Genomic DNA, 59,402 nt, shown 5'->3' with positions numbered 1-59,402 from the left:
TTTCAAAACTTGGTTCCCCTTGGTCTAACTATTCTATGGCTAATAGAGTACAAACATCAATGTTTGAGAATAAATCAGTAAGACCTTGAGCAAATATAGAAAATACTCACCAGAGTTGAATCTTTACATCCATTTACAACGAAAGTCTGTCAAGTTGGCTGTTGTGCCTAACAAAACTAAAACAGTTTTCGTGCCAGCTCAGTTGAAAATTTCAAAACTTGGTTCCCCTTGGTCTAACTATTCTATGGCACTTGTTTGAAATTGATTTGAAAACTCGCTTTTAAAACATCTAGGGAATTAAACTCCCAGTGAGAAACGCAGAAAGGTCTAATGGGAGTTAATTATTTTAATGCACACAAGGGAAACTGGGGCAGAAACCGTACGATCTTAGCAATAAAAAACATGATATTTACTGCTAAATTTTTTTGTATGAATGGCATAGGCTGTTTTTTGGCATTCAATGGCGTATTTTTGGCATTCGATGGCATTTTTGAACCCTATCCAGACTGGTAGGCTCATTCAGACCCCCCCTCCCATCAACTAAAAATAACAATACTATAATTCGGTATATTGAAATATGGTGGCTGTTTTTTCACAGTGGTCAGGACCATCCTTTTGTTGTTTATGCCTATGCAAATGTACGCTGATGCAAGTTAGGAGAGTGGGAAAGAGAAATATGAGACACAAAACAAAGTTTCTGCAAAAGCGCTTATTTTGCTAGGCTGGGAACTAGAGTAATTATTAAAAAATCAGAATAACTGTTGAAAATAAACTATTCCTAATATTAAATCGAGCCATGGTTCAACTTTCATGGCCTAGAATATTATAGGATTTGAGTTGGAAGAGCCATTGTGGCTATTTTGTGTACAACGATTAGAAAAGCTCAAAGAAGTTAATGATTAGCCTGAGAGCGAAACAGGTTCCAAGGCTTTGGATAATCCTGTGCAAGATGGCCAGTCCACGTGCAGAATGGTTTTCTATGAGTGTTCGGATCAAAACGCACCAATAATAATCTTGAACATGAAATTGACCAATCAAAATGTATCTATCACGTGTGTTTCGATCAAGGGCCTAAGTTTGAAATAAAAGCCACAAGAACAACACATTGTCCAACTCTACCATTAGGAAACTGGTACTCTAGCGTGGAGGTCAAAATCAAAACACAAAATGTCGGACGCACCAGCTAAAGGAGGGAAGATAGCCCCAAAGGTTGCAAAGAAAGGAGAGAAAAAGGCAGGAGTTGGAAAAAAGGCTGGGAAACCTGGTGGAAGTGGCAAAAGGTCAAGGAAGCGCAAGGAAAGTTATTCCATCTACATTTACAAAGTGCTCAAGCAAGTGCATCCCGACACTGGGATCTCCAGCAAGGCCATGGGTATCATGAATTCCTTCGTCAATGATATTTTCGAAAGGATCGCGCAAGAAGCATCTCGCCTTGCCCATTACAACAAGAAAGCCACGATAACCTCGCGAGAAATTCAGACTGCGGTCAGGCTTTTGCTTCCAGGAGAGCTCGCTAAGCACGCCGTGAGCGAAGGCACGAAAGCAGTGACAAAGTACACAAGCAGCAAGTAGGCCGAGAAGCCAAAGTTTGGAGAAGGCTACGTGAGCTGGATTTTAAGCGAACAAGATGAAGTTTTTGAAGCTGCAGGACAAACGAGGGAATTTAACCTTGTTTCAGCAAGTGATGTTTTTTTCCGAGAAAGTCTTTTTGGTGCCGGGTCTCAGTGTACTGTACAAGTAAATTGTACTTTAAGAACAGCAAAGTATTTAAGTCATTCTGCCATTTGTACTTCGTAAACACAAGGTCTGCAGGAAACGTCCCCTATTTCCTGAATTCACCCTGAAAACTTGTGATCACCCCGCTATAAGCTCGAATGTACAAACGATAGCAATTAACCTCGATGTAGGCTTATTTTAAAACTCATTATTTTATGTTGATGGTTGCCACTTGAGTGTAAACTCTCTAAATTCTGTATAATTTTTTTAAAATCGTTTTAACTAGGTTATGTTGGAATATATACTAAGACTTCACTTGTTTGCATTTCTGAGTCCATCTTTTTACGATTTGTGAAATAAAGACTGATTATTTTAGATATGGATCCCTGTGGATAATATGATGGCAGAACCTCACAGGGAAGCCACTTCCAAGGAAATTCTTGTTGCTGGATGTGGGCAAAAAAAGGAAATTGAAACTGAACAGAAGTGAATCAACGTTTGTGAAAGAAAAAATTTCTTTAGGGGTTGGATATATCAGAATCTCGGTCAATTGAGATCCATTATATAAATTGTCACTAAATAATTTGTCCAGTAATTTCTCATGGGGCTGAGGTGCCACTCTGATAATTTTGTCCTTGGTCAGTAAGTAAAACAGAAATAGAAAACAATTTATAAATTATTGACAATTATTTAATGTCAAAAGATATTCCATGCTACACATGTTAATATGCACTCAACAAAAAATTAACTACTAGGATCTGCATTTGCAGTACCATCAGCTGTTTTATTGTCATCAGGTCTCATGGCAGGAAAGAAAAGGACTTCCTACAATTGAACAAAGAATATGTTACCAAATGTGCAGAACAAATAAGAATGAGGAAGAAACTTAAACATTTCTGACAAGAAAAGGGTTAAATAATTAACTTGGTTTCTAGGCTTGACTTATCAGCCATCTGAACTTTAATAATAATACAATATAATATATCTCGCCAAATCTCTGTTTCGGAGCAGTTACTATACCACAAACACAGAATTGCCAGGAAAGACGTCATTTGCAGTATAGTACCACAGGCTATGAATGTAATATTAGAGTTCAAACCAGGTATAATTTTTATTCAAAACACATTTGATATCACCAAATAATGTACTTATGGAAATATACCTTGATGTTGTTAGAATCAGTGAGAAACATGGACACTCTGTCAATGCCCATACCCCATCCACCTGTAGGGGGTAAACCATACTCCAAAGCCACACAGAAACCTTCATCTACTTGCTGTGCCTCGTCATCACCAGCAGCTTTGTCCTACCAAAAATATTTTAAACAACATTAAAGAGCTAAGAAAGAAAAGGACTTTTCAAAACTCCCATTTCAGATGTTGGGTTCCAAAACAATCATGATTCATTTTTTAACCTTATTTGTAAAGTCCTTTTCAGGGAAGCTCTCTGTTTGCCCCTCTCTTTTGATATCCCTATGTCACATGCTATTTATACAAAAAGTGCATTTAGATGTTTATGCTACCTACTTTTAGAGTGAGGAAATACTCTTGTCAATAATTAAGAAAAAGGTGATCGCAAAAGTAGAAGAGTGAATGAGTATCCCTGTAGGAATCTCTTAACTTTTTATGATGCTTCACCTTCTTTTTTAAAAAACTAACCAATGCTGTCTTAAACATTACAAGCTTTTCATCAGAAAATTATATTCAGCGAATCATGATAGCCTCACCTTACACTGTTGTGAAAACATCTCTCTTTGCACAGCAGGATCATTCAACTCAGTGTAAGCATTGCAAATTTCTTTATAACAAACAAACAATTCAAATCGCTCTGTTAACCCTTTCACATCTCTGTGCCTGTTTACAAAGAGAAATCTTTGATGGCGGTTTGATGCAATATTAAATTTTCAGTTTTAAAAGTATTATAGGAACAACTAAACTGAGATAAAATGAAAGCAACTGTTTTGGGTAGCATTGGGGAAAGCTACTTGTTCAAATACTTCTTGAGTTCTTGAAATGCTGGAATAAGTTTTTTAGCCTCAAATAATAGAAAATTTTGAAAAAAATTGATTAACAGACGATCTAAAACAGGAAAAGAAGTGAGACCACTCAACAGAATTCTTTATACCAACTGAGTATGTACATTCACACAAATATGTAATAATAAATTATTAATAAATTTCTCAGTCTTCATGTGAAGGAAGCAAAGGATTCATGTGAAGTATAGAAAAATACTTTTTAGGCTTTATCCCAAAAAATTCCTGATTGGAATTTTATAACCCCATTTAAGCAACTGCATCCTAAAAATACAAGAGTAACTTACAAATGGAGCTTTCTAAATTTGACTCTCATCTAAATCAACTTTTTGTTATGGAAGAGGTTACAAAGGTATCAAATAAATCTTTAAAAATAAAAAAGTTCTGTTCAAATCTTCCTTACAAAGTCTAAAACCAAGCTTACCATTTAGCTAGAGGACTCATAATTTGTGGATGATCACAAATGAATGTTGGGTTCAAACACTGTGATTCTAAAAACTCTCCAACAAGCTAAAATAACAAAATCAAACATTTCTGTAAGTACAACTCACTAATATACTTGCCAACATGCAGACTTAATGTCTATTTGCCATCCAGTAAGAAAATAATAGTTTTACAACCAACCAAGAATAATTATACCAGGGCTCATTCATGATTGTGTTTATACTTCTGGGTTTGTTTTCTGCAGTGTTATGAAACTTGGACTTGCCCCAGTCTATCTGGACTGAGCATTATGCTAGAGCTTTCATGGTGTTAATGGGGCATTGCTAATGTCCCTTGTTGCAACCACCGATCTATGAAGAAAGACTGGATCAAGCCCACTATTGTGACAACAGTGTGGCCATCTGGGAAGAAGGTGCCAGAACCTTCTGCATGCCCTCAAAAATGCCCTCAAAAGTGCTCTTAAAATTTTAAAGTGCATTCCAAATGTGAAAAGTCCCTTTCGAAATTTTAAAACATGTCCTTTGCTACCTGAAGAAAATTTGTGGTGCTTTAGTAAAAGCTCAGAGAGCCTGCTCTTCTTTTTATTTGCTATGGAACAAGCAGACATTTCTCACATTCTATGTTACCTTGCCAGGACCCCCTTTCCTATCCCTGTCTCTTGTTGGGCAGGGTATATATTCAAAGAAAGGTGGAAGAAGCTTTCACCATTTTAATATAGGTGCATGTTGTCATGAGATCAAATAGCCTTAGAGCTACTAGGGGGCCTCATAAAGCATCAATTTCATTCTAAGCATAGAATAATAAACTAAAGTATGCCTAAAAATAGTAAAATTAAATATCTTGAACGATTGAAAGAAAATGACTGCAAAAAATTTTCTAAAATGTATTTTGATCTAATCTAAAGGGCATGGTTGCAAAAAAATTTCCCCCGCTTCACTTGCAGGGGCCTGCTTTGCTGCTTTCCTTGAAATTGAGCATGCTTCAAACTTTGGTGTTTCAAGACAATACAAAGCTTGACCCAATCTTTTTATAGATCAGTGGTCGCAGCTCAGATAGGAAACAGATAGTACTATACCAATCCTTGCTTCTTTTTTTCTCTGTGTTAATTTTAGTTTTAGAGCATTATGCATATAAGAGTAATGACCTGCTTAGGTGAAAGTTCAAATAATCATTACCTTGTCTAAAAGTCTAGCTGTAGTTCGTGGATATGTGCACTCAACATTATTCTTCACACATAGTGCATCAAAGTATTTATTAGCCTCTGTTAATGAAGAGAGATCATAAAATGAGCATCAGAAGCAAACATAACGAAGAAAGAACATAAGCGATTTTTTACTAGATGCCTGGAATTAAAATTTGCTGTTGTTACCTTATATTCAAGATTCAAATAATTAAATGCCTGCTTTGCATTATTCTTCTTCAATTTTAAGATCACAGGATAAGTTATGTCGGTGCTTTGCATATATTGTGAAGTGATGGTTATGAAAACACCTTTAAAATATGATAAAATGGCTAATATCTGAACTTAGAACCATCCTGAAGAAACAATTAAGCCCCGGAAATCATGCTGTGGTAATGACAATATGATGCTTGTATAAAAATACACTAGCTCCTCTGAGCACTATCCCTTCTCTAAAGCTAATTCAGACTCTCTAATTCATGTTTATAAATTATTTGTCTGTAATTCATTTTGTGCTTCTTTGTCCTCTGTTTGGAACACTGAGGCTAAATCATGCAACTTTTTCTTAATTTTTACCCATACTGGAAACCATTGGCTGTAAATTTACTTTTAATTCAACTTATATTACTAAGATCATCTAGTCTTGTATGTTAAATGGAAGAATGTTTAAACTTGTGGTTTCATATTTTGATGGTTTTCACTACATTTAAAACAGGACCGGGGTAATGAACTGAAAACTTTCTAAATCAATTTTTCAAACTCAAATGAAGAAAAGCAAAATGACTTAAAAAATCTAAAGGCAGATTCTCACCTGGGCTTGATAAGTCGAAATCTGGGAAAGTGACATTTAGAGCCTTTTGCAACTCTTTCAGCATGTTTAGCCTTCTAAATGGAGGAGTGAAGTCAATTTCTACTGCCTTGCCTTTGTCACTGTCAGTTGCTTCAGGATGATATGTTATTTTGTACCCTCCAGTTATCGATTTAACCATACCTGAAAAAGTAATTTCCAATTCCTTGATTGTCTGCTTACATCATTCTGCATGAATATCCACAGAGAAGCTGCTTAAAAATGTTGCTTATAAAGTATTTGTGGCTAAAATGCAGTAAGGTACACTAAACGATAAGATTTGAAGCTTTGAGTTTTCTAGTGCTTTTAGCAAATTCACCATGAGCCAACTATCAGTAAACTATAATATTGCTTTTATGAAAACATTTGTTTTCTACATAGGCTGTATGCTTATAGTAGAAGCAAGTCAGACCAGCAAGGAACCATACAATCTAGATACTGACTCGCAGAACGCGAATATTAGAGTGAAATGAAATCGCTTTAGGTTTAAGTCACATTGGTTCTGAGAGAATTCTGAAAGTGGCTCGCAAGCTTGGTTGTCACTGTCCCCTACTGATTATAAGAGTGGGCCATTCTTTGTACCTATGCCTGTTGCTGTCAAGAGTGGAAGTCTGTTTGAGATATTGATTCAGCGTTAATTGTCGTTTAAGGAGCAGATAGACTTCGTGTTAGCTAGTGGAATATAAGTTTCAGGCAAGATCTCGTCACTCTACAAAATTGATGTATATAATTCAAACACAGAGAAAATATTTATTCTGGCGATTTCAGAACCTGCAGAATAGGTAGAGATCTTTTGCTATACCATGAAGTTGAGAACATAAGGTGTGATGATAATTATGTTAATCTATAAAATTTTAATTCGACAGTTAACACTTTGTTAAAGCAGCGACCATCTACACAAAGAGGGTTGCAAACCTGTCACAAAATATCGACGTGATTCTGACAATGCTTACACTTGACCACTGTAACATGAACTTTATCAAAAACACAATTCTTTACATGACACAGCTCCGAAACTTGATGACTCACTGCATTACTTCTTAACAAAAATTGTGAAAAGTATCAATATATAGGTTTGAGGGGAAACGACGAAAATGGAATTTTTGAGGAAAAATCAATTGAGGTAAATAACTGTGCTTTGCTCCATTTTAGGAGGAGCCTCTGCGAAAGGTCAGGTAATGATTTGGTCCTAGGAATTCGGTGACAAAATTATACCGCAATTTTTTTCGTTTATTAACAGGAGAATATAAAAATATATACTCTGAACAACTAACAAATTTCAGAAAACTATCACGCATAGCTACTTAATTAATTGAAGCTAAATTCAGAGAAGCTTATTCTAGTTATCATTTCCTGCTATTAAATATCATTTTTTCTTGCAATTCAAAGAACGAAAATACTGTAACCACTTGTTGCAATTGACAAGAAGAATCGGGGACTGCGGGCTGAGGAGGATTAGCCCCCATAGTAACTTCCAATAAGTTCTTGAAACCATACAAAAGTACCCTTGCTCTTGGTTTTTAGCCTGTTCAGCCCCCTCCCGAAAGCGGTTTAAGTTCCCCTTAATCTTTCATATGTACCGCGGTTTTTGAATAGAATTTGAACATAATCTTTTGCCATTTTTACACAATTTATTGGCATTAGAAAAATGTTGAGGAATATCAGATTGGAAACTTTGTAGCGCGCCCGCGGTATATTGCCCGCGCACTCAAATTTTCCATCCGCGCACTTTTTCATTTTGGCCGCGCAAAGTCCCTATTTGAATACATTTCACATTAATAACAATACAAATTTCTTTAAAGTGCGTGATTTCAGGTGCGCAGTCAGACGCGTGGGCTTTCCCGCGCAAGAAACAAAGTTTCCAGCCTGGAAGGAATAGAGTGTGAGCGTGGTAGCATTCATTAAAAAAAAACAAATCTAGTGACCAGTCATTGCGGTGCTGCTTGACAGTCCATGCAGCCTGTTCATCTAAATCTTAGCCTATGACTGGCAATTATAAAAAACAAATTGCTTTACTTATACTAATACGGATATCGGACAGGTGCACGCGCCAGGGACATGCTTCTATTCCAATATAGTGACTTTTTTAAGATTTTTGGAAATGTGCTTTTATATCTAAGACAAAGTGTCCTTTTCTACATGTGCCCAAAAGACTTTGACAAGCTTCTAACGCCCCTGGATGCTTCTTTTAATGCTGAGCAGAGTTTGGAATATGACCACATACGAAATGCAGTACGAGCCAAAACCGATAAAAAGCTAGATTGCTTACCCGAAACCATAGTCTCTGTGATCTGCATTAGGTCATTGTAGTCCGCGTAGGCCATGTAAAATTCGCAGGTTGTGAACTCAGGGTTATGAGTCATATCAATACCTAAAAAATCAATTTCAATGGGTCTGCAATATGGATGCCTAGAATAAACTTATCTAAGGAAATCAGAATTTCTATATGAACAAGCCAGAAAATCATGGAGGGGAAATGACAAAGGCGAGTGAGGTCGACTCCTAGTTAGTCCAAATGAAAAACAGACTCTCCTGAAAATGAAAAAATAGATTTTGTACTCATTCATACAGAAATTAGAACTTGCATATGAAAAGACAAATAAGGCGAATTTGCTATTTTGCTATTATAAGGCTATTTTGAATGTTTTTGTCGACTAACTGACTTTTGCCGAAGAGTCATGCCAGCAAACTCCTCAACCCCTCTGATTTAAGACGGGGGGGGGGGGGGGGGAAGGAGGGTCCTGTTGGCTAACTATACAGGAAATTTCATTCTTCCAAACTGCGCAAGTAAATAAAGAGAATTTTAGCTACAGGAAATCTGCTATGTTCAACTTACGGTCATTAAGATAAGAAACTTACCTTCGTTCCTAAATTGTCTCCCAATTTCATAAACTCTATCTATACCACCAACAACTAGCATCTAAAATAAAACAGATTCAAAATGCAAGATATTCGAACTAAATAAGTATTTTCACTGCATATTCTAAACAAAGAGAGTATAAGATTTTTTGAAAATTTAGAAAAACGCGAGTCAATGACAAATAAGAAATGACAAACAGCAGAGCAATTTACTGGAAAATTTTATTTAATGAACAAAATTCTTGGAAAATACTTTATTGAACTAAGCTGGATCAGACTTTGCCATGCTCTCATTCAACTGTTTGAAGAAAGTAACAGCTAAGAGAAAGAAACTGAAAGAGACTAAACGCTGCCGTCGAAAAAGAGTCAGTTTTGATAAGTGCCACGGTTGTGTATTCGACCATTTGAGGTAATAACTACAAACTGAATACAGTTTACAAGTCCCTATGAATGCAATATACTTTGTTGTAAGAAAGATAGGGGCTTTTAACTGCAGTGACGGTTCAAGGGAGGGGTCCAGTGGGCAAAGGCTTCAGGCCCCGCACTTATGGGAGCCAGCAATGGCCACCACAAAATTGTAAAGAACAAGGGCCCCACTTTCTTTAGCCCCAGGCCCCGCAGTCCCTAAAACCGCCGCTGCTTGACTGTACCAACTAAGGATACCTTGAGGTACAACTCCGGTGCCACTCTCATGAACAGGTTCATACTGAGGTCATTGTGGTGAGTTATGAACGGCTTGGCTGTTGCTCCTCCCGGAATCATGTTCATCATCGGCGTTTCAACCTGGAAATTTTAAGTCGATGGTGTGATAAAAAGACGTAACATGCTCAATACTTTTGTAGCTATAACTATATGACAACCTATCAATCAATATTAGCCAATCAATGAGCGTGCGTGTAGAATCACAATTACTTATTTTTTCATTGAAAGAAGACATAAACCCTTAGTACATGTTGATTGCCTTCTAAAGATATTTTGAGAATAGATTGTCCGAAAAACATAAATCGATGATCACTTTCTAGGTGGATTTTTTTTAGGATGATCTTTTCAAAACGAAAATCACAAACATAAATACGTCCCATGAAATAAATGACTTTCAGAAAACAAAATCGAATCAGATCTGGGGTGATTTGATGTTGCAAAATCGGGAAACACAAATATGGTATCAGCTCCAAAAGTTTCTAAAACATACCAAATAAAAGGAAAATTTATCTAAATATGCCTAAACTTCAAGCTTCGGAAATGAAAAAAAGGCCCTTAATCCATCTTCTATATCATATTGTTCAAGACTAAAAAGTGTTTCTCAAGTCTCGTTTTGTTTGAAAAATTATTGTTACTTTTGGTCAAACATTCATCAGTACAAAATCAGTACATATCTAGGATAGTGTTAACCACAGTATTATCATAAATAAAAAGTTTGTGCGACTGTAGTATACAAATTTAAATAGATTTAATTGATTTGAAATATAGATAAAGGGAAGGAATTATCATACAGTTTATAAAAACAACACAATAATGGGCGAAAGTTTGTAATAGGCTCCAGAGAAGGCCTGTACATTGTGGAAAAATCCCTAAATTCTATTGGTCATTCCTTTTATGACTGAAAACTGGTTAGAAATCATGCTATCATCCATACAGATGGATTTCTACATTAGCCTAAACATAATAGCCAAAACAAAGCAACCTTCTTTGTAAGGGCTCCCCTAGAAACATTTATCAAACATTCAGCCTGTTTCTGGCCCCATTTTCTCTTCAATGTCTAGTTTTGTTAATCTTCATAAAAATAGCGAAAATAACTCGAATTGAGCAGCATTTCAAAAATAGCTTACCTCAAGAAAACCAAAACTATCCAGAAATCGTCTTACATAATTAATGACTTTGCTGCGGACGACAAACTTGTTCTTCACATGTTCGTTCAGAATCAGATCCAAGTATCTTTGTCTAAACCTTGTTTCCTAAGAACGCGAAATTTGAAGCTTATATTGACTTTGGCAGCGTAAAGACTCAGACAAGACTTTGGCAGAGTCAGACAAGATTTCTATAGACGCATTTTATAAAAAACAAACAATTTAATCTTCCAATGGCAATTAGAAGTTTGTTGAAACAAGATAGGCCTTGGAACAAGGGTGACTTTTTGCAATTTCTGTCCTAGACGAGAATTTATGGTAAAAAAATTGTGTCGGAGCACTGATTCTTTGCATTGTTTTTATCATAATTCAAAGATATCTTTAAAAGCAAATAGTCATGAAAGTTACAAACGCTTGCTGTTAAGTGAAACTGCTAAAGAAAACAAGTATTTCTCGAATTTTCCTAAGATGCAGTGGCGACTTTTATTGCAACGAATCAAAAGTTCTTTAGAGGTCATTATTCAAAATCATTACTGGAAAAGTTATACTTTGAGAAAGAAAGAAAGAGAGAAAAGAAAGAAAGAAAGAAAGGAAGAAAGAAAGGAAGAAAGAAAGGAAGAAAGGAAGAAAGAAAGAAAGAAAGAAAGAAAGAAAGAAAGAAAGAAAGAAAGAAAGGAAGAAAGAAAGAAAGGAAAAAGGAAGGAGAAAGAAAGAAAGGAGAAAGAAAGAAAGAAAGAAAGAAAGGAAGAAAGAACAAACAATTTCCTATGTGAACTTCTCTAAGCAGCTTTGGAGTGTGGGTGCAAATCAATGGAGCAGGTGTAAACAATAGTGTAAAGAAACATTCTGAAAGACCAACTAAAATATAAAGCTTCAGTATATAACGAAAGTTCTAGGTTACCTTGTCCTTGAGACCAAAGTGCAAGTGTGGCAACATATGGAGGCAAGGTGCAAGCAGTGTCACATGACTTGGCCGAATACTCAGCTCGCCTTTCTTTGATTTACCTGAAAAACAGCAACAAACAGTGTTCTAATTACACCTCCGAAAATATCAAAAGATTATAAAACTTTTCTCATTAAACTAAATTTTGAAACACTGCTCGAAAAGGCACAATCAAATCGCTGTATATTTTAAATAAGTGCGATAAGATGGATTGGCTTTGTTGTACTATCTAGAAATTTACATTGTTATAAATAGTGATTTTGACGACAGTTTTCGACCAGCATGAGTCCATCACTTAATGGATGTTTCGTATGGATGGCAAGACAAGACTAGATCTGAAGAATACTCGTACAAAATGACTGGACAGGTTAAGGTAGGAATCCATGCGAACACAAATATGTGTAGATGGTGCTGTAAGAAGGTGATCAAAGTCAAAAAATTGTGATTGAAAACAGGGACATCAGGGTTGAAGCTTCAGGATATGAATTTTCTTTATTTAAGCTTCGAAGTTAAAGCTTCCGGATATGAATTTTTTGAAACAATTATCACTCTCTTTCATATTAACTTGTGCTCGTGTTACGAAGATTGAAAACAATTAATGAAAACAATTATTATTTCAGTAAGATAAACGCCTCTACCTGGACTTCCCTTTATACCAATAATGTCACCACGTCTGATCTTTCCGTGAACTTCGAAGAAATCCTGCTTTGAAGATCTTGGAAATAAAAAGCAAGGCAAAATTCATATACATATACCGGACTGTGAGCTGAGTTACTATAAACTGTATCGATACAGTTGAAAGTTTGGTTAGGAATTAATATTTACATAGTTCTATACCGTTGCATTATTCAATCTAAAATTTATTGTCAGGGCCTCTTATTCCATTGACATGCACAGTTCAAATAGTTAGACAATGGTACATTCCCAGACAAAAAAGTAGGAAATTACATGAAAAATCACATGAAAAATATTTGATAAATTGTTGATAAATAACGTTTTTCCCACCCTGCGTCAGCCATTACTTGAAGTTTCACTCCTTCGCCACGAAGATCGTAGAAGATCAATTTTTGACCTGATGCTCTTTTTGCGTGGATACGACCTGTCAGGTAAAATGTACAGCATTAATAAATTTCACACTCATTTAATGCCTTACTCTAGTGTCTCTAATAGACGCCCCCCGTGTAATAAATTCAGAAAAATTTGCCCTCCCCCCGTCGCTTATTAGCACCCCTCCTTCTATTAAATTTTTCAAATCAAGTCATTTGATTTTCATTATTCGTTTTTTTTCATTGGCTTTTGTAAAATCTCAACCGTACAAAGGAAACCGATGATTTTTGACTTGGAAGTTAAAAGCTGTAAATTTGATTTATCTTTGTATGATTGCAATTTTCTCTAAAACTATGCAAGAAACTGAAACCAAATTTTGACAGTAAATTCTAAAAGGTACTTCGATTTCAAAGAAGGATTGCCGACATGAACACCCCCTTCTATTAGCACTCCCTTCTATTGAAAACTGGTCGACATGAACACCCCCCCCCCTTCTATTGAACATTGGTCGGAATGAACACCACCCCCCTTCTATTACCTCCCCTTCTATTGGAGACACTAGAGTGAGTACAGAATGCTTATCTAAACGCTTTAAAATCGAAAGCAGATGACCAATATGCTTTGACACACCAAAATTGTTGGAAAATCTTTATCATGATCGCTCTCTAAATAACTTACAAACTTTAAATAACACTAACATTTATATTTTACTGACTTTGGATTGTCATTTTGATCACAAGCACAAACTCTAGTGTTTCCTTACGTAAATTTTGAGAAAATATAAAGCTGCGAGTAGAGGGCAATGGACTGAAAAATTTAGAAGATAGAATTTATCAACTTTCAAAACTTAAGGCAGCCCAACTTACACATTTCAATATGAAGACACAAAACTGAACTTTTCGCTTTCATTACTACAATGCAAAGGATATGAACCTACCTGCTACACTCACTACATCACTAAGAAACTCTCCGGGTTTTGTTATTGGGTCATATTTTTCAATGTAATTCTTCAAAGATAATGAAACATCAAACTTGTGTGGGTAAGGACTATCATCAGCTTTCTTTAGAGCATTGATGGCTTGACTTCGGATTTTGTAGTATTGCTAAAAGCAAATGAAAAATTCATTCCCTTTAAGTAGTCAAGTAGAAGGAATGTTTCTTATCTCATACAACTTGTTCTCAAAGTTTGACTAATAAAGCTGTTGTCTGTGATTTGAGCACATAATTTAGTTATCTTTGTTGTTCTTATCAATTTAGGTCCCTCATAAAATGCAAATAAAATGATTAGTCTGTCTTTGGCATTTAGTAATTATTCCTTTCTCGATTTGGAACTTAGGGACTGATTATTTGATCAATTTTCTGTCTTTTACTCAAGCAATCTTTGTAATTGTGTCAGCTTACTTTGTCTACTGATATTAAAGAAACTGTTTCTCCCTATTATAAGAAGAAATATCAGTCAAGTGATAGACAAAGGAATTTTTCTCCTGTTTGCCAAGCTGGCTCTGGTGAATTCAGGTCTGGCAGTTTGAGGCAGATGATTGCCTGCGTGTGCTCAGTGCCCTCCTAGATCGCTCTAGACAGATAATTAATCACCCCTCTCTCCACCAATTTTAACGGTAACTGCTTGCCCTAGATTTTTATTGACATTTTCAGCTAAACATATTTGTCACATTTTAAGCCTCTTTTTAAATGGGAGACCCAGCATCGTATTAGAAGCATTGATGTTAGACTTAGTCACAAATTTGTTTTTTCCGTGGTTTTTCAAGCCCCTGTCTACTTGAATTCAAATATTTCAAAAATTTATCAGATAATTTTTTCTATCCCAAACTCATCCACTTGTTAAATTCTTTTCAACATTGAAAAAGAACATTAACTTCTTTTCTTGTCAGGAAAGTTCATGTTAAAACAAAGCGAGATAAGCATGTTCAAATGTCACTTTCCCCCTTCCACATGGAAGTATCTTAACGGCTTCTTCTGAGAGTCCAAAATGTTAGGAGTTTTCAGAAGATGTTTGAGATAAGTTTTGTTTGTTAAAGTTACATGTTTATCTTGTCTTGGGCTGTAAAACATGGCTTAGCTTTATGAATTAGTGAACCAAATTCAGAGTGAGGATGAATTTATAATTACAAAGCACAGTAGAAAGAACTTGGTATTCATTTTTTGCCATTACAGAAAGTACTTAAAAGGTAATTTCCTTCTTTGTTTTTAAGACCGTTTTCTTTCTAACTGGTGCATAAATGTTTCCAGAGATTTTATTGGCAAATTTTATTGGACAAAGTAAGCTGGCCTAGCAGGTACAAAAATTGCCTGATGATTGCATTACATGTGAAACTTGGAGTAGCAACCTAGAACTATCCTTAGAACCAACACATTGAACAAGAGCTCTTCTGTTTCAACATTGAATTCTCTCCCACACCCTCATATGATTGTATTAAATTTAAAGTATAACAAATTTCAAAAAATAAGATTTAGTCAAACTTGATCACAAAATTTTTTTTTTGAAAACAGAGAATCAAGTTGTCTTTGCAACTTTAGTTATGGTTCTAGTTCTTAACAAGGGTCAACATAGAGCAGAAAACATTTGCTTTATTGGATTGTGCTGAAAATAACTGTATCCTCATGACGTAGGGCTTTGCTTACAGGTACTTACATGTCCCATCAAATGTTGATTACAATTAAAACCGACATTGGTTGTACTTTACAATAGAATATTTTTACAATTTCTAATTGACAAAGCATGGCTAATTTTCAATGTTTATTTAATTACAAGCACCCAGCAGAGAAAAGCTTATCTTTGTTCCTAACTGGTTGAATGATGGGGAAGAGTGACTTTAAGCCATGCAAAATGGTATTAAAATACACCATTCTGAGCTATCTCCAACAAAATTTATGGTTGGTGCAAATTATATTAGCTTACGTTAGGATCCAAGTTTTCTTCAGCATCTTCATTACTTTTCACTTTTGCAGGTTTATCAGTGACCTAGAAAAAAAATTTCTAAAAATTAAGAACAGGCAGCAATATTAAAGCTTCATGTGAAAAAGAAACTCACCAAGTAAACAATGCCTATCAGGCCCTGAAATTAGAGGCACTCAATCGAGTGCAAGCACCTCCCCACTTGCCTCAGAAAATTTACCAGCTTGATTGTTAGAGCACCTAGCTGATCATTACACAACTTCTCTTGTTTATTTGTGAATTTTCAAATTTACTTAATATAAATAATTAGTCAACATTTTTCCTTGTATCTCTGTAAAACAATAATAAATTTAATGTTGAAATTGCAAAGTTTTCATGGGCTTAGAACCAGCCACAGGATTTCTATTTGATTGCAATGATACTTTGTGCACAGAAGCATCATTGCAATCAAATTCATATTCAACATTTTTCAACTTTAATAACTTCATAAAATTATGAATTAAGTTTAAAAGACCCACTGTCTGGCATCAAATCAAATTATTGGTTAGCATTTTTAACTGTGGCAAACCTGTAAAACACCTTATTTTTAGGACCAATAATTCAGAAATCATTCAGAAAGTAATTTTAAAGAAAGTTTATTGAAAACAAATTGTTTCAAATAGTTTGAATTTCTGAAAAAGTACATCAAAAAAATTGTGACCTATTTATTATGGGCTTTGTATTGTGGGTAATATATACATCTAGAGCTGGTCATATCACTACCAAATTAATCAACTTAAAAACGACTGCCTCAAAATGGTAAAATTCACCCTTGAAAAATAGGCAAACTGTCTTCAAAATATTTATATGTTTAGTAGAAACTGCAAAACATTGTCCTGCAAAATTCACCCTTGCTTACCATGGTGTATTCATAGAACTTTGCTCAGCATTGTCAAATTGTAGTAGTGCAAAATAGCTTGTAAGTAGTGTAATTGGCAATTTGTCTTTAAACTTCAAATGGACTATATAAGACTTAATGTCAATTTTTATTGCAAAAAGTACCTTATCATTGGTTGCTGCTGCTGCCAACTTTTCCTCTTTCTCTTTTGCCTTCTTTTCAGCTTTCATTCTTCTTTTAAGCTCACTTTTGAGGAAGGATAATAGGTAAGCATAAATATTTGAAGTAGTGCAGTAGTGACGTTAGATTCAAAATTTTAAGTAGTGAAACACAAATTCCTTTTGTTCCGCATAACAGCAGTTGCTATTGAATGCAATGAAAAAAATAACTGAGAAAAAATTTGGTTAAAACTGCAAAAATGGTGCACATATGCGACAAACTCTCAAGGCAAGCTATCAAACCATGTGCCTGGTTGGATTGCTTATATTTGATAGTCTAAAACAAGAGTTTTGAAATTTTAAATCAAAGTATAAATTAGCTTATATGATGAATTAATTAAATGAATAATTTTAGGCTAAAAAATAACAAATATAATTATAAAATTATAAAGTTTCAAGCTTCCTTCCAATGAAGTTTTGATTAACTATCTGAATTATTTTTCTCGGTTATCACGAAAACGAAATCCCAGATTGTGGGGCCGGTATTTTGCTAAAAAAATGCAATTTTCAATTTTAAAAATGCTTTTTTACCGGGGCCTAAACTGTCATTCAAGCACAAAAAATACATTAGGAACAACAAGAGAGCATAATAGATTTTTACTTCGAAGATCGATAACAATATTTTGCATATAAACATTCGCTAAAAATTTGTTTACGCACTTTTTACTGAGCTTTTCTTGACCATTCTCGACAATAGGGCTTTTTGTATCCGCCATGTTGTCCGGCCTTTGATCCTCGTGGCCGTAAAAGGGAGAAAACACGCGAACCGGGGCTGATGTAACAACACTCCTTTGACTTGCAAACCTTTTTAACTGATGCAAGGCAGTCAAACTTCTACATAGCATATCAACAATGCATTTTACATTGCATCAAATCTTTGTTTATAAATGTTGTAGGTTTACTTCATAATCTGCATCCTTTCAATAAAATTAGTTTTATAATTCAACGTATTTCAAAGTAGGCCCATTCGCTCAACAGCAACAACAACAGTCGGACGGACCCCAGCGACAAAAGTGTGGTAACTTTAATCAATGTGCCAGTTTATAAGTTGAAAGAGGGTACCCACCCAAATTCCTGCGACAAACCCGATTCCCGACGGTCGATTCCGAACCCCTTGTTGTCAATTCCCGAATCCCGCTGAAAAATTTTGCCAATTGCCGTCTTCAAAAAATGACGATTCCCGCTTCCCCGAAAAACACATTTGGTACCCTTTTGTATCAAAGCCAGGAAAAACGCTATCTGGAAGCGATTTGAATTTGTTATTCTTCAACGATCTATGCTCGGACCGTTGTTTTTTCTCTTTTATATAAATGATCGAAAAAAGATACTGTGAGGCAGCTCACAGGCAACTTGGTTTAGCTTTGCCGCGGCGAACGACAAGCAAAAGGCAATCTTCATTAGAAGCTGGAATGCATTGATGTCAGGTCGGGTGGTTACATTGATTCAAACTGTCGGGTCGGGTAATACATCAAAACTGATTTTAATGAAAGAGTCATGTTAATAACGTACTCAGAAACTTGTCACGGTGTTCCAAGGAAATAGAGATGCAAAGCATTGCTTCTATGAGATGCAAAGCTGATTTCCCTGGTAAGTTTACTTAAGAAGAGAGATGCTTTTGCAAATGAGCTTGGCTGCCCTTTATTTCATTTAACCTTGTGGCAAACACAGATAAATTCAAATGATGACATTCAGCATACTTTTAAGGTTTAAGTTCTCAGTTTAATTTCAAGGTAAGATCGAAGTTTTGTCTTTGATAAAGATGACGCAAAGTCGCAGAAAGAGAAGGTATTGTGCTATTTAATCTCTCAATGCATAGAGTTTATAATTAACGGCCTTTACGCAACTGGCATGCTTAGCGGCAACTGTCTTGAGAAATTGACTGTGTTTTGCATTCTCATGCAATACGATATTAGGTCGATTCTTTGGTTTATAGTCGCAATAACCTTTAAATGTCAGGCGTGAATTTATTTTTACTTGAAGCAGATGTAATTAGGCTTGCGGTGAGGAAAAGCGAGGAAACTCAAAGGTAAAGAACAGAGGAGTTTCAGTGAAAACTGCGGCTATTTCGATATAGGTTAAATATTACACAATTAAACTTTGATAAAAAGCGTGATCAACATCAGTACACGGAAAGACACACGAAAACATTGATAGGAGAAAGATATGACAGAAACTAAAATAATGCCACTAATTAACAAACTGGATAAGAATCTTTGTTTAAATCTAATGACTACCACAGAGTTTATATACAACAAGTTTTAACTTGAAATTACTTCGTTCGTAGTCTCTGTATATTCTGCATCATTCTTTTCGACCCTCCTGTGATGTCAAACAGGCCTTAAAGAATTGCAACAAAATTACAGCACTTGCTGATGCAGGCACTGGGGCGTATCTTTTTCTTGCTTCGTGTCTCTGAGACATAAAAATAACAAAAAACACTGTTAATTCAAGGCCCGTTTTATCTTAAGATGACTCGAACAAAATTTAAGATAGCTTTGTTTTTTATGGTCACGTATTGTACAAGTTACTACTATCTAGCCATGCTTATGTAATTATGTCAATTTTAATGTAAGTATAAAAGTTAAGATAAATTCCCTAGAATCTTGATGATAAGTAACACGACCAATAAAAAAGACATTGCTTGAAACAGTCGACAACCTGTTATAAGTAGACAAATCAGGAAAATGACAATGTTGACAATTCCATTAGATAAAAAGACCATGATACAAAATGACGATATCAAGAAATTATCATCAAGTTTATTAACAAGCTGCGATTTCCGAAAGCATGAAATTTATGATATTTATTAACAATGCATGATATTTTTCTAAACTAATGACAGATTTGTGTGTAATTGTAAATTTAATGTTTCGAAAAAGGTGGTTTATCATATGCCATGATGTTAAAAGGTAATGAGATTATCTCAAGATGAAGCAATGGGGAAAAAGGGCAAGAAAAATAGCGTCGAATCGTGAGATGGCATCGAATCATAAACAGGGGTGCTGTCCTAAAAAGTAAGGACGGGGGGCTGTGCTGTAGAGGCCACACCCAATACTATACCCATTGTCACACCCTGTATATTTGCATTTGTGTTAAAGATTCTATGTTGTGTGTATGAAATCACTCAAAACAATCACCGACTCTTAAAGGCTAATAGAAATTGCTCATTCATGGAAAATGAATGGCATGCGAAGGGTTATTTCACCATTCCAAGTTAAAAATTCGCCCAACCAAACATATACTGATATTTTTCAAGTGGGGTTGGGCAAGGAGTTTGAGCCTCCGCCCCCCGAGCCTCCTTTCCACGGCACCACTGATCATAAAATAGCAGCGACGCTTGAAGTTAAAGAAATAACCTTAGGCCAAAATTTGTTAACATGTTATTCTAAAAATTATACTTCAGAATTTTAATATAAATTTCTACAGTTATAAAGCTTTTATCTTTTTCAATGTTTTTTTAATGTAAAAAAACGATTTCTAGATGTAAAAACCTAGTAAGTTAAACTGCAAATAGAACATCGAAGGTAAAGTCTATTGACTCATAATTAAAATCATTGTATTTATGCGATTAATTTTACTCACTTGCGATTAATAATCATCTTCGTCGGAATCCATTGCATATCTTCGACGATTAATCTGAAAGTTTAAAGAACTTAGTGAATAAACACAGAGTCTTTTATAAATTTCCCTGCTCAAAAGGATGGCATTAGCCTTTCCTTGTCTTTCCTATAGAATTTCTTTGTTTGCAGAGCTGGAACATAAAATAGTTGTGAACCATTGAAACAAATTTGGAAGGTTTTTATTATCTTCACGACACTGATAGATTTAGCCTTAAACTATATATACAAAACTTGGATTTAAACGAAAATTGCACTTAAGAGATAGGCAATTATGGAATCACAATATTTAGAATTAAATAATTGCATACTCACTGTAACTTTGGTCGATTTTTCAGTTTGTTGACTTATGGATGCGAGTACACTTTTAAGACCATCTTCGTTCATCTAAACAAAGATTTCAAGATTAGAAGACGAAATATAAATTCAAAGCAGAAAGCAGAGTTACAGAAAATCAGAAAACTTTATTTAGGTGTGTTTTCTAGAAATGCTTTACTTCTTAAAATAAAAACAAATCCATTTTTAAAACTTCAGCCCGAGGTTGTCTTTAAACTTCAAATTCAATTGTAAACATTTCAGAAATGTAGTAATGTAAACACAAATGGCCAATTTTTAATAAAACCAAACGGTGACATTAAATGGTCTTCGATGGCTAGGATAAAGCCTGTGTGTACCTATTCTTCAGGTAGGTAAAAGGTTATTGACCGCTGATTAGCAAAAAGAATATTAATATAATTTCATACACATTTTTCGTAATTAAATTTACTTCGTTTAACACAAGTTTTAAGTTGAAATGTTTTTGTCAGGCAAGTCTAACTTTTGCTAGTTCACAAGCTTCTTTTTATTGGATTTTATAAATGTCCCGTGATTTTATTTTTGAGAGCCACGTTAGTTTTAGACGGCCTCTTGGTCTTGTATATTTTTCATTCGTGTATGCTAAGGCTAGCTTTGCAGGGAGTTGTTGTGGTAAACGAAGTGCATGTCCTAACCATCTAAGTTGACGTTGTTCGATTTGTTACGATATTACAAATACTCTACGATACTACAAGTACGATATCATGGAGAGCGAAGAACAATGACAACCCGATGGCCATTACATGCAACAAGACTAACAACAACGACAACTACACGTATACATAATAAATGTTACAAAAAACCATATATAGAAAATCATAGGTACAACAAATAAGTGGGTCAGGCACAAGATTTTCAAGTATTTTGCTGTATAGAGATTCGTTTGCTTGTTGGTAGACATCGTCGTTTTTTATTATCTTTGGATAAATTATGTTAAAGACTTATGTTCGTACTAGCCTCCTTTGAAAACAAGGAACCCCCAACTATGCTTACTTTTCATTATCAGACGCTTATAATCTAGAAATTGCCAAACGAAATGTACTCATGTTTCCACTCTAACGTGCTATCTTAAAAATCTTGCCGTGTTAAAGGGTTATTTTCATAGCTATTGTTTTGTAGTAGAACTTAACAGATGCCCCTCTAGCGAAACCTAATTGAGGTCGACTTAATTGAGGAAAAATAGACCAACTGGTCTGTCTAAAAATCGATATATAAAAAAAGTCCTAAAAAATAATTTCACATTGAGGTTAAGGTAGGTGTAGAAAAAAATTATATCATTATAAAACTTGTCTTCTACCAGATAAAATTCCAGTCATCTTTAGGGATCTAATGTCTGCCAAAATACAAACCTTTAAGACCCTTCTTTTGAAGGCTTTAAATGAATAATCCCGATGAAGAGCGAATCTATTTGGCATAATCTGACCACAGCAATGAAATCAGAGCGAATCAATCCTTATCCTTACCCATTAGGCCATAATCTATTGTCTCGGACAGTAAAGTATGATAGGTGAAAACAGCTTTCAACTATTGGTACTAGGAACTGCAAAGTATATTATGGTTTGGGGATTCTAAAACGTTTTAGAGGCTCAACATGCAAAAAGCCAGAAAAAAGTTTATTTTATTTTTATATGGTTTAAAATACGTCCCAAACTATTATGTACTAAAATAAGCAAGATGCCAAATTGAAGCGGGCAGATGGGTACAAACAACATCGTTTTCCAGCACTGCAGATCCTTAGGGGAGCAAGGGGAAACTGCCTTCTGCAGTGTCAACAAGGGTTTCCTCGATTAGCCATCAATTTTGTGGTTCAGGATAGACGCTTAGTAAATATTTCAAATTTTCTGTCCTTGATGCGACATTTTGATTTTCTGTCTTTGTCTAGTGCAAAATCAAATAACAATCAGCTTCTTTAACATTCTGAAAAGAGCTTATGAATAAGTCTTGAAGTAAGCATTAACATTCTCATGAACCAAACTTACTTTTCCAGACAGCTGCCCTCGTTGAGCCATTTGTATTAACATGTTCTCAAGCATCTTAGCTTTCTCTGGTTTGACGAGTGCAATACTGTTCACTGTGGTTAAAAATATAGGTATAAATGTTTAGCCCAGTTCTTTAAAAACTGTAGAAAAAATAGCAGAAACATGACTGGGTGTACTAAATGCTTTCAACTCAATTAATACTTTAAGATAAAAAATATTCTTAAAGATATGCATTGTTTCAAGGACATTTTGTGGTCCACTGCATTAGAAAAGTAACTTAGTACATAAAAAAATACAGTAGCATAAAAAGTCTCTGTGCTTAATGAACTTAGTCAACGTGAGAAACAGCACAATCAACAATGCAACACAAAAACCCTGCATTGTAATTCAATGTTTCCCAGTGGAAAAAGAAAATTAAAAAAATGTAAGAAATGCTTACGTCTTGCCCTTGCATTTTGATCCAATATCTGGGATAATATAGAATTTCGCATGTCCACTTCCCTGTTGATAAGATATATATAAAAACCTTGTAAGATAAAACGAAATGCCAACTTTGAACTTCTAGCAGAAAATAAAATTGATCCTCAAAAGAAGAACTATTGAAATTGATTGATAAAAAAAACCAAAATAAATTTACCTTCTCATGGCTTCTTCTCTCTTTTGTTGATCACCTGGTTGACTTCCCTAGAAAAAGATACATACACACATTGATTTATAATTTAATTTCCTAAATAAGTGAAATTGAAAAGAAACCTTAGGAGTATCCAATCCACAAAAATTGTCAAGGGCACTTTATACCAGTTCCAATTTACGAGTGCCAAACTTATTTCCACTAGAGATAGAAAATAGGAAAAAATGCTACGCAGCATTAAGAATAACGCTGTGGAAAATTTGGCTCCAACGTCCATAAAATGGTTTATTTTTCTACAGTAATATACTGAAATGACCCTTTATTCGTAGCCAAATGAAATTTTTAGGGTTCATTTAAAATATAAGAAGCGATTCATGCTCAAATTATCTATTATTTTCAAAAATTATTTGAACAGTTTGCCTTAGGTGCCTATTTTGGCACCCAGCCCAGATTATAATTTAGTGCTATTTATGAGCTATTTTATAGATACAGAAAAAAATGAAGTTTATAACTTTTAGTGCTTGGAAGCACTGAATAAAGTGCATTCCAGTTTGGCATGAAATTGTGATCACACCATAAAATCATAACAACAGGTATTTTTTCTTTGTTCATAAAAAGGGTGTTAGTTTCCACATTCATTCCAGTGTCCTGGTATCAAAGTTTTCACAAAGCAGATAACAGATAATGATTCACTAAAAGCTAAGCTACATTTTACAATGCATTTACTATAACAGCAAACAACAGGAAACAACAAGAAACTAATAAAGACCAGGAGAAACAATAAGGAAACAACATGAAACGATTTATCATTTAGCAGAAATCACTAATCTCCAAAACGAGGCAAGCTTATCTAAACACGTGGACACGTTAATCTTTCTTGCAGTGGCCTACGTTTTTGGTCATGTCGTTCTCCAAAGCGATCGCTGTTGTCTCAGATCAAGTTATGGAAAAATCAATAATATTGTTTTTTATACAAGAACAACAGAAACCAAAATATCAAACTTTAATATACGAGAAAAACAAGCTGTGTAGGCTGAAAATCTACTGCTTGTGAACAATGTTTTCAATGTTTGGGGAGGAGGCTTAACTCAAAGTTTTTTCACTTTCTTTTAGGTTGGTAACATTTAGGTTGCAATAAATTTGTCCTACACAAATACTATTACTACTATCATCATAGCTATTGAGGCAGGATTTCCACTAAATAAATAAAATTGCAGCTGCAGTTGAAATTTTTCCTACCAATTTCTGTATATTTCATAGTTGTTTCTACTTGTTTCTGCTTGTTGCCTAGCTGTTTCCTACTCTTTTCCTACTTGTTTCCAATTCGTTTCTTTTTTGTTTCCTACTGTTTCTTCATGTTTCATCCTGTTTCCTAATTGTTTCTATTCATTTCCTGTTATAGTAACCATGATTTTAGAAAACAAATTGTTAATTTGACTAACCAACGATTTAAAAATGAATTTTATAATTTTGCCCAATTTTCTTATTTTGTGTGTTGTCCTCATTTCCACCCAGGGTGCATTTCATGTCAACTATAATATGCCGTAAGTCTACCAGGGCATTTGTTTAAGTATGTCAAAAATATGAGCAGTTAGTAAAATTGTAAATATTGTAGTCGTACCAGACAAAGAGAATTTATTGATTTAGAGAAAACTGTGGTACATATGAGTCTTTGTTTTATTCTTTTATTTCATGTTAACTATGTATGTGGCTTCGTGTTTAGCATGCCACATGTATCAACAGATATGTGGAACTCTGAGCTGATTTACCAAACTGATTTACCAAACTGATTTACCAAAACTGGTGCATGCTTGAACACTTAAAATTTTAGCTGTGCACACAAAGGACTCTGTATGGAAAAAGCCTTGTATGAGGATGCTATGTTTAGGGTGTGGCCATTTTTGCCTTGCATGGGAGATAAATCCCCCGCAAATCTCCCTCGCGGAATATTGTTTTTATCACCACTAATGATGCTACTAATGTTTTTCTCTGAAATGTATACCCAAAAGTTAACTGTATTTTTATGGTAATTAGTCTCAGACGCACAAAATCTTTATCTGTGCTATTTGCAAATGCGCAATTTTCATGAACATGAAACCAGGGATGGTGCCAGAAACGAAATGCTGGGGGGGGGCTGTAATGTCAGAGTGCCGACAGTGAGTGAACCACCCACAAAGATGTAATATCACATCATTTCCGCTGTGGAAATTCTAGTTCAAAAGACTATTGAAATTATGAAAGTGCCGACATTGCTTAAAAATTTTCAAAAATTCAAGTGCCGACGGGGGGGCTCAATGAATTTTTGGGGGGCTCCTGCCCCCCTACCCCAAGAACCCCCGGTGGCGCCATTCCTGCATGAAACAGATCCCCCGCGCATCTTTCAAAGATTCCAATCTGGTCCAAGACCAGGACACACCCATTTCCATTTATACTTCTCAATAATATCTTGAAACTCTTCAAATTGTATACCTGTATATAATTCGCAGCGAACTTTCATACTTACTCCACCCATCTGTCCCTGCAATTGTGCCATTCTTTGCGCTCTTAATTCCGCCAGTTCCTGATCGTCCTCCATCTTGATTTCTATGGATGCTGCGAACTACCTCGTATTCGAACGGAGGCACAGAATTTGACTGAAGTTGAAAAAGAAATCTTACCAAGTCTACAGATGAGCTGCTTTGGCCTAATTTCGCAAAAATATATTTTGGGGTAGGGGCTTCTCTGCCCAAACTAATTTTTGCATATTAAACAATTTCACCATTCTCCTGAATCAACTTTCTGATCACTTTGAGGGCGGATTCCCCCCTCACTACTACCATAATAATATATCAAGAATTTAAAGTCAGTGACGATACAAAACAGTAAATAACTTAAATCCAGTATTTATGAAAGAAATATTTCAGTTGAATGAACTTGCATATAATTTACGAAATCGATCGTTTATACAAAAAAGCCGAACACTGTTACTTGTGGGCTAGATACAGTATCCTTTAGATGTAATGAATTGTGGAATTCGAATACCATTAGATATTCAATCGACAGAAAATTGTAAAGCATTCAAAATTAAAATTTATCAAACGGATCTTACTTGCTCGTGTAGACTATGCACAACATATATTATTGGATACTTGTAGACATCACGATTTTTCTTATATTTGTTATTGTTTCAAGTTGGTGTTGATTAGCTGTTTATTAGCTATTATTTTGTAAACCAACATTAAATAAAGTGAATGAAAGAAAAATGAGAGTTGGAAGTCAGGGGAACAGAATTTCTTCTTTTATGTTACGTCAGGAATCGAAACATGACAATGCTCTGATCATTTTGAAATAGATACCTTTATTTTGTTATTCCAATGAAAATGATTTCTAGGTCAAAAACGGGTCTTTTCAATGTAAGCGTACATTTACGAGCATAATTGTACTCTTTTGAATTCCCTTTTTCCTTATCTAATCCTTTGACTCTCTGAGGCTCTGGTACATAGGGTAGTACATTTCTTGTTGCAATTCGCGACAATCGTGGCGAATCGCCGACATAACATCAATCTGTACATGAATGTTCTTTCTTTTCATTTGCAAATTTTTAGTTCTTTTCAGAAGTTTGGTCTTCCCTCAGTGTGACACAAAATTGTTGGTTTTTTTATTCTAAAATTCTGGTTTCAATTTTGTTTACTGCTGACTTTTGTTTTGTATTCATAAAATTAACAGCGCTGCTGCTAAAACAAAGGTATCTTTTTTTACCCTGTCATGAATGGATAAGATACTCAATTACTGGTCACTTCAACGAATGAAAGCAAGGAAGATAGAACACACAATTTGTATAAAGAGGGAAACCACACTTCTCTACTTTTATAGGTAGACTTTTATAATAACAAGAGTCGGTGCCCTAAACCTCTATTTTTAAGTTAGGGGTCTGGAATACAGGCTAAATAACACGATCTTTCATGGCATATCTTTTGCTAAATTGATCTTAAACCAATACCTGCATTAAAGTTATAAAATTTTGTTAAACAGTAAAAGATTAGCTCTGGTCTAAAATTCCATAAATTACCTTTTAACAATTTAAGAAACAGATTAAGAACCCCACCTCAAAGTTTTGTAAAATTTAAGAACAATAAGTTGAATGGTTTAGAAAAAAGTGTGTATGTACAATTTAAAAACAATAAATTTGTAACCATGCCTTCCTTTAAAACAATTATTCCCAGTTCTACAAGCAAAGGTATTCCTCGAAGATACCATCCTGCACCAAGAAATCCACCTGACGTTTTTCAAAGATCGACATCTGTCAAGGCAAATTATTTCCTCTTAAGCCAACAATATAAATAACGAGCCCAAATCTCTATTCTGTGTTATAACCGTTCATCCTAACATGCAGAGCATCAACACAACTTTTTAAAGAGAGTTTGTTGCTCCAAATGGATAAGGCGAAGAAAGCGCTTTGGCTGGAAACTGGAAGGGTTTCAGTTTTGATAAATATAATAATACGCATATAAACCCAAAAACAACGGATATAACACAGTAAAGTTTTATGGTCTTGACTTCTTATGTCTCCTTCTCTCTCTGCGACTGTTTCGTCCTGTTTCATTCTTTTTATGTTATAACTTTCAAAAACAATGCGAATTAGCCTTCTCCACTCTTGCCTGTTATCTACAGAAGTCTTCCATAGATCTGATACATGACCAGGTCAGTTTTGATAAAAATTCAGATGGAATTAGGGAAGATAAATGCAAGTTTATGTTTGCAACTGCATAATAATGATAATAATAATAATTCATTTATTCACAGTAGGCATTGTTTTCAGTAGTAGCTAAAAGGTAAGGCATCTAAATGTATTAAAAAAGTAACATGGCAACGCGACGAGAATGAACAACAACAAACACACAAATCAGTTATGGCATACGGGGCTTCATCAGAGCACAAGCCAATTAAGGCTTACTATTTATAGGAATCAATTGATTATATTGTACGGTGATATAAAGGCAATTTAAAGAAATAAATTAAAAGATCTAGGATTTAATTAGATAAATAATTGAAAATAATGCTTTTCAGATAATAAATGTCAGGAACCCGACCTGTGCTACAAAGGTTCTACACAACCTACAGTTGCAATTACCCCTCCATTGTTTATCTAGCTTTTTCAAGTGATCTGGTAGATTGTTCCAAAGCTTACATCCTAAATAGGACAAGCTTTCCATTCCATGAGTGACGGGTTCGAGTTTTTTGGGATTTGCATTAACTTACTGTTTCTAAGGTGGTAGTGGCTACTCTTTTGTAGGAATACTTTATTCAAAAAGCCTGGGGTTAGTTTATGTACAGCTTTGTAGATCTCGATCATTAGTAACTGGAGGTTTCTTTTTTGTATGGACGCAAAGTTGTTTTAAATCAGAACTGCATTCTAAGTTTTTAATAAACAACATGCTAACTTTTATACAACGACCGATACGCTATTTTTGCTCGTTTCGTTTTAAATAACCCTTTATTTCAAAAAGCTTATAACTTCACAAATATGATTAAAGGTACAGGGGCGTAGCGTGCAGGGGTGGGGGTGTGGGGGTGAACACCCCCAACTTTCAGAGAACTCATCGGTAGAATTGAATCTATAACAAAATATTAATGAAACAAAATAATTTCTGCCGGTAAAATATGGTTTTGCATCTCTTTAGGCCCATTTCCACTTCATTCGCAATTCGCAAATCGCATGCGATCTTTTGTTTGAAAATCGTATGCGAATGCGATTTTGACCTGTTCGCAATCGCAAGTTTTGATTTTCTTGCGAACCAGAGCGCGCGAATGAAAATCCCGGATGACAGATAACCAATCAGCAACCGGTAATTTACTTCATTGTTCTTATGCCCAAGTGGCCCAACCATCATTTTGATTTATCAGATCAGATTGCCCAACCAGAGAGAAACAGGGATCTCGCAATCTCGCGAAAATAGCAATCTCGCGAAAATAGACTGGAACAATTAATTAGTTGAAACGCTGATTGATGCCGTACAAAATAAAGAAAACGTGTGGAATAGGAATAATGGTCATTCCAACAGTGAAAGTGTGCCAGTGTTAACAGTGGAAATGGCGCGATCTCAGAGACACGCACAGAAAAAAACTTAAAGCAGATTGTGGTAAATCTGGTGATGCTGGTGAAGCAGGCAATTTGACGCTTGCAAGCCCTCTGCCACCACCTGATCATTCCAACAGTGAGTGTGTGCCAGTGTTAACAGTCACTTCACCTATTCAAAAGCTGAACATTTTTGGAAAGACGAAGAAGAAAACTGGGGCTTGAAGGACGGCCAACTTGTGTAAAAGGGAACTGGCGCGATCTCAGAGACACGCACAGAAAAAAACTTAAAGCAGATTGTGGTAATTCTGGTGATGCTGGTGAAGCAGGAGATTTGACGCCTGCAAGCCCTCTGCCGCCACCTGGAACGAGTGATCATTCCAACAGTGAGTGTGTGACAGTGTTAACAGTCACTTCGCCTATTAAAAAGCTTAACGTTTTTGGAAAGAGGAAGAAAAAAACTGGGACTTGAAAGGCGGCCAACTTGTGTAACAGGGAAATGGCGCGATCTCAGAGACACGCACAGAAAAAAACTTAAAGCAGATTGTGGTAAATCTGGTGATGCTGGTGAAGCAGGCAATTTGACGCTTGCAAGCCCTCTGCCACCACCTGATCATTCCAACAGTGAGTGTGTGCCAGTGTTAACAGTCACTTCACCTATTCAAAAGCTGAACATTTTTGGAAAGACGAAGAAGAAAACTGGGGCTTGAAGGACGGCCAACTTGTGTAAAAGGGAACTGGCGCGATCTCAGAGACACGCACAGAAAAAAACTTAAAGCAGATTGTGGTAATTCTGGTGATGCTGGTGAAGCAGGAGATTTGACGCCTGCAAGCCCTCTGCCGCCACCTGGAACGAGTGATCATTCCAACAGTGAGTGTGTGACAGTGTTAACAGTCACTTCGCCTATTAAAAAGCTTAACGTTTTTGGAAAGAGGAAGAAAAAAACTGGGACTTGAAAGGCGGCCAACTTGTGTAAAAGGGAAATGGCGCGATCTCAGAGACACGCACAGAAAAAAACTTAAAGCAGATTGTGGTAAATCTGGTGATGCTGGTGAAACAGGCAATTTGACGCTTGCAAGCCCTCTGCTACCACCTGGAACGAGTGATCATTCCAACAGTGAGTGTGTGACAGTGTTAACAGTCACTTCGCCTATTAAAAAGCTTAACGTTTTTGGAAAGAGGAAGAAGAAAACTGGGACTTGAAAGACGGCCAACTTGTGTAAAAGGGAAATGGCGCGATCTCAGAGACACGCACAGAAAAAAACTTAAAGCAGATTGTTGTAATTCTGGTGATGCTGGTGAAGCAGGCGATTTGACGTCTGCAAGCCCTCTGCCACCACCTGGAACGAGTGATCATTCCAACAGTGAGTGTGTGACAGTGTTAACAGTCACTTCGCCTATTAAAAAGCTTAACGTTTTTGGAAAGAGGAAGAAAACAACTGGGACTTGAAAGGCGGCCAACTTGTGTAACAGGGAAATGGCGCGATCTCAGAGACACGCACAGAAAAAAACTTAAAGCAGATTGTGGTAATTCTGGTGATGCTGGTGAAGCAGGAGATTTGACGTCTGCAAGCCCTCTGCCACCACCTGATCATTCCAACAGTGAGTGTGTGACAGTGTTAACAGTCACTTCGCCTATTAAAAAGCTGAAAGTTTTTGGAAAGAGGAAGAAGAAAACAAGTGACGATGTTTACTTTGCAATTCTGGAAGAATGAAGAAAGATATCACAGTCAACACCATCAAAAGGAGATGAAGTTGAAGACAGCCTATTTATGAAGAGTCTGGTCCCTCAATTAAAATGTTTATATTTTAAACAAAAGGCACGTGTAAAATGCCAAATACAACAATTACTATTTGAAGCTGAGTTTGAGGAAAACTTTTGAAAGAAGATTAATTTCTATGTATCTTAACCCAAGGTTGATGCCTGCTTATTTTAGTAATGTTTCTGATTAATTTTATTGGCATAAAAGGTATATTTGTTGTTAAATTATCTTGTTTTTATTTGAAAACCCTAGATGACCACTTGTCAAAGTATGGAACCTACAAAAATACAACCTACAGACAACTTTACTTAGACTTTTTAATGTGTAAACATGTTTTAATTTGATGAAAAATAAGATTTATTACTATAGTAATGGAATCTATTTTTGTCCATTATTGTTTTTTCTCAGAATTTTAAACAATTTAGAACAAGAATTCAGAACCAAAATGTTTCTTTTTTGCATATTTAGCATGTTATATGCACCTTAACAGAACATAATTTTAGATGTCATCATAACCTTGAGATTTATTACTCAGTAGAAAGCAAAAACTTTGCAATGTACAATATGAATATTTGAATTCAAAATATTTAAAAGGGACTTCCCCTTTACTTCTAAATTTTCTCGTTTTAAAAGTGCTTGGCTCAGTCAAGTCCTGATAAAAAAGAGTTCTTATATGCATGGGTTGGGTTTTCTCGCTTTTAGAAAATAGACTATGAGTTTCTTTTCAGTGTTTTCTTTTTACTAAAATTGTACATGCTACAGCATTAGAAAAACAGCTTATTATTATAAAACTAAGATTTTTAATAAGTATTGTTGTTAACAATTATATCCCAATTGTTCTACAATAATTACTTGTTACATGTGATGCTATCAATGTTATGACCATTATTCTAAATCCATACTCTGTAAACTAGACAATCAAAATTAATATTGAACAAGTAATATGACATGGTACAAAAAGGATATCTATAAGAAATGTCTGATTGCTACCAAAGTGAAAAGTGTGTAAAATTTGATACTGAACAAATAATAGAAGAGGGTATAAAAGGGATATTTATAAGGGGTGTCTGATTTCTAAAAAGGTGAAAAGTTTGTTTACAACATAAATTGCCAGATTTTGTGTTGCAGGGCTTGCAAATTTCCAAATGTTGACTATTGTTTTTCTTTGCCAGTGAGTTGCCATTATCTCACGCTATTTCACACTATCTCAAGTTAACTTGAATTAAGACCATGAGTTAATTTTCAATTTAACTCAGAATTATCTCACAATAACTCATAGTGGAAACCAAGCTTTAAGGGCTGCCATCTTGACTAACTGTTTTCTGTGTTTTGTCTAGGTCATTTTTTTGCGCCAAAGCCGTATGCAAATTTTCAGATGACGATCTAATTGGTTAATTTAACAAAAGCGGTTCTCTCAAATCGCATTTGCATCGCATGAAGTGTGTATGGAATTTGCGCGTGTTTGCAAATCGCATGCGAAATGTGAAATTTGAACGAAGTGGAAATGGGACTTTAACCCCCCCCCCCCCCTCAGGGGTAGATCCAGAAGAAAATTTGACTGTCTCTAAATCCAGCTGAGGGTTTGGGGTCCTGAAAGGTGCCAAGCAAGTGCAGGGGGCACAAGCTGAAATTGCTTAAATTTACACCTAAAATGTTATTCAACATCATTTTTCATTAGGAATCCTCTGTTTCTTTATTTTCCTCTTGATAATTACAGGTATTTTAGTTGCCTTTCAGCATTAGGTTTTCCAAATAGACACAAAATGTACTCTTAACATTTCTTCACACAAAATCAATAAAAAGGGATCAGTATTTAGAATAGTAATCAAGAAAATCCAAAAGTTCAATGGCATCAAAATTACAAACAAAGTAGGATGGCAGCAATATTGAGCAACCATAAAAGAGCATTAGGAAAGGAACTTCCTGAAGAAGATCAGTGGCGGCGCCAGCTATTACAGAGTGGAAGGGTAATGGGCAGGTAGTGGTCAGTGTGACCACGCCCCTTTTGCCTCGTTCCAGTGATTCGTCCCTTTCCTTGGGAAATTTGATCTACCCCTACCCAGCGCTTTTTAATCCATTTTTAGAAGAAATATATAGACCATATTTTCAGAAAAGTGGGGAGGTAATTACCCCCCATACCACCCCTTGGCGCCGCCACTGAAGAAGACATAAAAGTCTATCTATAACATGGTTTACAGAAGTTAACATTACAATGTCATTTCTTACACTGTTTCTCATCAATGGCAAAAAGAGCTTCATTCGTCTCCTTTTTGGTGTTTCATCATATCATTTCAGGAAATTAATCTGAAGGCAGAACCACTAGGAAGAGTGTTGGTACCAGAGTCAAATTATTTGGACCTAATTAAGCATTCAGAAATGAGAAATTGCTACAAGCTTTTTAATTGCAACCAAACAACGTCGCTCAGAAAGCTCCTTGAGCCATCAACCCAAATTATCTGTTGCTGTTGTTGTTGCTTGGTTTGTTAATGAAATTTAACTAAAGCAAAGGGTAATGTGTAAAAAATGAGTATGACTTTAATAAGCAGGCTGTACAAATAAATTTGCCTTGAATACCTCGCCACAGCTACCCTCTCATTGACTGAAGGCTACACAACCACATGTCTTTCTTTGAAACAAAAGAGGCTGAAAATTTGTCTTCATCAAAATATACTGTGGGAACAACCCTTTTAAGTCTTGCTTGTTCTGTATGTTTTAATTCAGTTGGCCCACGGAACTCCTCTGCCTTTATTAGGTCTTCCGCTCCATTTTAAGGTGTTTTATGAAGACACAACACGATATTCATCACAAATTTTCCACACAACATCTATGGAGTCATGTACTGGACATAATGGGTACCTTTGTTTCGTCGAGGCGATTGTCTGATTGTCGAGGCGGGTTTCTCTTCGTCGAGCCGGGTTTCACATCGTCGAGCCGGTCCTATATCGTGAAAGCTGTCGTTTCGTTGATATGGAGTCATGTACTGGACATAATGGGTACCTTTGTTTCGTCGAGGCGATTGTCTGATCGTCGAGGCGGGTTTCTCTTCGTCGAGCCGGGTTTCACATCGTCGAGCCGGTCCTATATCGTGAAAGCTGTCGTTTCGTTGAGGCATTGAATTGAATTGATCGCTTTCATGTAGTCGAGTCGTGTTCCAGGCGGTAGTGGTTTATAGCAAGGAGCGGAAAGAGGCGGGGAGAGGAGGAGAAGCTTGATGCGAATATTGCAAGAAAAGTCGTGTATTTTGATGACAGATACTTCCTATTGTAAGCCGGGACACAGATTACATACTGAGCTGACTGATAAATATTTGGTCCTCAATTTGCTTTTATCAAGTTGGTTACAATTTCCGTTAGGTAGTTTTGTTTTTATTAAAAGTACCTAGTAGTCAGCCTAAGTAAGCTTTAAATTAGCTATATTCGTTTTTGGCATGCTGTAAATAAAGAAATAATTACGAGATGGTGATACACCCTTGTTTAATGAGAATGTTATAAAATATTTCCAGCTTCGATATTCTTAGGATATTTTTGTTTTGACCCTGAATACATTCTGTCAGTATTCTTATTTTTTCAATCTGAATATAAACGCTTTTTCAAAACGCTCACTGGGGCCCCCCATCACTCTATAAAAAACCACGCTTTTTGAAAAACGAGATATAGTAGGTCAGTTCTACGATTCAATGCTATGAAAATCTCAAAACAGGCAAATGCTGAAAAATTAGGCACAAATATGCTGAGACTGAGCAATATTCTTAGAATATTCTTATAAATTGGATGATTCTGAGTTTGAATATTTTTACGAACAATGTTCTTGAAAAAGAAAGTGTTGTGGAGGGTGAGTCAGTGGCGTAACACAGTTGAGGGCCGCTTATTCTAAAACGAGGAACAAGCTGAACAACCCAGTAACAAGCGGATCAACTCTCAATTTCACCTCATTCTTGTAAACTTTTTATACATTGCGTCAACTGAAGCTTCTTTTTCTCAAGCTCCAAACTCAAATTCATTTAATATTCAGCAACCATTTTACAATATTAGAAGTCAATAAAGTGTCGATAAAGATAATTAACAATTTTAACAGCAATTAACATGTTAACAAAAAAAGTTGCCTAGGATGTTGGGAGGAACCGAAACGGTGTTCGAGCCCAAGCCCTAAATTTCAGTGAATACAGTAACATGATTATAGTAAAAGTGAACATGATTTATAATGACAACGTTCTAGGTATTAAACATTACAACTTGTAATACAAGATGATATGAATTCGAGTTTTACATTTCAAACAGTAACAGAAAAGGGCCGGCGAAACGTATTTGAAAGTGGAGGGGCAAAAAAATCAAGGTTATGAAAGGTTTTAGGAAAGGCCACCATAGTTGGCGGCAAGAAAAATTTTAGAAATATAATATTTAAGGTATGGCCAGAAACAGTATCTAAAAATGGATTATGACTGAAGGAAAATCCGAGGAAATATTTTCAAGCTTTCTTTTATCAATGTGTCGCATAATTTCGTCTATTGTAATGTTGACATGTAACAGGAAAGTTTTTGCAAATTTTTGGAGTAACCTTTTAATTGTAGCTCGTAATCAAGCTTTTTAGATCTAAAAAGGGCCCAAAAAGGGGCCACAATTAAATGAAGGAGAAAAAAAGGAATCAAGCTTTAACAAAACCATCAACATTGAAATATCAAAAGAATCACTGCCAACTCAAAATGAAAGATTATGCAACAAAAATTCTTCATTTCTCATATTCTCAAAAATTTTCTTTCCAGCAGTTTCTTTCCTTCTACAGTTTTTGAGAAACTTCCCGCCAAAAAATAGACCTTAGGAGCGAAGTTTAGGCTACCACTGGGACAATGACCGACTTTTTTGACCAAATTCCCATTTTCAATTTTTTTTGTCCTCTTTGGTAAATACATAGTTACCAAGCTTAATCTAAGGTCATTTTAAAAATATTACTAAGTACACTTCAGGCACCGCGGAGAGCTGAGAAAAGTGGGGGTTTAAAAAGTGTGGGGTAAAAACAGTATAAAAAGAGGCTTTACTGGTACTTAAAATTTGGCATTTTTTGCAAAAAGCTAAAGCCCCCCCTCCCCCCAGCCCCCTGCTTCGCGGTGGTATGATTGACGTAGAATTATTGGCTGCCAATAATTCACTTGACAAATCAAGCGCAAGAGCGCGGTATTCGAATTGCGCGGTGTTCTTTGATCGAAGGAATGCCAGAAACTGACAGAAGACAAGGCATAGAATGTTTTAATGTTATTCACAACACCAGTAGGAAAGTTGTGTCTGATTCTGACAGGTAAGTTATAGGACATCAATACACCTTTAATTAATCCATAAAAGAGAGTAAAGATAAAAACAATCTCATTGGAATTCCATTTATTTATATGGCATTATTTCTATTCATATTCTTTCACAGTTTTCTTGAATCTATTTCAACAACCAAATTGAAGTTTAGTCTAAATTTTACTACAATACAATGTATACACAATACGCACTCGAGCGCGAAATACAGTAGATAACACTTACGTAAATACAACGTTTTCAATAGCTGCTTGATACAAGTTTTCGAATGAAAGCTGACGATGATAAATCAAAACTTTCTAATATCAGTCGTTATATTTTGGGTAGCTTTATTGCTGCAGCGGTAGAAACCTTTGCACTATTACGAGAGCATCTGCAGCAGATATCAATACTTCCAGCAGGCAATGATACTCGTAGTGACATATTTGATTTTGCACAAACAGGGTTAAGATTATAACCCCCACCCAAAGTTTCAATGTTAATATATTTGCTATTAAAATGGCAAGTAACCTTACTTTGAGTGGGATGAGACGTTGCATGTTACACCAATCTTACCCATGGCTTGCTTGGTTTTTGTTCACAACTCAAACGGACAGACAATCAAGGCTCGGGGCCAGAAAGGGACTGGATTGGTGAAAAGTTGGAGAAAGGTACTATCGTTGGGTCATATACTATGTTACAGTTTGTGGCTTATTGTATGTTTTACCTATGGTATGTAAGTGCTGTATAATATTTGTGTTAAAGCTCCTTAAAACTTCATTGATTAGGAGAAGGAAGACAAACAGCCTTGATACGAAGCGATACTGTTATGCGCGAAAAGTGAAAGCATCGGTAGCAGTCGCAATTTTGGTGCCGTGACCTGTACAAAAGAAATGTTACCGACTCTCTGTTTCACAAGATTACGAAACTATTTGCAAGTCGTTAATAAGCATCAAGTCAGCCTGACTTTAAACTTTTGTCGGACGCCTTAGGTCCATGTCGACCATTAAGACAACCCTGAATGTTGACAGTATAATGGATAGATAATACTGGACAAAACACCATACCTTTTTACAGAAAACAACTACTCAAAGAACACAAGAATATCACATAACAAACTGAATTATAGACATCAATTGAAGTCTTATCGTGATCTTCGACGTCTGACTCAATTGTTAGCAGTCCGTTGTGACCATGACACATTGAGTCGGTTAATAAAAAAACAATTTTTGGTGGCAAAAAATCCACAAATGGCTTTGAAAAAAGCGAGCATTTTAAAACATACCATAGCTTTTCATAAGACACTCTTTAGTGTCTAAGATTATGTGTTTATGGGTTATCTTCATTTTCCCAGTTTAAGGTTTTCGATCAATATCCTGAAGTCTTTAATTTTTTCTAAAAGACTAAATAGTTCAGAACAAGATTAACGATTACTGCCAATTTAAAAACTTTAGCCTATGCCCTGGCATTTATATTAAAAAAGATTTGCTTTATCAATTGCCTTATGGGATTAGCTGTCCTATGTTCAGAAAATTAACATGATATACACATTATAAATTTGTCCAGGTCAAAAACCAAACAAATGGCAAAAACAAACCAAAAAGGCGTACCTTTACTAGCATGGAATCAATGGAGGTCAAAGAACAAACACCTAGATAGGTGAATCATTAGTTTATGCCTGAAAAACTGGTGATGGGTTGTTTTGTGCCTAAGCAAATTCTTATAAGAATGCACGATCTTATGCATTCTAAACTAACCTTGCATATAAAGGTTGAGCGTTCTGAAGCATCCTTACTCAAAGTTTCTAGGCCATTTAGAGACGGTCTGATAGCTGTCAAGAGCTGGCAAATTTACCATTTTGAAAACAAATCGCACAAATATCAAAATACACACATTCTGATAAAAAACATGATTAACTAAGCATATTGTACACGACACAAACTATCCCGGGCAAAACTTAGAATCACCACGCGTCATTGCTTTCTGGCTGGACTAGAACGGGGCATTCGCAGCATGCCAAGGACATGGTGGATCGGAGGGCTTGCATATCAGCTGGCTACGCACTGCACATCTCGTATCAAGAAAACGTCACGAGCATCGATGACAGTCTTACTTTCAGCATATATATATATAATTTGAAAATTAGGAAATTCTACCTCGCCTGGAGATCGGTTACACCAGTGATGCATTCTAAAAAAAAGAAATCTTGAAATGCATACATTTTCATAGCAATTCTTAAATAACACATTTAAGAATTGTTGTACTCTAAAAGGAAACTGCAAAGTCACACAAAAGACAAATAGCTATTATTTTTAATACCAGGTTTCTAGTTTCTTTGCCCCCCTACAGATTCATAAGCCTCACCCCCAACATGCAACATACTCAAACCAACAAAAAAAGATCCCTAGACTCCAGTTCAATCAGTTAAACTGTTCAGTACCTCAAAATGGCTCCACCATGTTCCTTGACTCTCTGCTCGCTTCCATGGCATCCATCATTAATTTTGTTTTAAACTCTATGTTTTATTCTCATTCTTTTTCAGACTAAAAACATCGAGGAACTAGATTGCAGATTTCCAGAGAGAACCCTTGAAACAGACCTTCCGTGCAGGCAACAATTTTGAAGTCAAAAGGAACTTAGCTACTGCTCAGTATCTTCTGAATAGAAGAGGGAAAAATACACTGTGAAGTACTTTGCCTCTTACGTCACAAGAAATATGGGAATTCGAATCCTTAGTGTGCCTCGTGAAAGAACTTATTGGCAACTGCTATAACTGAATAAGTTTTTGGTAATGCAAAATTTGAAAATAGCACAGAAAAGCGGAAACATCTAATACTAAAGTACCTTTCGTCCGATACTCATCAGAGTATTACTGTTAAACTTTCTGCTTAACTTTGGACATTATCCGACGTTGATACTCTGACGAGCGTCGGTCGAAAGGTACTTTAGTAGTATGACATTTTTCCGTGCTATTTTCAAATTTATCAACTTGGAGGTTTTCAACTGGCGCTCTACACTTGTAGGTGGGGGAGGTTGATCCCTAATGATAAGTTGTAATAACTGAGGAATCATACATATCATGGCTCGAATGAACTAGTAAGTTCTGGCTTTTCCTCGCTTTCGCCTTCTTCTTCTTCTTCGGCAGGCAGAGGAGCCGGCTGTTCAGGGTGCTCCGGGCACGTTCGACTTCTTTTAAACCAATCATCTATACACCTACAATTTGATATAAATACATGTCTACATACAGACAGATCATGAAAATTACTACTCTACTTTTATGTCGCATACTGCTCAATGCCGTAGCCAAACATGGAACTCAGTCCCAAACGAGATAAAGTACTCCCCTACTTTACAAATATTCAAGAAAAATATCTCAGAATTTACATCGTTTAATTGTACTTGTAATCTTTGCAAGGTATACGTTAGCAACATCGGTTATATTTGATTTACATTATATTCAGCATTGGTAATTTAAATTAGTTGGTTTTAATTAATTAGCTTGAGTATGAATAGCTAGAAATTGTACCAACTTTAAATAAAGAAAGAAAAAAAGAAAAACAAGCTGTACACACTTTAGCGCATGGAACAGGAGGGTTCTAAATTACAACTCCGGGCTTCACGCTTAATACGATCATCAGGTATCCCGTGAACATGGACGTAGCAGAGGCGAAATGTTTAGTGAGGGCTAAATGTTTCTTCAACCAAAATCAGAGAAGAGGTTCAACTTGAACAATTGCGAGACAAGTATACACGAGTCTATGTGAAGTTGTGAAATGTAACTTATAGCTAGACCTTTTCCCGTGGGCAAAGATAACCTTTGTTTAGCCAATCAGATGATTACTACACATTAAAAAAGTATCTTCCATAAAATACTGCACTCAATATAGCAAGATGAAATTAAAAAAATAATCTTGAATCTAGATGTAAGAGACAGAGTTTTACTTCACTTTTCCTGTTTATCACCTAATTACTTTTTTGGATCTTTTTACAAATTAAGTCAGGTATCAATTTTTGCGAATAGATCAAATTCGAATACTTTCATTAAAAATCTCCCGATGTTCAATACACTTAGGCAGTGGCAGCGACTAAGTGGCAGGGGGTATGGGGGTAACTACCCCTCACTTTTTCAAAACATAGTCTACATATTTCTTCTAAAAATGGATAAAAAAGCGCTAGGTAGGGGTGGTTCGCAATTCCCGGAAAATTAACCTGGTACAAAACACTGAAACGAGGCAAAAGGGCGTGGTCTTATTGGCCAAGCCTATTACTCTCCCACTCTGCAGTAGTTGGCGCCACCACTGCTTTTAGGTTGGAACGTCTGAGCTTACTAGAAGGTTTTTCGAGCGAATTACTTATTAAAAACGCAAACGTCTGGATTTCTTATGAAAGACAGAATTTTTCTTCCTTTTTTATCATGCAATTAGCGGGTCATTAATTAAATATGGACAACTAAATCATCAAGTCTTTCCCCCCTCCCAAGCTATTTCAGAAACGAATATTATACCATCGCTCGCAAATTGTAGGCACGGCGCTGTGGCTTAGCGGTTAAAGCGCCTGTCTAGTAAACAGGAGATCCCCGGTTCGAATCCGGGCAGTGCCTTCTTTTGGAGGATAAGAATTATTAACTTTTTCTTTTCATTTCCTTTCTGTTTGCACAAACAAAAATGTGAGTCGCTGAGAATTCACATCTGTTGAGATTAAACATTTTATGGCTTCATTGCTGCCAAATATTATTGGCTCCTATCTGTATACATACTGCATCAAGTATGTAAATGAATATAGGCTACTTACGTTTTGTGATAAACACACAAACAAGGGAGTCTTGCTATGGTTTCTCCTAAAAAAGATTGCTTATATATAAATAAAATTTAAAAACATTTCCATTGTGCAAAAACCACGGTTTAACGTTGTTTATTGCAGAACGTTTCGTTTGCTCCTTCCCAACGAATATTTTTACATCTCTAGTAATTTTTACACAATTTTAAAAAAAAATTAGTAGTTGCATATTTTTTTAAATTTATTTTCAAACTCAATATTAGTTCTTATCATAACCATTAGAATAATTATCATTTTTCGCAATATACAGATAAGTGAAAACTTCTTATCAATTTTTAAATATTATACCAGACCGTTAATTTACATAGCATCCGAACTGGAGGATGTAGAGTTTTAAAGACATAAACTGAAACTTGGCACAAGAATTGGCAGTGCTGAGGTGAGGGGGTTCAGGGGGTCACTGACCCGGGGGCCCTTGGCTATAGGGGCTCATAATTAATAACTCAATTTTAAAAATTTCTAAGTAATAATCCAGCCTCTCCATTACAACAAACTGTCATTAATAGAGACAATAATCAAAAGTCTATTAATAAAGCAAGGTAGAAGCAGTTTGAGTCTTTCATTACCTGAGTGTTAAAAATATTTTTGTTAATAATTTCTAATCTTTGTGAGCTTGGGCTAAAGAAGTTGAAAAGCTACTGAATGTTGCCAAAAATATAATTGCAACAGGCAACCTACAGCAACATGCATGCTATACAGATTTACACTATTGCATGCGCATCTATTTGCAACAGTGTGTCAGTTGTGATTAATTAGTTAAAAAATTAATCATTTTCCATTTTCTAAGACTTTAAAATTTTTAAGAAATTTCCATTTTGATGCATTATGGTGTTTAAATATCAGTTATGCTTAAATTATAATTGAAGAAACATTAGACAACCGTGTTAAATTTCCGACAAGACCAGAGGATTTCTGACAAAATAGCAGTTTAGCTCTACAGAGGGGTTTTTGCCTCCTTTGACCCCTTCTATATACGCCACTGCCACCAGAGCAGTTTAGTCACCATAGCAACTTTAGCATTTAAAATAGCCACCATGGAAATTTTAGCAACCAAAATAGCCACCAAAGCAATTTTAGCAACCAAAATAGCAACCATGGCAATTTAAGCGACCATCATTTTAAAAAATTTCTGGGGGAGCGTTCCTCATGCCCCTAGAAACATATGCCTCAGACAAGTTTTACCATTTATCTTTCATCCTGACCCGGGGCCCATAATTTCTCTCCGCAGCTCTGATAATTGGTCAAAGTTTTTTTCAAGCAAGTTCAATTTGTTTATTTTTTGTTGCCTAGCAAATGTAAAAATATTTTAGACAAATTCCTTGTTTACTGCTCACCTTTGGACATTTCTTCAAAGCATATTACACACTCCCCAGAGTCGATTATAAGAACATCAGCTAAAAAGAAATTAAAAACTTATAAGGATCATAATTATGGCTATTGCATAGTTATATATTTCACACATTTACCAAATGATTAATCTCTAAAGGTAGAAATATCAAAATGATACATAAAATCATATGGAAATACCTCATCATAAATCACTTTCAGGGGTGCAAACTAAGAAAGTTACTTATCCTAAAATATTTACAAAGCAGTGCCACAGACTGTGATACTAAGTAGCAAATTCTAAAATGTATGATAATTTATGCAGCCCTTATCATGAAACTACAAGCAATTGGACATGTCTCATTGTTGATAAAACCCTTATATATCAATCACTGTCCACTTCCACTAATCAAGTACAAATTAGAGAACACACAAGTAGACATGATTAACTAATACTTATTTAAATCAACTTTAAAAGTAACTTAAAACAACATGAAATTATAGAGCTCACCATTGTAACAAATGCGAGGCTTTGAGAGGCATTCCACTAGATGAACTTCCAAAGTATCTGAATGCAAAGTCTTATTGCAAACTGGGCATTTTAACTCTAAAAGATGGGAAGAGCATTCACAATCAAAAGGTTGTTCTTTTCCCACCAAAGGCAAGCTGAGTTAATAGCAAGGGCAGACACTTTGTCAAATATTGAAAGGGCAAGCCTATTGTACTAATAAAATGACTTCAGATTCCCCCATTGCTTTAGAACAAAAGACCACTGCCTTCCACCTAGGTCTGCCACTGGTTAATAAGAAACACTTAATTAAGAAAGTGAATTAGAAGAAAACAAAAATAAACAAGGCATAATATTTCTATATGCAGAAAAAGAAACAGTGTCAGTGAAAGACAATATTACTACAAAATGGAACACTGTTAAGACAATGGGATACATAGAATAAAAGGGGAACATTCTATACTTCTCTCTAACATAAAGTTCTTATATTGTTCAATAGCAAATCAAAATATTTCTTAGTAGCAAATAGTGGTTTTAGTCCTGCCTTGCACCAACTACAGACAATTGTTGTAATTTGAACTGCGGGATCTTAAAATGCTTGAATTATAAAATGTTTGATAAATAGGATTTTCTCAAATAATCCTGGATTTTTTGGTATCGCTTCATCGGCTTTTTATGAAATGAAATCTTTTGCTTTTTAGCAGTTTGCTATACAGTCAATACACCTTTTCAACTAACAGTATAAAAGGGAACTGGGTCGAGATTTGGGATGAAAGACCACATCTATTGTGATTCTTTGGGTTATGCTTTGTTAAAGACAAAAATTTGATTTGTTTGCCTGAAATAAATTGAACCTTTTGCATTTCATCACGAAAAAGCTACTGAAATAGATCAGCATTAGGGAATTTTTTAACATACTCATTGCTGGGGGAATTGCCCCCCCCCCCCAAGGCCCTACACGTTCTCCCACCGCAGACAAGCAAAATTATACTTTTACCCCAGACACTAAGCCACTGTGGGGCCCTTTCAAAAGAATAAGCATAATGCAAATTCACTGGCAAGAAAGACATAGGGAGGACATTCAAATTCTTCACTGACAAAGTTTTGGCCAATGATGTAGGAAGCATTAGAAAAATGGGAGGGGAGCAGCCGTTTAACGGGGCACCCTAACAAAGGTTCCAGAAAGGATGAGGAAGGCTGTTTCTGGAGGCCTAGCTACAATGATATAGATATTATCTTCTGGTTTAGTTGCAAGCTGTGTCGCTGAGGGGTTTCTGAGGCCCTGTGGCAAAACGGAAATGCGAGGTCTGCTACAAGCAAAAAATCTTTGGTGACCATGCCTTTTAGATAAGCTGAAAATGCATTTCTGAAAATTTTTTGCAGTCATTTTCTTGCAATTGTTTTAAACATTGTACCATTGTTTAGAATTGATTTTGCAAGTCTTACTGAATGGTTCTTTAAACTGCTCCCCTAAATCTAAAGGCCCTAGGGCAAATTGCTTCCGCCCCTCACCTTTCGGCAGCCCTTGTTGTAAGTTTGTAGTTTTGCTGTTTTAAAAGCAGATGGAAAGGAAAAATTCTAGAACGTGGCCCAAAAAGGTCACCCCCCCTACTTTCTTTGCTCATTTTGAGTAGCAACTTAACATTTCAAGGGCACTTTTTGGTTGTGCAGTTGGCAACCCTGTAAAGTGCAAAGCGACATTTTACCTAGACTATTTACAAGAGGGGGGGTCACATGTCCCCTTTGCTCTTGGGGAGGGAGGGTAAGGCCACATGTTCCCTCATGTTCCATGAAAAGGTTGCAATTTTGTTTATAAACAATACTTAAGAATGCTTCAAAAAGACTTTGTGTCAAATCCTGAAGCCTAAATTCACAATCCTAAAAAATTTAGTATGGAAACAGTGTGACTATAATGTCATGAACATTTTACTAAATGTAATAAATTGCAAACAATGCAAAATTTTCAATTCCACATCCAAAACTTAGTTGTTAACTTCTTTTAGTTTATGTCCTTGGTAATTACACATCTTAACCAAACAGTTATCTTCAAGATATATGTGTCAAACAGCCCAGCAAGTCGTTGCAACAAGCTGGGATTTTTAGTGTAAGTAGAAATATATAACTATCTTAAGCACCAGTTCCTTATTCCCTTACAATTTCTTGAGATGAATGTGTGTGAGCCGTCAAAAATGCCCCACCATTCAAAAACCCTTAAAAAATGCCTTGTCAGCATTAGCAGTCAAAGTCTTCAACATGATGTTTTGGTTACTTGACATCAATTCATTTTGCGAATCTACACTGCTCACCTGTCCGAATTCAACAGAGTTCTTTAAAATCTGTGCAGTGTAAAAGGGGGCTGGCAGTAGCAAACAGGTAAATACTTCATACCACAACATAAATGGAGAATTAGGGCTTTTTAGATGTATTATATTTTAAACGAGGATAGCAAGGCAATCATTCTTTAATTGTTTTTTATATCTAAATGTAAAATGTGCTTTTTATGGAGCCCTTTGTGAAAAAAAGCAAACTTGAAACATACCAAATCAACATATAGACTACTGATTAAAACTTTTAAAGGCTAATCTATTCAAATTAAAATAATCAGCATTGCCACTATTGCAAGGGTGCTTTCGAGGGGGGATGGGGGTTGCCTTGGTGTACACGTGGGAACAGAACAAGTCTATGTTTGAGCCCCTGAGGGTTCAAACCTCTGAGACCTTTCTCATAACGTTTCAGTTAATATTTTTGAGTTAAAAATATGAACACAGTGAGTTTTGGTATTTGATTTTATCCAGGGACAGTCTTAAACTGTTTTATTCTTTTACCAAAGTATTCTGGGCTGAGAAGAACATTTAGAACAAGAATAAATGTAAAAGTTTTTTTAGAAAAGAAAAACACGACAATGCTTTGCAAAACACACGGATGGGCTTTAAATATACCTGAAATGAAGGCGGAGAATAGCTGTGAAGGCAACGAATTTGTCTCATTCGAGTCATCTCTTTCCCTTCTTCTGCGTCTTCTCCCGTTAACTTGCAAGCTCGCTGTAGCTAGACCGAACTCTGAAACATACCTTTGATCAAACAATTCACGGGGAACAGCTAAAGGTCTGTTATCACTGTTTATATCATTAAAAGTCCTTGCACGTATTCTGTCGTGGCTTCCCTGGGCCCGTCCTGGGTCACTTCCAGTGGCAACCAAAGGACTCGATGACGTATGAGCATAGCTAGTTCTGTTTTGCTGCCTGCCATTTGGTGAATTAGTAGACTGTTTTCCTCCCATTTCTCCTCGTCTTTGAATAATCAAGTCTGATAAATCTCTGCCTCACTAGGCGTTGGTTATTAATCCACGCAAGTATGATTGTTGGTTTGCTAAAATATCGTTTCCCTTAAGCCACATCGACTACAAAACGTAGAACAAATTCCCCATGCTAACTCAGTCTTCCGTTAAATCGTTAAAGTAGAGAGTATACTCCCAATCTCAGACAGCTTTTTTGATTATGAAACACTGTCCCGACGACTAAACTTCGATGATATACTTTTAGGCATCACAGCGCAGGATATTTTCCGCCATCATAAATTGTTGAAGAAATATTATGGATGATAACAAAGAGCGAATTGTATCATGGGAAACATCTCTGCTGCATCTTGAATCAAGGAGAAATCTGAAATTGTCTCAGAAATCAGTCCTAAAACCGTGATTTTGTACCAAAAATTCCTTTTACAGATAGATATCGTCCAAAAAAGGTGGATTGGTGGATTGTTCTGACTGTTTCTATGTGCAACAGATATTTCCACACCCTATCAATATTTTTTTGCGTCTCCTCTTCCCCCATCGAACAAGAAATTATTTGTGTTTTTAGAACTGTTCTAAATTAGCAAATCAAGGGTTGCAAAAAATCATCTTTAGGTCAAAGTTCTCTATTTTTTTGCTTCTATTGGCCAAAAAATATAACTCATACCAATAAATAAAATAGAGTATGGACTGTTATAATTAAAAGTGCTTATCTCTTATACACTTGTCAAAAACTACTGATCTTAGGGTTTTATATGTCCCTTCAATACCATTATACTTACATTGTTTGATAATCTAAACAGTTCATAGTGCCACGAGCATTATACCGATAATACTAAGAAATTGAGGCTGGTTATTCAGGCAATATTCAAACATGTAATAGCATTAATGCGCAGTTAAGGTCTTAATGATTGGTTTTGAAGCATTATAGAAAGAAGAAAACCAGCTATGTTTCATTGAAGAACAATACAACTTGAAAATGAATTGAAGAACAATGCAATGATAAGACAGCTTTCAAGTCTTTTAAAAATCGGCTAGATTTTTATCGCCCTTGCGGGTTCCTTATCGAAAAATTGTAAGATTAACCCGTGCTTTAGCTATGAAAATATGAATTTTTCTCTGTAGCAAATTTTACCGCCTGAACAAATGAAATATTTTTCTGTTTGAAATGAACATACCTTTCTCAAGGACACTCAATTGAATGGTTTCGTATTTAAATGATAATAATTCTACCAGTTGGTGAAGGAATGAATGAGAAGATACGCTAGCTAGAAGGCTCTTGTTGAATTATTTCTCAATACGTCATGGAACATTTCTTCCAAATGGTTGGTGGGATGATTTCATCCTGAAAATCTCCAACCTTGAATGCATACTACAAGTTAGTGGAATATCCTTTATAATGGAAACAAAGCTTATGGATGTTTTATCCTTGATTTGCAAACCAACTGTAACGATTTTGCGTTACCATGAATTTCAAATTGATGATAGCAAGATGTTTCATCTTGATGATATATGGCTTTAAATACACATTTTTCTGAAATTATTTTTATTTCTTTAAAAAACATCCAAAGGGAGTCTAATTTCAATTTTATATGCGAACCTAAAATCCCGCAGATAAATGGTAGAGATTTTCTAAAAAAATTTCAAAAAAGGTTAAAAACATACCCGATTTTAACGTTGAGTAGCTACAACTATTGACTTTAAGGTTATGGGGGGGGGGGGTAAGGCTATTTTTGGTACAAATAATTATCTTGCGTTTTCAAAACTAAAGTTTGTCTCGACAATTTTGTCGAATATTAAAATGAATTAGCAAGTAATCCATAAAAAATTTCAAAACTGGTTAAAATTTATCGAACAGTTGCTTTAACCGAGAAAGCGTCGTTTCTTATATAACTTAGCGGTTTCCTTCCATCTTATCATTGAAGGGCTTGTTTCCAGGGCTACAATCGTATATAGAATAAAGCTAAATGTTTCCAAATATACTTTTGACCCTTATTGCAGAATTTTGCGAATTATCTTGAATTCTGAACATTAAATCTATTGTTTGAGCGAAAGTGTACAAAAAAGATAGCTAAAATATTGAGTTACAAATAGAGGTATTGTACTATAAATCGAACAAAGGGGCCCTTTGAGAACTATTCTAAAAAAAAGAAAACATAAATAAAGAATGGTGTTGAAAGGGGGTAAAGCGTGACTTCTTTATCTAGAGGGGTTTGTCCTTCCTACACAGGGAGGTTAAGATATACTAAATACAGGGAGGGTAACCTAAGATATACCAAAGATATCTGATAGCTTATTTTCATTAACTATATATATGATATGAAAACGTGGTTATGGCAAGCCTATCTTTTCTATTAAAAGAAAATAGTTTCAGTAGAGCTGGCTGGGTCACATTTATAATTTTTTTGAATAAAACTAAATGTTTGAGAATTTTAGACGACTTTTTCTATGCAAGAAGGGATGCTTTCAATAAAAATCGTGTATAATAAATTTGGAAGGTGGAAAAGGCTTTTAACAAAATGATCAGTTTCACATTAATCTGAATAGGTCAGACTTCACATCATAATCAATAACAGGGATGACCCATCAGCTAAAAATGAGACTAAAAGCAGAGCCCAGAAAAAATGATGGAACATTTTGTAAACAAAAGGTAGTATGTATAACACTTAAGCAACTCTGTATTTCACTTTTTTACAAGGGTTGCTGTAGTAGCCAAAAGAAGCGATAACATTTATATTGACTCTGCCTAGAAGTTCGAGCTCTTACACCAATTTTAGTGTGTCGATTTTAAAATAAAATCATCTTCTTGAAGTAGCTTTCCTTCTTTAATCCGCCTTCGAAGCCTTCTCTTTCTACTGAATAAATGCGAGACATCTTCATCCTTGTTGATAGTAGCACGGAACAGTCGGTACAGATCTTTGTTCTGTTCAGTGATGAGACTGATGACTGCAATGGGAATCAAGATCAGCATTAAGATGAATGAATTTAAGACAAAAACCGCAATCAACAAATGTCACTGGAAGGTCATCTGCTTGTTCACAGACAACGAAACGTAACCCTGCCGCCTGTAGTATTGTCAATCAAATGACAAGAATTAAAACTATAAAAACTTAATGGAAGGAAATGTAATGTCACTAGAGTCAATATAGTTAGAAAAACAAAAAATTTTCAGAATCTATAACAAGTTTGCCAAAGAAAAAATTTATGAGACTTTTACAAGCACTTCAATCTTATGGGCAGGAAGACATGTTAAACAGATATGTTTCAAGAGTTAAGATTTAGCCAGCCAAACAGCAGGAATGGAAAGAGTTGGAGATAATTATGTCAATTCTTGAATTGCCTTAAAAATAAATAAAACTGAAATATTAACAAATGCCTTCTATTGTCAAAGGTAATTGACAGTCATCGAAATGACTTAAGCCATGTGTCAATCAATACTGGCGAACCAGTAAGCGTGTGAGTTTTATCACAGTCCCTTGTTGGCCAATAGTTGATCAAAATATGGCTGAATGCACTTTAGTATTTGTCGATTGTCTTTAATAGCGCGTCAGCTTGTTCTGGACAGTATGTTTTTTCAGGAACATTTTATCCATTGGACATAATTATCGTCGGTACCTACCAAATACCTATAGTCGCTGCCATCTCTGAATGAGGACATCGATTTGGGCCAAATATGCTAAGCGTTTTAGAGCAGTAGCTCTTGGTCTACATAATGTAAACGGTAAAATATTATTTACCTTTTCCTTCAGATCCAGCCCGCCCTGTCCGACCAGCTCTGTGAAGGATGTCCGCAACATTCAAAGGGAAGTCAAACTGAACTACCAAATTGACGTTTGGAATATCCAAACCACGTCCAGCAAGCCCAGTCGTCAATAGAACATTATATTTTCCTTTCGAAAATCCGTCAATAATAGCCAATCTCTCATCACTAGCAAGACCACTATGCAAGAAGCAAATATACTTGTGCCATTTTGTAACAAACTGCGCAAAATCAAAGTCTTCAATATTGGATTTTTCATCATCTTTGTAATTCTGGAATCTGGTTTCTGAGCTGTTGTTCTGTTCAGAAGATGCGGCATCTTTCGTAAAATATCTGCTCCCTGCTAAATTATCCTTCTTGTTTTCCTTTAAGGTTTGATAAAGCTTCTCTGCAGTCGATACCTTATTTAAGAATATGATACTTCTGTAAAAGTTCTTTCCTTGCTCTTCGCTATCGTCTAGAGAACCACTGGAGCCGAGATTCAAATTTGATGCTTTGAGTTCTCGTTCTAGCAAAGCAGCCAAAATGAGAGTTTTGTAGTAAAAGTTGTCTTCAAGTTGAATGAATGAAAATTGTGTGTCTTTAAGAACTTTATGGACCATGTCAGACTGAATAAGTTGGACATTAGGAACAAATCTTTCTATCAAAGACAAAGTCGTTTTTCTCCCACCTCTAGGTATAGTTGCACCTGCAAAAACAAACTGTGGAACTTTTTCTGCTTGTTTAAAAACATATTTTTGCTTCGACTCGCGATTTTTGCGACGAAGTCTCTCCTTTCGACTGAAGTCGATTTTCCGTCCACTGAAGAACTCAAAAACTTTCCGTACTTCTTTGAACTGAGCAACAAACATCAAATCAGTCTCATCAAAAACAATGCAATCTATATTGCTGATGGCCTGCCAATCGTAGTTCATAATGAATTTTGGGGTTGTTATTATAAACTCTGTGGTTTTCTTGACACAAAGTGGACTTCTGTCATGTGCAACACTGACCTCTTCGACGCCAAGCTCTTTGCAAACTGCACCAATCTAAAGAACGTACAAGAAATACCTTTAAAATGTTACTACAACAAATCTAAAACCAGCAATACAGCATAATAACCTTCCTTAACCCCCCCCCCCCCTGCCAGGTTTTTAAGGCTAGAATCGCCACTGATCAAAACCTCAGAATGGCAGGAAAGGGGGTACAATTCTAAAGATGCTTGTAGCACATAATGTAGCTTGATAGTGAATATTTGCACATAGACATCAACAGATTTGACCTCCATATGTTTGTCTGAAATAATCATTGAAAACAGTTGGCTTTAAAATTTCTTGGGCTCATCTTTATGTCCAAAGCAACATTTAAAGAATGTTTTTTCTCAGTTAAAATTCAACTTTTTCTTGTAATTATGAACCCTCAATCAATTTGAATTTAAATAGAGCTGGTCATGAGACCAGAAAGACCTTCTCTGAGATCTGAAATAGACTGCCAATACTGCAAATACCTGGTGTAGTAATTCTGTTGTTGGGGCAAATATCAAGGTATGTGTTGGAGTAATTAGTTTGTTCTGAAAGAACTGTCTTCTTTGCTGCATGTTCATAATTATGGGGAGAAGATAGCCTGAAAAGAAAGCACAAGCATGCAAAATAAAACGACTTAAAGAGCGCATGTTTTTACACCAGCAACAACAATATTCTAGAATGAGCTACAAACTTTGAATATAAGGTGTAAAAATGCAAAATATTTCTCCACAAACTTCTCTACAACTCTCTTTTCCAATTCTGCAATGTTTATGTAAGATTAAGAGGGACCATTTACTTGGTCATATTTAAGGATCAGAAAAAACAACTTGAACAGGTAATCACAAGTCTAAAAACATGGTGGGAAGTTATTCAAAATATGGAAATAGACTTGAGCTCTTAGAATGATTACAAATAGTATGATAATGAAAGCAACTGTTAACAATTCAATAAAAAGATTAGATTGACTGTGCATTTGAAGCCGATGGGCTAGGAATTCTTCTTGTAGTGGATCTTGCATTGTGGAGGCACTGAAAATGTAAAGTTTGAGATGGCTTTCCTTTTCATTTGATTATAAAAGACTTAAGCTTAAAATGGAATACTTCAATAATTTGTCAGTGTTTACCCTAAAGATTGTAAAAAGGTTTAGTTCTTTAAAGTTGAAACAACTGATATAATGTCTTTTTAGATAGATATCTAAACATATTCCTGTCCTTAAATCTTAGGTCAGTTTCATTTGGAAATCCCAAAAGTTTCATTTGGAAATAATACTCACAAAATGTTTTTCCACTTCCTGTCTCAGAATTTATGATAACATTTTTTCCACTAAAGATAGCTCCCATAGCCTTGAAAGATCAAATGAAAATATCCACTAACAAAGGCTTTGAAAATACAATTAACAATAAAAAACTATTTTATTTGTCTCTTGCTTGGCAAAAATCTAGACATCTGTCATTTCTTTTGTATAGTAAGATATTTACTAGAGAGAACGCGAGAAAGTCAAAAGCTCCCATCTTAACAATTCTATTGACCTGCTTCAAAATGTTCATTCTCTACACTTGTTATGAAGCATATAATGAATAATTTTTTCATGGTACAAAATTTTAAAATGGCTTTGAAAAAAGCAAACATTTTGAAACATGTTACTAAAGGTTTTCATCTCACACTCTACAGAGTATAAAATGTCAGAACAAAGATCAAAACTATGTTTGTGCAAAAAACTATAATGGCCACCTGTTTCAGATTATTGGTAAAGTCTGATCGTCATTTTGTTTGGCAGTGTTGGAATCTATCTACACAAACATGAAAAAGCCACTATTATATAGACAGAAGGAGTTTGTTTTCACTATGGGACTCCATTGGTAACATTCTTAATAGGTAAGTGGCACTAATTGGGCAACCTCAACAGTCATGTGCTCACATTTCTGATGGGCTTATTTCGATCCACAACTGGGTATACATATTTCCTAGCATAGAGTATTTTTATCTATGTTCTAACATTTTATACTCTCAAGAGTGTCAGGAAAAAGCTCTGGTAACATGTTTCAAAATGTTTGTTTTTAAGTCATTTATAAAATAAATAACATTAAATGATTGTCTTAAAATGTCTTGATTAAATGATTGACAATCAAGATTTAAAAAAATTCTTAGGTAAGCCCCCCTGATCCCCTGTCCACCACACAAATCTTTTTGGCACTGCCCTGTGCCTGTTGGTTATGGTCTCAGAATGCCATTTAACATGGCATCTGAAACAGACAGAAAAATATACACAGAGTTTCTTGACTTCAATCGGACAGTATTGTATGTGTGGTGATTATGATAAATAGCAAAAAAATTTAAAGTTTTCATTTCATATAAAAAGTGATAAAAATAATAAGTATTCACTGTGGCTGTTTTTCAACGAAGCCCAATTATAAGAATTGTCAGGCTTAGGTTTGGCTTGGGTCGGTCTTAGGTTGGTGTTAGATTATTCTTTGTTTTCAAAGGCTGGTTTTTGTTTGGCCTTTGACTAGACTTAGGTTTGTCTGAGATGATAGTGGGTCTGCTTGTTAGCTAAGCAAGCAATTCTATCTCCTAGCATTGCACATCCCCATTGGTCTTGGCTAGATCGTGACAACGAATCACTCAGACACATGGTTGATTTTGTGACTTTATTAGTTTGATCGGAAAACTGGAACAGAGATAGCAACACAAATGAATAATAGGAGAGTATTCCAAAGCTTGGAACCAAAGTCCTGATGCTTCTTGACCTTGTTACATTTGGTAATATTACAATTTCTTCAAGTAAGCTGATAATAATGTTAATGCCTTATTAATGTAGCTTTTCGTTCAAAATTATATATTGATAATTAGGTAATTTCTTTCGTCGTTGTTGTGTAATGAATATTCTATGCTTTCTTATTGATTACAAAAAGTTGTTGAATCTATCGATTAAGCCTACCTTCTCTTGAATTTCTGTGGGTCTCTCTATGCCTTTTCTGTGAATTCCTTCAAATAAACGGTCTGATATATCTATTCGGCCAAATGATTTCCATCTTTTAAAACAAATTTGGCTACATCTGAAACATTTTCTAAAAGACATTCGCGGAAACATCATTGCAGACATTCTTTCTCCATGGAGGCCAGCTGCCTCGTTTTTGATTGCAAAAAAGAGGCTGTATTTCGCGCCAAATGCAGCAGCACTCTGCCAATTTTTTCCCTGATAAGGCAACTTGTATATTTAGACCCGTTTACCAACAAGAAACGCCAATTTTGCTGATTAGAGAAGCCCGAGACCAACTTTTGGTTGCGTAAAGGCATCACAAAGAATACATCACAAAGAATACATTGCCAACCCCTCCCCTAACCTTTTCTCGTCGAATTGAGACGAAATACAAAATCGATTCTGCCGAGAACTGGGGAGGGGGCACGTCCCCGTTGCGCCGCTACTGTACATGATTCAACGTCCCTTTCTTTCTATTTCTACTTTGCAAAGTCTACGCCTTAGATAATTTGTCTCGTGTATTAAGTGCCATTTCAGGTGACCCAGAATCTGCAGCGATTCGTTTACATGCAAACCTCTTTGCACGAGGATTTTTGATACGTCTAGTTATGTCAATTCACACAACTCTTTAACCATTTTCTTCAATATTTCTTTGGAAGCATCAAGAAAATGTTAGCAGAAGCTATAGTTATAATCTCGCTTATTGGGTGCAAAAAATCTCAATCTACGTCTTTATTGAAGGTGTACTGCCTACTTTGATATAACGAGGGACTGGATGATTGTTTTGTTTTTATTTTGTAATTTGGAATTGGAAGATTTTGAGCTTGTTTTAACACATTTAACTTTAAAAGTAACATTTTTCTACGAGTAATTATTTGGTAAGTGGGCGTGTGCTGAAATGTAATACAGAGAAATTCTAAGTTATGTAAACTATTGGAAAGATATTTTTCTCTGTGCCACAAAACTTCAGAGCATTGTTCAAACGAATTAGCAATTTTAAAGGAGAATGACTCGAGTTTTAAAGATAAAAAATGCTTTGAATATAACAAAAAAAGTTGAATATTTTATATTTTTGTGTATGTGACTGCACACAGGCTAAATGTATACGGATATGTATAATACTATGAAAATTTTAGCAGCCCAGTTCTTAAGCTTTTGCAGTTGACTAATATCTGTTGAAATAGCCCAACTCTAAACAGAGCAATGATACCCAAAATGGAGCTAAGTAATGCCCGAGTAGAGTCGTTTGGATAGCCTACTGCCTTGAATAGCTTTGGTAACCCATCTTTGATTTATCCTTTTCTATCCTACCAGAGACAAACCCAAATTGTTGATCGGTCTTCTTTGAAGAATTTCTAATTTCATATATTTCATTTCATATTTTATATTTCATTTCTAGAGTTGCCCTTCAACAAAGTTGATTCACAAGGAGATCTAACTAAAAAATAACAATTACAATAAATAATACTTTAAAGAACCATAATTATAAAACCCTGTTTCTAGCAGTATACTTATTTACATAAAATTATTTACAAGAGTTATAATAAAAATAATTCAGATTCATAGATATCGTGTCTTTTTGGACATCCGCGAATTCTTCATTTAGATGCGTCATCGATAACAGCATTGGGATAATTGTTTATAGAAATTATAAAGAGGGGGATAGTCGTGACCCTTCTTGCATGTCAATCCAAATTTCAAAACGCGATCTACCCTACAATAACTTCATGGTACTGAACACTTTAGAAGGCCAGTGTTTTATAAAGCCTTTGATCAAAATCCTAAATTAGTTATATGTAACTCCCAATCACTGGTGCATGTCTAGAAATTTACAAGCCAGGAAATATTTGTTTGCATGTCGTTCCCTGCAAAAAATTCTTCTATTGAGTTTGGTTTGTCATCTTGCTTGTTCCAATATGAAGTATGAATACTTCAGTCATTATGGGCCATTATGGGGGATCAAATGAAAGGTCCTGCTATCGTTTCGTCCGTTTAACGTTTCGTCCGTCAGTACACTCAAAAAGTTCTTGTTGTTGTTAACGAAATGTGAACGAGAAATGATACCGAATAAATAATGCGCTAGTTCCAATAATTGTCTTGCAACTCATTATAGTTTCTAAATTGAACTTTATGGTGGATTTCACCAATCACCTGACGTAATTGATTTTCATCCGTTAGTTCCAGAAATTAAGCAAACGTCCCTCCTTACAATTCCAACAAAAGGGGCGTCATGCTTAGGTGGGGGTGTGAAATCGACAATACTCCTCCCAGTAAAGCCCCAAAATGTTTGTTTATCTGACAATTTCATATATAAACAGATAATCTTTAAATATCACAATCCAATTTGTCATCTAGTAGCAAAAAACAACACTTCCAACAGTAAGATGCTTTTGAGAGATTCGTAGAATAGAGATTACACCAATTCTGTGAGAGTACACCCTTGAGTGCAACATGAGTACATTGAAAATTGTTTATAACGTATTTTTGGCTACATTTGAAAACTAATTCGTACTTTGAATATGACGTCATGATAGATTATGTCATACCAGTATACCAGTACGAGGTAAACAGCATCAGCAACAAACGGAGAGGCCTTTGCGAAAAGATGGCTGCCACGGACAGCGTGGATGATGTGCAGGACGATTTGGTGGCGAAGGACCTACCGGAGCTGATTGCATTGTTAAGTGATTTTAAATCCAAAATCTCTGAAGTATTTCCAAGCATTCAATATTTGCAGGACAATGTTGATAGCGAAGATATGAACACTAAGGAAGGTATCAGTTTCCTCGAAGTAAAGTTTCATCTTTTGTTGAAATACATAATCAACATTGTGTTAGTCATGTTAATGAAGGTTGATGGGGAATCTTTGATCGATGCCCCAGTAGTTGAGAGACTTGTTGAAATACGGACTATTTTAGAGAAAATAAGGCCAATTGATCAAAGACTGAAATACCAAATTGACAAGCTCGTAAAACAGGCTATATTGGGGGCTTCTTCATCTGGTGCACTAAATCCGTTAAGTTTTAAACCGAACCCTGATAATATGTCTTCCAAAATGGATGGTGAAGAGGATAGCTCAGACGAAGAAAAAACTGGTGTTTATGTGCCACCCAAAGTAGCTGCTGTCCCATATGAAGATGATACGCTTGAGAATCGCAAAAAGAAACATGACGAAAGGTCCAGGATGAAATCATTAAACAAATCTCTTATCAAAGACTTGAGGGATGAGTATTCTGAAACACCAGAAGAAATAAAGGAAGACTACAAATCATTTAGACGAGGAAGAAATGAGGATGATGAAAAGGAAAAGGAGAGGTATGAAGAAGACAATTTGATTAGGCTGAGCCTTGGTAAAAAGAGCAAAGTTTCAAGAAATGACAGCAGCTCAAAAGATTTGACAAAGTTTGGTTCTTTTGACTTTGATAGTGAAAATGAAGATGGTGATGGAGCATATAAGAAAAGGAACAAAAAGGATAAATTTTCTGGTAAAGGAAAGGCAAAGAAAGGGAAATTTGCATTCAAAAAGAAGAAGAAGAAGTTTAAAAAATAACAGAGACAGCCAGTTTTGAATTTTAACTGTGACAATTTACTTAATCTTATATTTACAAACTATCAGTGTTCCAAGAAACTTCTTTATCATGAATTTTCTTCCATATTTCAGAAAAATTCTTATTTTGAGTTGTGATGATTACAAACTTAATTTACTGAATTTCTTGATGTCCAGTCCATTTTTCCTTTGAAAATCATGTTATATTGTAGTAGTTTTAGATTTTTGTGAAGCAAATGCCTCTTTATAAGAGGGACATGAACAATCACCTTAAAACCTTGGAATGAGGTTCAACATATCAGCATCTTGTACAGTATGGTTTTCGAACAGAATTGAAGAACCGTCTAAACTTTAAAATCTGGGCTCAAATTCTAATATGAAAATGAAAAGAATCACAACAGATTATTTATGCACAAAATCCCATGCAAAAACAAATAAATTTACAATCATACAAAAAAAATTTACATAGAAATTCATAACCCTAAGTTGCGACTGATCTCCCAGGGAGTCGTGTTTGAGTTGAATTCAGCTCCTCAAATGTATTTTGGGGTGTTTTTTAATTGTTTTAAAGTGGAGATCTCCATGGTGGTAGTAGAGTTTTCCTTCCAAGCCTTTAAACCCAAATAGTGAAAGCTTTTCTTAGAGTACATCAATTACAAAAAATTTCATCGTGACAAAATTTCGAACAAATATTTTGACGAAATTTTCTTCAACAAAATTCAAAATGAGACAAAATTTGATCACATTTTTTCATTTAGATTTTTGGGGATTTGCATAGAAAAACTCTTACGTGAGGTTTAGAATAAAATGAATGTATCCTTCTTATCAATTCTTTCTACGGTGGTGACCCCCAGGTACTGCAGAGTGAGAGGGTAATGGGTTTTGACCAATGAGACCACACCCTTTTGCCTCACTTTAGTGCTTTGTACCAGGTACATTTTCTGTAAGCAAATCATAATAAAATATGATCATCCCGTACCAATGAATTTTAATAAATTTTTAAAAGAAATGTGTGGACCATGTTTTGATGAAAGTAGGGGGGGGTCTCTTGGGTATTTTAGCCACACCGCTAATAAACAGGTAAACGTTAAACAGGCTTTCGTCGGAAAGGCGTGCGATAGCACGCGCACGCCCTGGCGCACGCCTACCGCTTTCCAGGAGTGCAAAACATCGCACGCCTTCTTTTATTATCGGAGCAAAATTCATAATTATTGGTTTTGTGTGTTTTTGAGATTAGTTAATTTTTTTTTCCTTCCTTGTTACAATTACTTCATGCCACTTCAAAAAGGCTTAACACCTTATAAGGATTGCAGATTAAATAAAAAATTTTGAATAACCATAGGACTAATCTACAGTGGAATCCCGATATTATGAAACCTGACCTGGTTACAAGTATAATTAATTTTCCGGCATGACAAGAGATATATGGCCCCTTGATTTCTGCCTCCGCGCAACTTCTCTCGGTATAACTAATCCCGTATATAACGAATTTTCGTATATTAACGAACCTTCTCGGTGGAATCATTATTGTCAGCGACAAAACATACATTGGC

At 35.6% G+C, this 59,402-nt stretch overlaps 6 protein-coding genes and 1 non-coding gene across 7 annotated transcripts; 3 read left to right on the top strand and 4 right to left on the bottom strand.

The window, feature by feature from the left end:
* Window positions 1–1,102: 1,102 nt before the first annotated feature.
* Window positions 1,103–2,031, top strand: LOC135690949 (histone H2B.1). The gene has a single exon (XM_065208647.2). It carries the CDS (start codon window positions 1,168–1,170, stop codon window positions 1,570–1,572), a length of 405 nt encoding a protein of 134 aa, XP_065064719.1. The 5' UTR covers window positions 1,103–1,167; the 3' UTR covers window positions 1,573–2,031.
* Window positions 2,032–2,384: 353 nt separating this feature from the next.
* LOC135690600 (lysine--tRNA ligase) lies at window positions 2,385–17,872 on the bottom strand. Its single transcript, XM_065208198.2, has 17 exons — window positions 17,585–17,872; window positions 16,871–16,952; window positions 15,833–15,895; window positions 13,853–14,018; window positions 12,874–12,967; window positions 12,507–12,583; window positions 11,827–11,930; window positions 10,908–11,033; window positions 9,742–9,861; window positions 9,079–9,139; window positions 8,489–8,590; window positions 6,184–6,363; window positions 5,368–5,453; window positions 4,173–4,258; window positions 3,443–3,569; window positions 2,879–3,022; window positions 2,385–2,541 (listed from the first exon to the last, which is right to left on the bottom strand). The coding sequence occupies exons 1-17, from the start codon at window positions 17,767–17,769 to the stop codon at window positions 2,461–2,463; spliced, it is 1,884 nt and encodes a 627-aa protein (XP_065064270.2). The 5' UTR covers window positions 17,770–17,872; the 3' UTR covers window positions 2,385–2,460.
* Window positions 17,873–18,985: 1,113 nt separating this feature from the next.
* On the bottom strand, window positions 18,986–26,138 carry LOC135690602 (programmed cell death protein 5). Its single transcript, XM_089114432.1, has 7 exons — window positions 26,009–26,138; window positions 23,512–23,558; window positions 23,314–23,375; window positions 22,875–22,966; window positions 20,857–20,928; window positions 20,507–20,560; window positions 18,986–19,336 (listed from the first exon to the last, which is right to left on the bottom strand). Exons 1-6 carry the CDS (start codon window positions 26,078–26,080, stop codon window positions 20,513–20,515), a joined length of 393 nt encoding a protein of 130 aa, XP_088970558.1. The 5' UTR covers window positions 26,081–26,138; the 3' UTR covers window positions 18,986–19,336; window positions 20,507–20,512.
* A 10,543-nt stretch (window positions 26,139–36,681) lies between these two features.
* On the bottom strand, window positions 36,682–46,848 carry LOC135690601 (E3 ubiquitin-protein ligase ZNRF1). Its single transcript, XM_065208199.2, has 6 exons — window positions 46,207–46,848; window positions 43,271–43,366; window positions 42,768–42,827; window positions 41,389–41,434; window positions 39,672–39,810; window positions 36,682–38,787 (listed from the first exon to the last, which is right to left on the bottom strand). Exons 1-5 carry the CDS (start codon window positions 46,544–46,546, stop codon window positions 39,675–39,677), a joined length of 678 nt encoding a protein of 225 aa, XP_065064271.2. The 5' UTR covers window positions 46,547–46,848; the 3' UTR covers window positions 36,682–38,787; window positions 39,672–39,674.
* On the top strand, window positions 41,125–41,197 carry Trnat-agu (transfer RNA threonine (anticodon AGU)). Its single transcript has one exon. It is a non-coding gene; the product is annotated as a tRNA-Thr (tRNA).
* Window positions 46,849–46,990: 142 nt separating the features above from the next.
* Window positions 46,991–54,466, bottom strand: LOC135691080 (uncharacterized). Its single transcript, XM_065208832.2, has 5 exons — window positions 54,261–54,466; window positions 52,596–52,665; window positions 51,805–51,920; window positions 50,296–51,346; window positions 46,991–49,504 (listed from the first exon to the last, which is right to left on the bottom strand). The coding sequence occupies exons 1-5, from the start codon at window positions 54,423–54,425 to the stop codon at window positions 49,332–49,334; spliced, it is 1,575 nt and encodes a 524-aa protein (XP_065064904.2). The 5' UTR covers window positions 54,426–54,466; the 3' UTR covers window positions 46,991–49,331.
* A 2,411-nt stretch (window positions 54,467–56,877) lies between these two features.
* On the top strand, window positions 56,878–58,067 carry LOC135691083 (neuroguidin). The gene has a single exon (XM_065208834.2). The coding sequence runs from the start codon at window positions 56,908–56,910 to the stop codon at window positions 57,850–57,852; it is 945 nt and encodes a 314-aa protein (XP_065064906.2). The 5' UTR covers window positions 56,878–56,907; the 3' UTR covers window positions 57,853–58,067.
* Window positions 58,068–59,402: the final 1,335 nt, after the last annotated feature.

Source organism: Rhopilema esculentum, chromosome 4 (assembly GCF_057945365.1).
Source record: "Rhopilema esculentum isolate cy_ngs chromosome 4, ASM5794536v1, whole genome shotgun sequence".
Classification (NCBI taxonomy): Eukaryota; Metazoa; Cnidaria; class Scyphozoa; order Rhizostomeae; family Rhizostomatidae; genus Rhopilema; species Rhopilema esculentum.
This window is presented reverse-complemented; position numbering and strand designations above follow the sequence as displayed.

Coding starts and splice junctions, on each gene's coding strand:
- LOC135690949 (XM_065208647.2), top strand. CDS start 1,168: ATGTCGGACGCACCAGCTAAAGGAGGGAAGATAGCCCCAAAGGTTGCA.
- LOC135690600 (XM_065208198.2), bottom strand. CDS start 17,769: ATGCTATGTAGAAGTTTGACTGCCTTGCATCAGTTAAAAAGGTTTGCA. Junction 12,584..12,873: donor CAAGTAATGGCTGACGCAGG/GTGGGAAAAACG, acceptor TTTATTTCCAAG/ATCTTCAAAGCAGGATTTCT. Junction 3,023..3,442: donor TGTTTTCACAACAGTGTAAG/GTGAGGCTATCA, acceptor TATTTTTGGTAG/GACAAAGCTGCTGGTGATGA.
- LOC135690602 (XM_089114432.1), bottom strand. CDS start 26,080: ATGGAGGACGATCAGGAACTGGCGGAATTAAGAGCGCAAAGAATGGCA. Junction 20,929..22,874: donor GAGGGCAGCTGTCTGGAAAA/GTAAGTTTGGTT, acceptor ATCTTTGTTTAG/ATGAACGAAGATGGTCTTAA. Junction 20,561..20,856: donor AAAAATCGACCAAAGTTACA/GTGAGTATGCAA, acceptor TTAAACTTTCAG/ATTAATCGTCGAAGATATGC.
- LOC135690601 (XM_065208199.2), bottom strand. CDS start 46,546: ATGGGAGGAAAACAGTCTACTAATTCACCAAATGGCAGGCAGCAAAAC. Junction 43,367..46,206: donor ATTCTCCGCCTTCATTTCAG/GTATATTTAAAG, acceptor CCCATCTTTTAG/AGTTAAAATGCCCAGTTTGC. Junction 39,811..41,388: donor TTGTGTGTTTATCACAAAAC/GTAAGTAGCCTA, acceptor ATCAAATTGTAG/GTGTATAGATGATTGGTTTA.
- LOC135691080 (XM_065208832.2), bottom strand. CDS start 54,425: ATGTCTGCAATGATGTTTCCGCGAATGTCTTTTAGAAAATGTTTCAGA. Junction 52,666..54,260: donor CCACAGAAATTCAAGAGAAG/GTAGGCTTAATC, acceptor TGATCTTTCAAG/GCTATGGGAGCTATCTTTAG. Junction 51,921..52,595: donor AGGAAGTGGAAAAACATTTT/GTGAGTATTATT, acceptor CTTTCTTTTCAG/GCTATCTTCTCCCCATAATT.
- LOC135691083 (XM_065208834.2), top strand. CDS start 56,908: ATGGCTGCCACGGACAGCGTGGATGATGTGCAGGACGATTTGGTGGCG.